This window comes from Lingula anatina, chromosome 5, assembly GCF_051362555.1.
Source record: "Lingula anatina isolate TDL-2025a chromosome 5, LinAna3.0, whole genome shotgun sequence".
In the NCBI taxonomy this organism is placed as follows: Eukaryota; Metazoa; Brachiopoda; class Lingulata; order Lingulida; family Lingulidae; genus Lingula; species Lingula anatina.
The window spans coordinates 2,235,413-2,304,149 of NC_141771.1; the positions used below are offsets into that span (position 1 = coordinate 2,235,413).

The 68,737-nt window shown below is 37.2% G+C and overlaps 5 protein-coding genes and 2 long non-coding RNA genes across 7 annotated transcripts; all 7 read left to right on the forward strand.

The window, feature by feature from the left end:
• The first annotated feature begins 4,145 nt into the window (after nt 1-4,145).
• On the forward strand, nt 4,146-13,120 carry LOC106157143 (uncharacterized). The gene is made up of 14 exons (XM_087013843.1): nt 4,146-4,270; nt 6,145-6,263; nt 6,492-6,556; nt 6,905-7,107; nt 7,909-8,098; nt 8,267-8,394; nt 8,917-9,029; nt 9,747-9,805; nt 10,184-10,383; nt 10,599-10,800; nt 11,207-11,401; nt 11,908-12,025; nt 12,547-12,639; nt 12,886-13,120. The coding sequence occupies exons 1-14, from the start codon at nt 4,210-4,212 to the stop codon at nt 12,940-12,942; spliced, it is 1,803 nt and encodes a 600-aa protein (XP_086869969.1). The 5' UTR covers nt 4,146-4,209; the 3' UTR covers nt 12,943-13,120.
• A 1,649-nt stretch (nt 13,121-14,769) lies between these two features.
• Nucleotides 14,770-15,461, forward strand: LOC147761464 (uncharacterized). Its single transcript, XR_015334473.1, has 2 exons — nt 14,770-14,857; nt 15,343-15,461. It is a non-coding gene; the product is annotated as an uncharacterized LOC147761464 (long non-coding RNA).
• An 8,871-nt stretch (nt 15,462-24,332) lies between these two features.
• Nucleotides 24,333-26,351, forward strand: LOC147761465 (uncharacterized). The gene has a single exon (XM_087013189.1). The coding sequence runs from the start codon at nt 24,333-24,335 to the stop codon at nt 26,349-26,351; it is 2,019 nt and encodes a 672-aa protein (XP_086869315.1).
• A 1,944-nt stretch (nt 26,352-28,295) lies between these two features.
• Nucleotides 28,296-28,953, forward strand: LOC147761466 (uncharacterized). Its single transcript, XR_015334463.1, has 3 exons — nt 28,296-28,389; nt 28,591-28,655; nt 28,782-28,953. It is a non-coding gene; the product is annotated as an uncharacterized LOC147761466 (long non-coding RNA).
• A 258-nt stretch (nt 28,954-29,211) lies between these two features.
• On the forward strand, nt 29,212-32,358 carry LOC106158709 (uncharacterized). Its single transcript, XM_087013190.1, has 6 exons — nt 29,212-29,239; nt 29,532-29,724; nt 30,006-30,200; nt 30,377-30,497; nt 31,038-31,124; nt 31,366-32,358. Exons 1-6 carry the CDS (start codon nt 29,212-29,214, stop codon nt 31,441-31,443), a joined length of 702 nt encoding a protein of 233 aa, XP_086869316.1. The 3' UTR covers nt 31,444-32,358.
• Nucleotides 32,359-35,461: 3,103 nt separating this feature from the next.
• On the forward strand, nt 35,462-37,642 carry LOC147761467 (uncharacterized). Its single transcript, XM_087013191.1, has 4 exons — nt 35,462-35,592; nt 36,751-37,045; nt 37,210-37,328; nt 37,574-37,642. The coding sequence occupies exons 1-4, from the start codon at nt 35,542-35,544 to the stop codon at nt 37,640-37,642; spliced, it is 534 nt and encodes a 177-aa protein (XP_086869317.1). The 5' UTR covers nt 35,462-35,541.
• Nucleotides 37,643-38,756: 1,114 nt separating this feature from the next.
• LOC106169211 (uncharacterized) lies at nt 38,757-49,164 on the forward strand. The gene is made up of 4 exons (XM_087014259.1): nt 38,757-38,945; nt 45,794-45,902; nt 48,306-48,392; nt 48,765-49,164. The coding sequence occupies exons 1-4, from the start codon at nt 38,773-38,775 to the stop codon at nt 48,840-48,842; spliced, it is 447 nt and encodes a 148-aa protein (XP_086870385.1). The 5' UTR covers nt 38,757-38,772; the 3' UTR covers nt 48,843-49,164.
• The last annotated feature ends 19,573 nt before the right edge of the window (nt 49,165-68,737 follow it).

A 68,737-nucleotide genomic window follows, 5' to 3' on the forward strand; every position in this document is an offset into this window, starting at 1 on the left:
ACAACGACTTCTACTGTAAAAACTACAGGTGAAGGTGATACTTCTGCCCCTACAACAACGACGTCTTCTGTAAAAACTACAGGTGAAGGTTATACCTCAGCCCCTACAACAACGACGTCTTCTGTAAAAACTACAGGCGAAGGTGATACCTCTGCCCCCACAACATCAACGTCTACTGTAAAAACTACAGGTGAAGGTGAAACCTCTGCCCCTACAACAACGACGTCTACTGTACAAACTACAGGTGAAGGTGATACCTCTGCCCCAACAACAACGACGTCTGTTACTACTGTACAAACTACAGGTGAAGGTGATACCTCTGCCCCTACAACAACGACATCTACTGTAAAAACTACAGGTGAAGGTGATACCTCTACCCCTACAACAACGACGTCTACTGTACAAACTACAGGTGAAGGTGATACCTCTGCCCCTACAACAACGACGTCTACTGTGAAAACTACAGGTGAAGGTGATACCTCTGCCCCTACAACAACGACGTCTACTGTGAAAACTACAGGTGAAGGTGATACCTCTGCCCTTACAACAACGACGTCTGTTACTACTGTTCAAACTACAGGTGAAGGTGATACCTCTGCCCCTACAACAACGACATCTACTGTAAAAACTACAGGTGAAGGTGATACCTCTACCCCTACAACAACGACGTCTACTGTACAAACTACAGGTGAAGGTGATACCTCTTCCCCTACAACAACGACGTCTACTGTGAAAACTACAGGTGAAGGTGATACCTCTGACCCTACAACAACAACGTCTACTGTACAAACTACAGGTGAAGGTGATACCTCTGCCCCTACAACAACGACGTCTGTTACTACTGTACAAACTACAGGTGAAGGTGATACCTCTGCCCCTACAACAACGACATCTACTGTAAAAACTACAGGTGAAGGTGATACCTCTACCCCTACAACAACAACGTCTACTGTACAAACTACAGGTGAAGGTGATACCTCTGCCCCTACAACAACGACGTCTACTGTGAAAACTACAGGTGAAGGTGATACCTCTGCCCCTACAACAACAACGTCTACTGTACAAACTACAGGTGAAGGTGATACCTCTGCCCCTACAACAACGACGTCTACTGTGAAAACTACAGGTGAAGGTGATACCTCTGCCCCTACAACAATGACGTCTACTGTTAAAACTACAGGTGAAGGTGATACCTCTGCCCCTACAACAACGACTTCTACTGTGAAAACTACAGGTGAAGGTGATACCTCTGCCCCTACAACAACGACGTCTACTGTGAAAACTACAGGTGAAGGTGATACCTCAGCCCCTACAACGACGACGTCTACTGTAAAAACTACAGGTGAAGGTGATACTTCTGCCCCTACAACAACGACGTCTACTGTGAAAACTACAGGTGGAGGTGATACCTCTGCCTCTTCTACAACTACGTTTACTGTACAAACTACAGGTGAAGGTGATACCTCTGCCCCTACAACAACGACGTCTACTGTGAAAACTACAGGTGAAGGTGATACCTCTGACCCTACAACAACGACGTCTACTGTGAAAACTACAGGTGAAGGTGATACCTCTGCCCCTACAACAACGACTTCTACTGTAAAAACTACAGGTGAAGGTGATACTTCTGCCCCTACAACAACGACGTCTACTGTGAAAACTACAGGTGGAGGTGATACCTCTGCCTCTTCTACAACGACGTCTACTGTACAAACTACAGGTGAAGGTGATACCTCTGCCCCTACAACAACGACGTCTACTGTGAAAACTACAGGTGAAGGTGATACCTCTGCCCCTCCAACAACGACGTCTACTGTGAAAACTACAGGTGAAGGTGATACCTCTGCCCCTACAACAACGACTTCTACTGTAAAAACTACAGGTGAAGGTGATACTTCTGCCCCTACAACAACGACGTCTACTGTGAAAACTACAGGTGGAGGTGATACCTCTGCCTCTTCTACAACTACGTTTACTGTACAAACTACAGGTGGAGGTGATACCTCAGCCCCTACAACATCAACGTCTACTGTAAAAACTACAGGTGAAGGTGAAACCTCTGCCCCTACAACAACGACGTCTACTGTACAAACTACAGGTGAAGGTGATACCTCTGCCCCAACAACAACGACGTCTGTTACTACTGTACAAACTACAGGTGAAGGTGATACCTCTGCCCCTACAACAACGACATCTACTGTAAAAACTACAGGTGAAGGTGATACCTCTGCCCCTACAACAACGACTTCTACTGTAAAAACTACAGGTGAAGGTGATACTTCTGCCCCTACAACAACGACGTCTTCTGTAAAAACTACAGGTGAAGGTTATACCTCAGCCCCTACAACAACGACGTCTTCTGTAAAAACTACAGGCGAAGGTGATACCTCTGCCCCCACAACATCAACGTCTACTGTAAAAACTACAGGTGAAGGTGAAACCTCTGCCCCTACAACAACGAAGTCTACTGTACAAACTACAGGTGAAGGTGATACCTCTGCCCCTACAACAACGACGTCTACTGTGAAAACTACAGGTGAAGGTGATACCTCTGCCCTTACAACAACGACGTCTACTGTGAAAACTACAGGTGAAGGTGATACCTCTGCCCCTACAACAATGACGTCTGTTACTACTGTACAAACTATAGGTGAAGGAGATACCTCTGCCCCAACAACAACGACGTCTGTTACTACTGTACAAACTACATGTGAAGGTGATAGCTCTGCCCCTACAACAACGACGTCTGTTACTACTGTACAAACTACAGGTGAAAGTGATACCTCTGCCTCTACAACAACGACGTCTACTGTACAAACTACAGGTGAAGGTGATACGTCTGCCCCCACAACAACGACGTCTACTGTGAAAACTACAGGTGAAGGTGATAACTCTGCCCCCACAAAAACGACTTCTACTGTAAAAACTACAGGTGAAGGTGATACCTCTGCCCCTCCAACAACGACGTCTACTGTGAAAACTACAGGTGAAGGTGATACCTCTGCCCCTACAACAACGACGTCTACTGTGAAAACTACAGGTGGAGGTGATACCTCTGCCTCTTCTACAACTACGTCTACTGTACAAACTACAGGTGAAGGTGATACCTCAGCCACTACAACAACGACGTCTTCTGTAAAAACTACAGGTGAAGGTTATACCTCAGCCCCTACAACAACGACGTCTTCTGTAAAAACTACAGGTGAAGGTGATACCTCTGCCCCCACAACAACAACGTCTACTGTAAAAACTACAGGTGAAGGTGAAACCTCTGCCCCTACAACAACGACGTCTACTGTACAAACTACAGGTGAAGGTGATACCTCTGCCCCAACAACAACGACGTCTGTTACTACTGTTCAAACTACAGGTGAAGGTGATACCTCTGCCCCTACAACAACGACATCTACTGTAAAAACTACAGGTGAAGGTGATACCTCTACCCCTACAACAACGACGTCTACTGTACAAACTACAGGTGAAGGTGATACCTCTTCCCCTACAACAACGACGTCTACTGTGAAAACTACAGGTGAAGGTGATACCTCTGACCCTACAACAACAACGTCTACTGTACAAACTACAGGTGAAGGTGATACCTCTGCCCCTACAACAACGACGTCTGTTACTACTGTACAAACTACAGGTGAAGGTGATACCTCTGCCCCTACAACAACGACATCTACTGTAAAAACTACAGGTGAAGGTGATACCTCTACCCCTACAACAACAACGTCTACTGTACAAACTACAGGTGAAGGTGATACCTCTGCCCCTACAACAACGACGTCTACTGTGAAAACTACAGGTGAAGGTGATACCTCTGCCCCTACAACAACAACGTCTACTGTACAAACTACAGGTGAAGGTGATACCTCTGCCCCTACAACAACGACGTCTACTGTGAAAACTACAGGTGAAGGTGATACCTCTGCCCCTACAACAATGACGTCTACTGTTAAAACTACAGGTGAAGGTGATACCTCTGCCCCTACAACAACGACGTCTACTGTGAAAACTACAGGTGAAGGTGATACCTCTGCCCCTACAACAATGACGTCTACTGTAAAAACTACAGGTGAAGGTGATACCTCTGCCCCTACAACAACGACGTCTACTGTGAAAACTACAGGTGAAGATGATACCTCTGCCCCTACAACAACGACGTCTACTGTAAAAACTACAGGTGAAGGTGATACCGCTTCGTCGATGAAAACTACGCCCGCAGTTGTAAAGACCACCAGACCTGTGCCAACGGAGATGAAACTCGGTAAGCACTGATTTTATACGTGTTATATAAGATAACTATAAATATTAAGCTAATAAAAACACAAAGTATTGTATGTTGTGAAATAAAAATCTGTAAAATAATCTGTAAAATCTGTTGTTTAAAAGTTTAAATGTACTGAAGTGTTAGAAATTTAACACTAAGATTTTTGTATCTTAAACGTGGTAAAGGTAATCGAAGGCTGGTCACTAGGTAGTAAAAATTGCCATATTTTGAGACGTATTTCAAGTCAATTTTTTTTCTACAACATCTGGCGCACAGCCAAAGTTTAGTTTCATTAAAGAAATATCGACGAGCGTCGTTATAATTCAATTTAAATAAGTATATTGTCAGGCGGCTATGCCTTACAATTGTGCAACAGTTGATAAACGCATTAAACTTTTCACGTTGATTGACCATTTAGTGCTTGTCAATTTTTGATAGGGAGGCAATTTCGAAATTTATTATAATCAGATGAGCAGCATTATCTAAATGTGCTGACTCAGATCTCACCAAAACGAGACTTACTTGCACAAAAGATGATAAGTTGAATCAATTTGAGAAACTTAAACTCACTGTGTACATCTATGAGAGCAATGATGACGTCACCAGTAAATATGCTCATTGGAAAATGACCAATGTCCACTTACTACCGTAGGCCCAAAATCACACCCTTCAGTGTTCTTTCCTGTACATTTTTATAACAGTAAAATACGTTTGGTTGCTACTTTTAAGATTGAGTTCTTTTCAATATTGCCGTCAATTTTGAGGGAAATACAAAAGCAACCAGAAGTCGACATACGTACTATATTTATGTTTTTTTTTTTTTTTTTTTTTTTTTTGTCCATTGTGACTTGTCGTACGCCATGATTCTAAATTACCATTATCCGCTGGTGTGACCTCTAAGTCACTTACAAAGCGAGCATAGGTTCCAAGTAACGCATATTCACCTCTTTTATTTTTGCTCTACATTTGTTCGCCCATGTATAAATAAATGGGGTGTCGTGTAGCATTTAAATGTATCATCTTAAAGGAAATTATTTAAATATACCCAATGCCACGCTGTTTTTATTTTTTGCGAAACACTATTATATTTGTCGCTTTTTATAAAAGCCCTATTAGTAATGTCTGTGCCTTAAATTAAAATTTCGGCTTACTGGCCATCCGGACCGCCAGTCTCCTAATATCTACTGGTCCAAATCAGGATTTGCTGGTCCAAATGCAAGTTTCAATAATACTGGACCATTCCATCAAAGGAATAATAACTCTTCGTATGAGGTCTATATTTCACAATAAATACATTGTTAATAACTCATATAAATATAATATTTTATGTTTTACAACAAAACAGGAGTTATAACTATTATTCTGATATCTGAGCTTGTCTTCACATCACGTAACCTCCATTGGTGGCTATAATCTGTTATAATCTCTTAAGAGATTTTAACAAAAAAAACAAACTTTTTAGAAAAAAAACAGGGACTAACTTTGAATGTAAAAATTGATTCATCAACCATTGGTAAGTATGGGAAAATTGTTGTTTACTCCAGGAAAATTCATTTTTTGGTCGAAACGAAGAGTTATTATCCCTTTAATATCTATAATCACAATACTTTGATTTTACCAAACCTTTTTAGAAACATCATGCAACAGCTACATTTGATAAAAAATGGAAGATCTTTTGAAAACATTCTGATGAAAATGTAATTTTCAAGTCGAATCACTAAATCTTCATATTCTAAAAAATCTACTAGTCGTTACAAATAATCACTTTCCGTGGGCGTACGACCAGTGGGTAACGTCGCAGACTGGTTTTAAAAGTAAACTGTTACTCGGTGCAAAATTGTTTTTTAAGTTTAATATATGAGCTGTTACAGATGTAAAGGACATTGAGGAGCTGGACAAGAAAGTGAAGCTGGAATTCCGATTGCCGGAGGGAGATTTCAGCAAAGATGAAAATGTATTCAATGAAAACAAAGACAATTTGAGAGCACAGGTACTTTTATATTTTATTATTCTATGAACACATTTGTTTCTTAATATAATAGCTGAAATGAAAAAAAAAGTCCCACAAAGTTGCATGGGAAGATTTATGGAAAATACCTGTATATTGTAAGTAGCAAATACAAGCACTTAAATTGTGTTGACTTACAAATAACAAAAAACGTACACTGAATCAACCAGTGGCTACGTCTGTAGTGTACTACAACTCTACGTGTTTCAGCTGTTTCACCAATTCAATTCGTCCGGCATAGAAGGCCTCAAAGATGTAGAAATCATCGGTTTTAGGTAAGATGGGGATACGTGATTCTACTTGAAAGTCAAAAAGGCAATCTGCTGCTGTGGATGGTTTAAAAAGTGATCAACAAAAGCGATGTATGATCAGTTTAAAGTGTTTTTTGTTTCTATTTTATTACGAAACAAACGCTATTTGACACTGGTGACAGGTAACATTCAAATAACATACATTTTCATATAACATACATTTTCAGATTCATTACAGAGTAAATATTGAAATTTGGTGTATATTTTTGTGTTGCCATTCATTCTAAAAACGAAATTTTGTTCACAAGTTTGTAGTTTCTTGTGTTCTGTCATCTGTTGTCAGTCATTAAGAGTCAGTTTAATTTGTTTCAGAAATGGAAGTATCATCATAGACTACAACTTAATATTTGCTGTTAAGAGTTTCTTGAAACAAAACGGAACGTCCAACAGCACCCTAGATAAAATCAAAGATGTCCTTATCAATGGCAATACAACATTGGAACTAAAAGTGAATGGGTCTGTCAGAACGTTTACCCCAGACAGAAATTATAGCGTCGCTGAACTTGAAAAGATAGGTAAGAAATACGAATGTACTATTTACGGGATTTCCCCTCCGAAATAAAGCTAAATCCAAATGATTTTCTCTTGTACTCACTAACCGTCCTTATAAAAAATACGAACAATATATTTACAACATTGGTCAAAAAGATTGTCCCACCCCCAATCCCACGTGCTTTTATTTACAAATGATAGCCTCGCAGGTGTAAATTGTCAAATACATTTTTTTCAGATGCCATATGTAACCTGGATAATGGTTTAAAAAAATACAAAATAGAGAATATCCACATTTTGACCCATTTATTCAAAATTGTAACATGTCCCCCTCCAATCCAATGTTTCACTGTGATTTTCAGCGAGTTAAAGAAATTCCCATGAAATTGAAAAGAGACCGCTAAATATGACCTAATTTACACACAAATAGCATTAAGATGTGGTCGTTAAAGGTCAGGTATCATATAATGTGTGTATCTACCGCCTACTGTATAAGCTTTCAACAAGGGTAACGATTCTGCTTTGAGAAATATTCACTTCTCTTCCTTACGAGCTTGGCGGAGTTGGTCCAGATTATTAGGGAATTGGTTCTCCTCTGTATTGCACATTACAATTCACGCACAGGTGCTCAGTAGGCTTAATGCCATGGTGTATATATTGTTGCCCCATCCTCAGAACATTGAGTTTCTGCAACAAAACAATCTCCACCGTATATTGTGATTTTTTAATAAAAAAACGAGAAGAGTAAACTACATAGTTCATAGAGTATCATAGATAAAACTGACACTATGGAAATACTAATTGTCAAATTATTATATTAACAGAGGCTAAGATACAAGATCCATGTATTCTTTACGATGACGTGGACATATGTGCCTTTAGAACACAATCACGGGACTACACATGTATTCAAGAGAACCAAGGAGTGCGCTGTAAGCCCAAATGTGAGGGATGGAGCTGCAGTGGACATGGGTCGTGTATAGTGAGTTATCCCAGCTATGAACCCGAATGCGAGTAAGAACAATTTTCATCTTCGCTCATTAACGCTCATCATAATAATATCGCTATATGAAATATATCGAATTAATTTTCCTTTATTTGCTGTTTTTCAGTTTTAATTATATTTCTACTCCGTTAATATACTAATGTACTACATTAATATGTCTACCCACTTTTCTTCAGTTGTGATACTGACCTCTCTTCTTTCCCTTGGAAATATTATTATGGTGTCAACTGCACAAAAATGCATATGTTAACTCGGACCAATCCACCAAAGACGACACCAGCCAGACCAACAGTTAATACCCTGCGTAAGTCACGGGTATATTACTCACATTTCGATCCGCTTTTACCCAGATTTATAACAAAATAAAATAAAAATAGAACGAGAAATAAAGTAAAATATAATAATGGCATACTAAAATGGAATCATTAAATTATCATAGTGAAAGTGAACTATCATAAATGGTTGCATCCTGTAAATGTTTTCAAGGGAAGGGTAGCTTTAAAACAAGTCCCTTCGAAATCCGGACTTTAGATAATTAACACCCCATTCTCATAGATTAGATCGACCTACATTGGATCGACCTAACTCCCTGGGGGTTCACGCTAAATAGCTGTCAGCCGGGCGGACACGAAAGTTAATTACCCCTTAAAGCTTGTAGTAGGCGGGGACGGACACTTAAGGGGGATTATCTGACAGTAATCTAGTGAGACTCCCCGCGGTGATAGATCGATCTAAAAGTTGTGAGAACAGAGCCTAAGCTTCTCAAAATATCGGTAAAATCGTAACGTTTATATAATAGAAAGTTATTATTGTTCATTTTTTTCAGAGGTGAATGTCACTTACGCCGAGAATCTGAACAAGACAATTGCGCTAGAACTGCGATTGCTGTCTGGCGAGATTTCTACTTTTGCAAAGCACGCATTAGAAGTGAAACAACAGGTAAAACAGGTTAAACTAAGAGGCTTAGATAAAAAAGCTATGTATTTGTTTTATTTACTGCTATTTAGCCGCAATAAACATATATCAACTTACAAAAACTACATGCAGGTAATCAATGAAATGATTGCAGAATAATACATATTGTAAAGTACAAAAGTTCAGTTCTTAATAACATATGTGCATCATCGCTATTTTAAACAACTGTTACGTAAAATATATTAATGCTCGAACCCTCCACCCCACCTCGCCGCTACATTGCATGGTTCAATCTACTATAAAGTACCCTGCAAAGTGCTTCTTGTGATAAACCAGTGCTGATTTTCTGTGCGCCATACCTTTGCTACTGTTAAGGACTGGGTGGTAGTATAGTAATGTGTGCCTCACGACCTAGACTGTACTACTGTAATGAGTGTTGTGTGTTTGTAACATTTATGATATGCATTGTTTATTGTAATTCTGTCTCATAATTTGGACTGTGCTATCGTAATGAGTATAGTTTGTTTGTAACGTTTGTGTATTTGTATGTTGTATTGTCTATTGCAATAAAAATAATATCTGTCCAAAAATTATCTTATATATATATATATATATATATATATATATATATATATATATATATATATATATATAGTGTTGTTTTTGGATTATTTAGACATTGACTTATTTTATATTTTATCACGTGTCCATCAATAAACTATCTGCAATTCGCAATTTTAGCTGTCAAGCGTATTTAACGAGACTGGTCGGCTAAGAGGAGTTTCAATTAAAGGTTTCAGGTATATATATACATATATGATACGTTATTTCTTGTGTACTAATTTGTTAAAGAAACAACAGCGTCCCGTTTACATATCACACCTTTTTTAACTTCCGACTTCTTAATTTCATTGTATTCTTATGCAAATGAATAATTATGTAAATATATTAACCAAATTAGCCATTAACCTGCGTAAACCTTAAACACCCCTACATGTATTGCTTGGCACTACAGTACATGCCTCAAATGCGCGAAAAGATCAACGATCAATTTTACCTTCATGTACTTACACGTCATGCTTTGGCTACCCTTGTCTCACTAGACTAACTCTCTAAGGTCTTGGTTGTGAATACATCTATTGTTCCTTTATATTTATATTATTTGTCTTTTGCCACAGGAAAGGAATCGTGATAGTGGGTTTTGATTTGGTATACGCATTGAAGAGTTTCCTACAGATAAATAAGAGCGCAAATGTTCCGGTTCCCAAAATTGTGGATGATTTGGAAACGATTCTTGACTCTGACATCAACATTGTTGTTGGGAGTAAAAATTACACGGTAGATCGCAATTACAGCAAGGATCAAATTAAACATCTAGGTTTGTACTTACACACGCTATGCATGCTTTCTAAAATATTATAAACCAATCTTAGAAACATGTATTTGGATTTGTGCACTGCAAAAGCATATAATGAGTGTAGTGATAAGGCTTATGTTATTCATAGTGGGTTACCAGAGTATCTTTGTAGTTTATGCAGAAAACTCAAAATAACACACACGATGTACATGGCAGATTTTGCTTGTCCTTTTCAGGAGATCAAATAAAAGGTATGTGCAAGTTACCGGGAAGCAGTTTTGACATTTGTGAAGCAACATCAGAGTGGCAAGATGAATGTGTTTTTCACAGTTCCACGAAGGCTATTAGTTGTGTGAACAAATGTCAGTCCGCTGGAATAGATTGCAGTGGTAAAGGAAAGTGCAGAGTCACACTCCCGAATTCTAACCCTAAATGCCAGTAAGTCTAAAAACAGAGCTGATGTCGTATTCATCATTTATGTAAACTAATCATTTTCAGCGTTTTTTTTTTTTTTTTTTTTTGTTCTGCGTTTTGTTGTTGTGATTGCCATCTGTAATATTAACGAATTCAAAATCAGCGATATTATTCATATACCGCCAAATTGAATGCATTCCAAAATGGCAATTTAAATTACCCCACATTGATAGTGATCATAGAGTATAAAAATATTTTTAAATTGACTTCCAATTAAATGTTTATCCACAGAAGTCTGTAAAGAATTCTGTCACAAACTGAAATTAGGTATTTCATTCACGTGTGAATTATTACTTTTCATCTAAAGAACTCAATACACTCAAAATGCTGCTATTATTATTATTATTATTATTATTTCATAACAACCAAGGTGCTTTTCTGAGGAGGAATTCTTCACTGTGATAACATATGTGGGAGAACACTGTTCAGAATCCAGCCAAACTCTAACTCAGGCTGGTATCATTATTATCACGGCCGGAGTGGGCGGTTTCTTCCTGCTGGTAGTCATAGCCCTGACCGTGGGGGTGGTCATCCTTAAGCGAAAGAACAAAGCTACGATAAGCAAGTAAGTCAGTTGGAACCGCATTTAAAAGTGTGAATGGGTATTTGATATCAGGCCCGTAGTCTATTACAAACGGTGGGTCTTTTACTGAAAACATGGACCTTTTACGCTGGTGCACCTAGAGCAAAATTTATTCAGAGAGTACGCTTTCCCCATCTTCTCTGGCTGCGGGCCTGTGACATTATATATGGATTAGTCCTAAAATGTCTACACCAACATGTAAATATCGTTATCGTCCCCTGTGCTCCCATAGATTTCTTTAATTGAAGTCACATTGACGGGCTATTAATAAGTATAATGTATAATCTTTGTTTAGTGCAACCCATTATTAACCATTTTTTTCATAAAGAAAACGTTTGAGTAACACGATTACAGTTTATAAATTACTCTAACATTCATGTATCGAAATGTGTAGGCAAATAATAAATCTGATGATTGCGGATGCAATCTTGTCATAATTAACCTATTTCCTCGTTAAAATCACTGTAAGATAACAATGTCATTGTCAGATACAAGTACCTAGAAGGTCAAGACAGAAACATGGATATTGAAGACCGATCAACAACATCGTCTGAGGACTCAGGCCAAGAGTCACGTGACATGAAACGCTATGTACACCACCATAACGTGCGTGTGTTTTTTTTTGTTTTATTAAAAGATTACGGGCTCCATTGCAATAGATGAACGTATGTGAACGTATTGTTTTATTTTAATAGATTGAATGTACTGTGCAGTAGATGGCCATTGGCTGTAGGAATATGCATCGCCTTTTACACGTTGCAGTCAAAGTGTTTAGCTATTTTGAACATAATTCAAGTGCCACGTTTCATTATTGACATTGCTTTATATGAGAACAAAACATATCATTAATTCGATATTGCACATTATTAAACTTGGGAACACTACCTTGTTCAGCTAGGATATGGTGAAAACAACAACCATCGAAGAGAACACTCCTTTACTTTCTATCAGTGAATTATTTTAAAATTAACTTTTGCCAAGTATGTGCCTCATTGGGGGTGATCGAGTGGCTCCGACATGAAGTCTTTTTGGACTGCTCACATATGGGTATTTTATGATCTAACCAGACTAGTATTACTCAGGTGAAACTAGAGTCGTGTTTTACAACAGTGATACTAATATTTCAGGGCTACGACCCTGATGGTGAGGACTACGTCGGCATAGACCCACATTACACAGGGTTCCAAGTGAGGCTTGATCATATCGACCCTACCATAGATGTAAGTTGATTAAAAATATTTTGTTTTTATTTTATTACAAGCAAAACACTCGTTTGGCGTGGTAATGTAGTGTATAAGCTGTATTTGTTTATAATCAATACCGCCTGACCTACATTTGGTATATCTTGATTCTTAATGTCACATAATGCGTCTGGTATTCAAATCACCTTTCATAATGCTTCACCACATGGTATCCAAGTATAAATGAAGACATTTGGGATACTTATTGTGTTGTTTTGTTTTCAGTATTCAATTAGGAGACCGACGGTGTACACCCGTCCCTACGGTCCTCACCACAATTAAAGCAACCCGAGATATAAGTGAATATAATGTGCTGTCACCTATCGAGCATTTCACGCCACCTATTGATCACTTTACATGATGGTATTGACACTACGGATTACGGTAGTCCCTTCGTGCAATACTGCGTATAGTAACATTTGAATGTGGCAGTACACAAACACAATTCAGCGATCCCTTCAATAATATATCTATGACATAGATTGTGTTTTATAAAACAGAAACTCTTGAAATCAATATTCAATATAATGATGAGAATGAATAGATATCTGACATTGAAGAAATCACTGTAGATACAAATGTAAAAATGTGTCGAACAAATATTGTTTACTGTAGAAAAATCACTTTTATAGCACTTTTTGCCCTGGAATGATTTGTTTTCCCTTTGATATCCCAGTATCTGTATCTGTGTGGTGCATTTAATCTTTCTTTGTACCCTTGTTTGTATGTTTTCATGAGCCGCCTTTAAACAAAATTGTATGTACAAATATTAAAAACCAGAATTAATAGCATTGTAAATGGTTATAAGAAATAAAACACATGGCACATGTGGAGGCAGGGAGGCCATCAGGAAATTAATCTTAAGTGAGTCGGCCATATTTGATCAGTGGATCTGTAATGTTCTGCCTCTAGTCGACAGGAAGCACCCAACATAAGTCATGCATGGGGTTTGTTGACTACTGTGGTGTAGGCTAACTGACAGTGATCAGGGCAACGGGAACAGTTATACAGACCCTTGCATCCAAGCACTGGAAATGAAACTGATCACCTATTTAAGTTTTAGCATGGTAATGCTACTCCACGTACAGACAATGCAACAGCAGGCTGGTTATGTGCGAACCAGATCCTAGACCCACCACTCCCAATGGCCAGCTTAATCCCCTAGATAAAAAGGATGTGTAGGATATCCTCAGAAATGGATAACTGATGGATAATTCTCCAAACAAATATGATCTCAAATTATCTATGTACAGTATGTGGTACAAACGTTACAGAACTTTTCGACTCCACACAAAGTACGTCTTCCAATCCAGACGATACTTTACAAAATACTAAAGTATGTTTTTTTTTAATTTTTTTTTTAAATATGATTCGGTAACTCATGGTGGTACAATTAGTAAACTTTTGTGAAATAAAATCCCTCTAGAAGTTGAATATAGAATGACTTTCTGTATCATATACGCATTGCGTTAGGGGTGACACTTCTTTGGCAGAGGAGTATATAAAACATACAACACGGATTATCTCTGCAAGGTCTGGAACGCCGTGAAATTATGACTGATACATGTATAATAATCGAGCTATATATATATATATATATATATATATATATATATATATATATATATATATATATATATATATATGACAATTTAACTCAGTTTATTAAAGGTAACAGAAAATGCTGCCTGCAGGTCCTGCTCTGATTATGCTTCAATAAAACCATTAATAATTGAGAAAATTGGAAAAAAAAGAAAACAATAAAACGTTACTCAACTTCAGCATCATTGTACTTTTTTTTTATCTAAGATCATATATGCTTTCATTGGATACGTGGTTCAATTCCCGTTTTTTTTTTTTTTTTTCATATACTATAGATCTGCTACTACTACTGCTACTGATGCTGCTCCTGCTGCTGCTATAGAACGGTTTGAAAACGTAATCCGCGTACATTGTGTCTTAATCCTTTTTGGCCTGAAAATATTTCAATATTTTAAACTACCATGTTTATGCGTCTATTGATTGAAAGTTTACACATCGTTATTTGCTAGTTTATATCATTTAAGCACTAAGGCGTGTTTGCTTGATAAGGCATCAACGTCACCTTAATCAACGGTATAAAAAGAAGTCCGCTTGTGATTGATACCAATAAGTCAAAGTCCACTAAAACAAAACAGACATTCAAGTCCAGCAAAAAGTAAGTGTGGCTCTTCTTTTTAATGATTTTGATTGTAAAAAGTGTGCATTGTTTAACACTGCAAATAGGATACGAACAATCAGCTGCAAAACTCATTTTACTGTTTTGGAAGAGCACAGAGAACACCCACTCTGCATTCGGCGCGTTGTGGCTTTGATGCATTTTTGAGCTTGAGTTTGATAATGTAGTGATGTGTGTTGAATGAATTGTATTTTCCGTTGTATGTATATATGTGTGTGTAGTTTGTGTTAGGCTGTATTTGAAACCGATAAAGCAGTATATAAACGCAAGAAAAAATAAGATGTTCTTTGTGGAAAGATTCAAAATATGCATTTAAACAAAAGTAAAACGACTACATTATTTTATATTGTAATCCGTGAAATAATGTGCAAACTTAAAAAATGTATGTTCACAATGTGTGCAAGAAAAAAATATGATTTATTTAATACACAGTTGTATGCTAGTTTATCTTATTTTATCACTAGGGCGTATTTGCTTGATAAGACAGTAACGTCACCTTAAACAACGATATAAAAAGAAGTCACCATCTGATTGATACCAATCAGGTAAAGTCCACTAAACAGGCATTCCAGCGCAGCAAAACGTAAGTGTGGATATCCACTTTATGATCTCGTAGCTCAAGAAACATATATATGGATGTCGTTGATGTTCATTTTTCAAATATAAAAATAGAATTTATATATTATTGCAATCTAATGCAAAAACACAATCCTTCATCTTCATGATTCGAAAATACATTTTTTTTTTACAAATACTAGAATTCTTGGTGTAGGCCATCGTTATAGTGAATTTCAAAGGTTACTTATATGTAGTGGGAGTTAAACCTCTCCAAACTGAGTTGCCTTCAAAAACAAATATTGCTCGTAGCTCAAGACACTTATATATGGATTTCGTTGATGTTCATTTCCAACTATAAAAAATAGGATTTATATATTATTGTTTAATTACTTAATTCTTAATGACCAGACAGTCTCTTAGGCAGCGACATGTTCATATGTATTTCAGAAAGCAATATTAGCACCCGGTACTTTTATTTGAGCTTTAGCGTTTTAGAAATATGCATTTTGAAAGATAAGTTTCCAGGATTTGGGACAGTAGGGACAGGCGCTTTGTGGAATACTGCCCTACTTTCATGAAGAACTTGGCGAAGTTGGTCCATGTTATTATGTTTTTAATATTCCTTTGCAATGCGTACTCAAAAACCATCTCAAATGTGTTCAATGAGGTTAGTGTCATGGCTCAAATGTGTCCAATGGCCATAATATTTTAACAGAAGTGCAGTAACCTTTTCGATCAAGATAGCATGTTGACGGCAGTGCTAGGGCTTTGTACAGCGTGCCGAGCTACTTGGCAAGTGGCGCAATCTGCTATCAACACACCTCCGGTACATGTATAGATACATGTATATAACTTCGGGGAATGATATTTATTTTTTCATTATGTTTTTTTCTTGTACGCGTCAAGAGGGCTTAAGTTTGTGAAATCCTCATGTTTACAGGATATTACACTAAGGTGCGAGTAAACAATGCTTTATTAGGAATGCTGCAACGTAATGTGGACAATGTGATATGTGCTCCCAAAAACCATGTACGCCCCTTGTTATACATAAACGCATAGACTGCATGTTTTAGTTTTGGAGGACTTTTAAGACTGGGTCCTCATATCTAGATTGATCTGACATAATCGATCCATTTTCGAGGGATTTCTCGCTAAATTTCTTTCAGTTTAAACGGCTTAAGTCGATTGCAATTTAGCGAGAATCCCCTTTATGTACTAACCTTTTCGATCAAGAGTGTATGCTGAGGACAGTGTAAGGGCTTTTTTACAGCGCGCCGAGTCATTTATGTGTTTGGCAAATTAGAGGTCAAGTAGCTTAAGGACACACGTAGTATTCGTGACAAAGACACTAGACTGATAACGCCGCATGCCTGATCTAAGCGCAAACAGAAATAACGTGTAACTTAAGATTACCTGTAATTAATAACCTCAGCAAGGACTTCACCTTGATAGGTTGACATTCTTTAAAAAGACAAATGACCGTGTTTTGAAACATTTTACCTACACAGAAAGATAATGACGGCTGCATGTAATACGCCCGCACAAAAATGCAGTAGTATCGAAGTAGCAAAGAAGCATTAACGCAGTAGTGGTGTGGAGCATATTTGCAGTAGAAATGCAGTATAGCCTACTGCAATTCTACTTCAAAAATTACATAGGGTTGTACAGAGGAGGAGCATTAATGCAGTAGATTAGCAGCATGATAGAAGCATGTTTCAAATATGCTAATAAGCTCCCACTTCGAAGCAGATTTGAAGCATGTTTGCAGTATGATTGCAGTAGTCTACTGCGCTGGAGTATCTACTTCGTTTTCGTGCGGGCGGTTAAAACGGAAACAATATCCTGCAGTGTGATTTTGACCAGACTTCGAGCTTTTGGAAATATTTCCATTAAGAAGAAAGAATAACCTACCCGATAACAAGAGACGCAATATGTTATCAACCCAGCTACATGTATAGTTAGACACTTCAGGGAATGGCATTTATTTCTCATTATGTCTTTTTTTGTGTATGTGTCATGAGAGCGTAAGTTTATCAAACCTTCATCTTCGCAAGGAATTACATCAACTTACGAGTAAATATTGGGGTCAAAGTTTATTTAAAAATTCCGCAAATTGAATGTGGACACGGTGACATCTAAAATACGTACCTTCAAAACACTTAACGTTTCTTGTTTAACATGAAAGTATAAACCACTTGTTTTAGTTTTGGGGAGCTTTAGATTTGTTGTGGCACCAGGAAACTTGAACTGTTGGCTTCGTGATGCACAGGGCGTTATTTGTTTTTGCTCTTAGTTCGAGCATCAAGGAGATACAGGTATTCTGTTTGACATACCGAGAGATAGTAGTTGTATTTTACAAGATAAAAAACACAAAATAAAAATGAAATAAAATAAAATAAAATAAAATAAATGAATAAAATAATGAATAAATAAATACAGCGTGTATGTACGCACATTTAGACAAGCAAGACTATCAATTGTCAATGCAGGCCTCGGTCTAGCAGTGCAATGTAACAACAAAGGACTCTAAAAGTTACTGTACAAATTTTGCTCTATTCAAATACTTCAATCATTAGCTAAGTAAAAAAAAAGATATGTTTTCCAATCTGATATCGCGTTTACCACGTTTAGTTGTTACCATGGGCCTAAAGTGTTTTATCTTAACAACACTGATGTAGTGTGCACGCCATATGTATGCCTGTCATCTCATCACTTCGTATTTCTGATACGACTGATGAGTGCACTAAATTTGAAACGGCCTGAAAACACAATCCAATCGCTTACTGTTTCAATATTTTTTGGCTTCAAACATGTCAATGCGTTTTCAATGTCATTATACTTAATCTTTTCTGGAACAGTATTTTGTTGTTAGTGTCCCAGCTTTTATTCTGCGATTGACTAGCTGCTCGTACCTGAATTTCCTTTAATTAGACATTAGATAAACTGATTGACATTGTTTTTATATGAATTTTGGTGGTAAGATAAGATGCTTGGTGTTCACAATCAAATTAATATATAACCAGGTTGGCATGGAATGTTGATTGCTTCCTTTAATCTTCTACTAACATTACTATTCTGATTAAATTCCTTTGCAAACATTGATAAGGCCACACTTTTTTATTTTTATGGATGACATCCTCTGGGTACCCCAAAATCGGTGCGAGAGGGCGAAAAAAAAAAAAAAAAACAGTCCAAAAAAAAAAAAAACTGCTTAAGTAAAGGAATGCTGTCAGTACACAGCTGGAAACACAAATTTAACCACAGAAACACGTATCAAACTAACAATATGTCTTTATCCATGCTCTCAAAATATTAAAGCATTGTGAATACTTCGTAGAAATGTAAAAAAAGTCATGAATTGATATACTTCATATTACCAAATCTATTTAAGGTTATTTCATGCATTCATTTGGTATAGCAATCAATAAAACAAATATCAATCAAACAGTGCGTCTTTATTTGTAATCTCAGAATATTAAAACATTTTGAACACTTCACAGCAATGTTTAAAAAATGATGCAAAGATGTGCTTAATACTACCAAATCTATTAAAGGTCATTTCAGACGATGCCATTTTGTCAACTTCAACTCACACGAAGCAGCTAAACTGTCAGGTGGCCTGTCCGACCTTCAGCCCACCAAATACCTCGACGCCCTTGTCGACCCTTTTTTCGCTACAGAAAACCTGGTATTAATGTGCTGCTTTATACAGAATGTCACAGAAATGTTTCGGCCGCCGCCAGCCTTTCGCACAATTGTAAAAAGGTGATATCTCCATGCCTAATATCAATGGCATACCAATCCAAAACGATGGCGCCCATTCTCTTGATGACTTTTATTGTTGTGTAATTTGAAAGTAATCCTAGAGATGAATTTGACAGCAAAGTGGCCGCATTTCCACGTGGCGAAAATACGCATGCGCAGAAAGCTCATTTCCTTGCAAATTCAATAACAACGTTTGCGACAACCGACTTCGTTGGGGGCTGGGGGGGGCTTTTTTTTTTTTTTTTTTTTGGAGAACGGGCGAAAATCCGTGCGCGCGCAGGATGTCATCCATAAAATTAAAAAAGTGTGGCCTAACCTATCAATACTGGGAGGAGAACACGGAAACATTTTAAAGGGTTTTGTTACATGTATCTTGTCTTTTAGATAAATTTAGATGAAAATGTGTTACGTACATACTTAAATATTGACAACTGTGAATATGCGATAGATAGCGTGTAGCAAATTAAAGTCTAACTTTTGAGCTACATAAATGTGTGTGGGGGATAGAATGGGGGTAGAGTGGGGGTGCGGTGGGGGTAGAGTGGGGGTGCGGTGGGGGTAGAGTGGGGGTAGAGTGGGGGTGTTTTAGGGGGGGGTAGAGTGGGGGTGTTTAGGGGGTAGAGTGGGGGTGTGGTGGGGGTAGAGTGGGGTTATTTTGGGGGTTGAGTGGGGGTGTTTTAGGGGGGGGTAGAGTGGGGGTGTGGTGGGGGTAGGGGTACAATGGATCTTTGTGCATTGTACGTCTATGTGTCTCAGAGGTAAGGGGGGATCTGCACGCGCGCGCGCGCGCGCGTGTGTGTGTGAATGTGCGTGAGTGTCAGACACATTAAGTCAAGACCAAGTCTGAGTTGCATAAAACATATAGTGATCAATAAATATCATCTGCAGCGCACATACAGGTAATGATTTATTCCCGGTTTGTCCTTTTTCACGGATTAGAATCGAGACGTGGATGTGAACACCAATCTTTCTCTGTGTTCATACATATATCCCTCGTTTTAAAACTGCTCATGCTTCAAAGCGGACGCATTGGGTCATAATGCCCTTGTGACACCTGTGTTGGGCTACTGCAGATCTCTTTCTTATGGGTGTCTGCAGTGCATTTCAAAAGATCTGTAACAATACCCTTAACTGTACTATTGGGAAAATTCAATTCACACCGATTCTGAAACAACACAGATTACAATAATAAAGTAACGGGTTATCTGTAAACTTCTAGAGTGTGCATGCCCATGTCATCTATTACAAATTCATGTTACTTGGAAAACCTGCAATGTGACCTTTCGTTTAATGTGTCAGCACCTATCCAGATGTACATGTTTTTTACAATTTTGCCATTAATTAATAGCTTCCCGTTGGACTGAAAACAGGTACCTCTTTTTGGAAATCAAACAACTGGAACTTTCTAGCTTTTGCGTGTTACAGATTTCAGAGGTAATGAAGTATCATTTTGACAACGCAAGTGCTAACAGTTCTCCTCCGATAAGTGATTTATTGGAAAAACGCAATTATGCCATTTTTGAGTGCTGATACTAACCCCTTTGAGCACATGTGAGATCATTTGGAGTGTGACGTGCAGAGAAGAATCAACTCCTCAATAATCTGCAGCGCGCCACTTAAACACACACGCACATACACGCACACACATGCACACGCGTACGTAGGCAAACCAAATGAAGAGCAATCTTGTGTTTGTTTTTGTGGTGTCTTTTTGATTTTATGGAGACTTAAATTTAATTTTGTGAAACATCAGAATTATGCATCATGTTAAAAGCTGGATACCTCTGCCGGGGTATTAAAATTTCAGGCCTACCCAACTACCAGACTCGGCACCTAAGGATCCTGAATTAACCGGTATATCGGACCACACTACCCGTTTTCAAGGTGTGTGTCAGATCGCATTTCGGAGTATCAGCCAGAACACCGACAGGATGAGCCCTGGCATGCTCGGCTGTCACCTTGATTGGATAGTAAACGATTGTCGTAAAATCGCTATATGATTTTAAAACCGGGTGCATAAATTTGAAAGCCACCTAGATGCACCTTAGACTGCCACATTAATCTAATACAATGCAAAAAAGCCCTATCAAATTGGTTAAAACATTCAAACCGAATGTCGTAAAGTCCCCATATATTCCCATAGAGACAATAAAATAGAGTACTCCAAAGTAAGAGTACAGTTTAAGGTTGTTCAGCCGAGCGTGGATGAGCCCGCAGTCGTGCTACAAAATTTGTTGTGGTGTATGATACTCCGTAATGCGATCTGACACACACCCTGAAAACGGGTAGCGTGGTCCGATATACCGGTTAATTCAGGATCCTTAGGTGCCGAGTCTGGTAGTTGGGTAGGCCTGAATTTTTTGTACCGTAGGTCACGTTAGTTATGGTGTCTCGGAAAAAGGGTACTATTTATAACTGTTTACAGTTTTGATGTATATCTTGTTATAAAATGGGAGTGTAGTAACATTTTCGTTCAAGAGTGTATGTTAAGGGCAATGCTAAGACTTTGTACAGCGTGCCGACCCATTTATGTTTTAGGCAATCAGAGGTCATGACCTTACCTGAGGATACACGTAGTACTATAGTGACAAAGAGACTAGATTGATACATGCCTGATCCAAGCGCAAACAGAAATCATGTGTACCTTAAGATAACTCATTGTGATTTATAACCCCAGCCAGGACACACCTTTATAGGTTGTCATTCTTTAGAAAGATAAATCATTGTGTTTTGAAACATTTTATCTATACACAAAGATAATGATGGCTGCGTGTAATACAATTAAAACGGAAACAGTATCCTACACAGTGTGGTTTGACAGTCATCGAGCTTTGAGGTAATATTTTCATTAAGCAAAGATAATAACCTACCCGATAACAAGAGACGCAATCGGCTATCAACCCAGCCACATGTATAGTTAGACACTTCGGTGAAGGACGTTTATTTCTCATTATGTCTTCTTTCGTGTACGTGTCATGAGAGCTTAAGCTTATCAAACCCTCATGTTTACAGGGTATTACATCAAGGTACGAGTAAACATTAAAGTCATAGCTTAAATAGGAATGCCGCAACGTAATGTGGACACAGTGATATGAAACACACGTACTCCCAAAACAATCTACGCTCCTTGTTAAACATAAACATAGGTCGTTTGCATTAGTTTTGAGGACCTCTTAGTACACGAAAAGTCATTATGAGAATTAAACGTCATTCCCCGAAGTGTCTAAATATGCATGTAACTGATGGAGCATTAAAAAATGTATATATCATAGCTGTGAAACAAAACAATTTGCACCATATGCACACCTTAGGCATCATTCTGGGTTATGTCACAAACCGACCACTCTCTCACACCATGCATGTTTTCAGGGAAATCGACCATTACACTATTTTACCCTTGCACAGCAGTTATTGGACTGGTTAACTAATTAAAACACCTAAAAATGGAGTCTTTGATTGGTTTAATATCACTGACAAAATGTTAAAAAAAAACTATTTTGCCAGGTATTTTTCCAGACACTTATAACAAACACAAAACTATTAAGAAATGGTTTTAAATATTCCGCTTTCTATCAAGTTCCATTTTAGCACTTATATTTGGATGCAACACACTTTTTACAGTGTCACGATTGATGTTGCGCTGCAAGGACCGTTGCAAAGGCACACATTTGATGATTTTTGCGACATAAATGCGACAGTCATAATATTTATCTGCTGAATTGAAACAAGAACCGGTTTATGTATTCAATGCGTGTTTAAAATCCTGGGCCTGGATGCAACAACGGGTCGCAGCTCATTTGACCAGAGTTACTTCAGCACAAAATGATGCGCCGGAGAAAAGCCAGTTGCACCAAACTGGAGTACTGTTTACACCATTCTTAACCTAGTCGTAAATGTACACCTGCCATGTTTGTGGTGTATGGCGGTCGTAGTTCGTTTTCCACCATGGCTAGTCTGACAAAGATGACAATTATAGCAGTTAATGTAGAAATGTTTGATGTTATTTGTTTGTCTCTTCCACAAAGCTTCTGTCTGTATAACTGAGCAGTGGCTTGGTTCTATAACAGTAATATATATATATATATATATATATATATATATATATATATATATTAATACTCGGGCGTAGATAACATGATCAAGGTGCAACAGGTGAAAGCACGGAGAGTGAACCTGGCGCACTGACGCCGGGCGTTGCGGTTTACTACAGCTGTATCCGAGCAAATGTACGCCCCGTTGGTTCAACCGGGCCCTGATGTTTTATCATTTATAAGATATAATAAGTAAACGTCTATTGACTAATTAAAATATAATTCACTATAAGTAGGTAGCAAGTGTATTCCATATTCTGTTGAAATTTTTCTATTTTCAGATGTATCTTGTGAGAAAAGTCGTACAATTTGCAACTGTACTTATGATCTATAACCGTCAAAGTGTGGCTGCAGGGACCTCGAGTACTTCTCTTACAATACCATCGACGTCCACCGTGAAAAATCCAGGTTCCACTGATGCTTCTATTACAGCAAGTAAAAGTGTTACTTCCGCCGCTGCTTCAACACCACAAACGGCATCGTCTAGAGGGACTAGTGAAAGTGTTACTTCAACCAGTACTATAATACCGTCAACAACAAAACCTACCGTGATGACTGAAAGTGTGACTTCCACTGCTTCTTCAACATCATCAACAGTTAAGTCTAGTGGGACAAGTACAACTGTGACCCCAACCACTACTTTAACACCATCAACAGCAAATTTCACTGGGACAAGTAAAAGCGTAACCTCCGTTGCAATTTCCTTACCACCAACAGCAAAGTCTAGTGGTACAAGTGAGAGCGTGTCCCCAACCACTACTTTAATACCATCAACAACAAAACCTAGCTTGACGAGTGACGTGGTGACTTCCTCCTCTTCTGCAACACCACCAACAGTATATTTTAGCGGGACAAGTGAAAGTGTAACACCAGACACTACCATAATACCGTTAATAACAAAAGTTACAGTGACGAGTGAAACTTTGATTTCCACTACTTTTTCAGGACCATCGACAACAAATTCTAGAGGTACAAGTGGAAGTCTGACTCCAGATACTACTGCAATACCGTCAATGACAAAAGCTACCGTGACAACTGAAATGTGGACGTCCACTGCTTCTGCAACACCATTGGCAGCAAATTCCCCTGCTACTTCTACGCACTCAACATCAAAGTCTAGTAGGACAAGTGAAAGCGTGACTTCCTCTGCTACTTCTACACCATCAACATCAAAGTCTAGTGTTACAAGTGAAAGCGTGACTTCCTCTGCTACTTCTACACCATCAACATCAAAGTCTAGTGGGACAAGTGAAAGCGTGACTTCCTCTGCTACTTCTACACATTCAACATCAAAGTCTAGTGGGACAAGTGAAAGCGTGACTTCCTCTGCTACTTCTACACCATCAACATCAAAGTCTAGTGGGACAAGTGAAAGCGTGACTTCCTCTGCTACTTCTACACCATCAACAGCAAAGTATAGTGGGACAAGTGAAAGCGTGACTTCCCCTGCTACCTCTACACCATCGACAGCAAAGTATAGTGGGACAAGTGAAAGTGTGACTTCCTCTGCTACTTCTACACCATCAACAGCAAAGTCTAGTGGGACAAGTGAAAGCGTGACTTCCTCTGCTACTTCTACACCATCAACAGCAAAGTATAGTGGGACAAGTGAAAGCGTGACTTCCTCTGCTATTTCTACACCATCAACAGCAAAGTATAGTGGGACAAGTGAAAGCGTGACTTCCTCCGCTACTTCTACACACTCAACAGCAAAATCTAGTAGGACAAGTGAAAGCGTGACTTCCTCTGCTACTTCTACACCCTCTACATCAAATTATAGTGGGACAATTGAAAGTGTGACTTCCATCAATACTTTTTTACCACCAACAGCAAAGACTGGTGGTACAAGTGAGAGCGTGTCCCCAACCACTACTTTAATACCATCAACAACAAAACCTATCGTGACGAGTGAACCACCAACAGTATATTTAAGCGGGACAAGTGAAAGTGTAATACAAGACACTACTTTATCATTGTCAACAACAAAACCTACTTACGCTGCATCTTCAACATCATCAACATCAAATTATAGTGGGACAATTGAAAGTGTAACTCAAAACACTACAGTAATAATGTCAACATCAAAAGGTACAGTGACGAGTGAAAGTGTGATTTCCACTGCTTCTTCAACGCCATCAACAGCAAATTCTAAAGGGGCAAGTGAAAGTGTGGATTCCACCGCTACTTCAATATCATCCACAACACAATATAGTGGGACAAGTGATAGTGAGAGTACCCCCGCTACTTCAGTATCATTAACAACAGCAAGGTCTATTGGGACAAGTGAAAGCATGACTTCTGCCGCTACTTCTACAGCATCAACAGCAAAGTCTAGTGGGACAAGTGAAAGCGTGACTTCCTCTGCTACTTCTACACCATCAACAGCAAAGTCTAGTGGGACAAGTGAAAGCATGACTTTTCCGGCTACTTCTACAGCATCAACAGCAAGATCTAGTGGGACAGTGACGAGTGAGTCTTCCCCTGCTACTTTAACACCATCAACAGCAAAGTCTAGTGGGAGAAGTAAAAGTGTGACTTCCACCATTACTTTTTTACCACCAACAGCAAAGACTGGTGGTACAAGTGAGAGCGTGTCCCCAACCACTACTTTCATACCATCAACAACAAAACCTATCGTGACGAGTGAAGTGGTAACTTCCTCTGCTCCATCAACACCATCAACAGTAAAGTCTATTGGGACAAGTAAAAGTATGATCCCAACCACTAATTTAACACCATCAACAGCAAATTTTACTGGGACAAGTGAAAGCGTAACTTCCGTTTCAATTTCTTTACTATCAACAGTAAAGTCTAGTGGTACAAGTGAGAGTGTGGCCACTCGTGCCATTTCAACACCACAATCAGCAACGATTACTGGTAGCACAGGGAAAGTGTCTACTGCAGCTACTCCTCCACCGTCTACAGCTGGACTTGGAATCTCTACGACATTTAGTTACACCGAAGAACCATCAACTCAAACCGACACTAGGACACCTACTGCCAAACCGAATATAGTTCCGATCATGCCGACGGAAATTACCCTAAGTAAGTTTGTTTGAAGTTCTTCATTCACGATTGTTTTGATATGCTATTAGAAAAATATTAGCTTTGCAAAACACAGTGACCTTTAATAAGTGGAAAAGTACCTATATATAGTTGTTTGAACTTAGTAGTCATGTGATGTAAGTAACGTCCTTTCAACATTTAGCCTCGGTCACAACCGGCCGTACGGGCTCTTACGGGCTGTTTGCTACCAACATTTGGATGTTGGGCATGTTCAAAATATTCTACGAATAGCCTGCGAACAGCAAGGCCGCAAGAGATACGCGCGTTGTGCAAGACGCACGTCGCAAGCAATGAAGGAGCAAGTGCCCTTTGCGTGTTGAGTAAGGCGCACGCAATCACAACTAACGAACAAAGTCGAGAGCACACTGGGAATGCATCGCACGTGCATCACCCCACGCCTCAGGCCTACCCAACTACCATAATCGGCACCTACGGATCAAGAATAAACCGGTATATCAGACCACACTACCCGTTTTCAAGGAATGTGTCAGATCGCATTACAGAGTATCATACCCTATCACAAATTTTGTAAGCCTACCTGTCATCCGGGTATCGCGCCTCGTTTTCGTCAAGTAGGAGTCGTATGAATACAACAACATGGAAATCGGCAATCCTCGGCTCATTCCGCCAGCTCCATACTATTGTCGAGTGCGGACACATCGGAGTAGTTCCGAGTAACAATATGGCGACAGACGACTCACTGATTATCGTCCAGAAAATATCTAACCCCCGACAGAATATGCTTCCGCTATCAAAATTAGGTCTACTTTTCTAAATGAATATATAAGTTTGCAAGTACCTATATACAAAACATCATTGGCTATGTTCGAACCTAAATTTTATGTTAAAAATTGCGGTATTGTCAGATTTTTAGCATAAACGGGGAAAATTGCAGCAGCGCATGAATCTAGATGAGATGCACTACTTTCCAACCCCGCTTTAGACCACGGTGGAAGTGAAGAACAAAAGATTCAGTGGATTTGGTGTAACTCGCATAACCGCACGTCTCGCATGAATGCGTTATAACCCGCAAATGGACCCGTGGTCTAAATAAGATAGATCCCTCGTCAGCGAGGGTTATGTAACATCCACTCGTGCTTCGCACTCGTGTATGCCACATAACCCTCGCTGACTCGGGGTCTATCTATTACTACGATCATCGCTATCATATCGCGCATCAGGCAAAATCGGTGTGGTGGCTGATACTCTGTAATGCGATCTGACACACACCTTGAAAACGGGTAGTGTGGTCTGATATACCGGTTTATTCTGGATCCGTAGGTGCCGAGTCTGGTAGTTGGTTAGGCCTGCGCCTGGTGTATAAAAGAAGTGCTCACGACGCACGCTCGTGTCTTTACAACGAACGTCGACTGTTTAAAATGTACAACAATTTTCAAAATTTTCAAATTTTTGCTTAGTTTCTAATATGCCTTCAAATGGCAAGAGAAAGAAGCTTACATAGTAGAAAAAAGGGAGGAGGAGAAGAAAGAAGAGGAGAACAGGAAGCAAAACTGACGTACGCCGTCAGTACATCACCACAAACGTGTGAGGCAAGTATGAAGCAAAACTGACGCAAAGGGCACTATTTCGCCGTGCATTACATTCCCTTCGTAAGTGATGAGTGTGGACCACGTACACGGGAAGCAAGACAAACTCAAGAAATGCCCCTTGCAATTAGCGTCCCTGCTTGAAAGGACATCTCATGTGGCCCATGCAACTCGCAAGGCAGACTTTCATCTACCTCTACGACCTCCACGGCCTCCACAACACCAAAAAAATCGCAGGGGACGTACGATCCTGATATATGATGCGTCCAGTTGTGACCGAGGCTTTTTCCATTGTTTTTTACGTTGTACGTATTTGACAGTTTTGTGCCAAGTTACATTTTGAGTTCATACTTTTTTCCTTTTAGAAAACACTGAAATTGAGGAATTAGACAAGAAAATAACATTAGCGTTGAGAATACCGAAAGCAGACTTTGACAGTCTCGAAAAAACATTCGAAAATGATAAAACAGATTTGGAAAATCAGGTATTTTCTTCTTCGAGGCCAAAGTGGGTCTATATAACTGTTCCCAACAATGACATATATTGGTTAATATTATATTACTTCGATATGTATTTTTTCAGTAATTTACTGTATATTAATGAGATGTTGACGCATAGATACGCTCTATCCCTGTCTATCTCTGTTCTATTAAATTATTATGATAAGGAAATTTGTCTATTTCAGTTGCTGGCTACGTTTAATGCGTCAGGAGTCGAGGGATTGAAAGGAGTGGAAATAATAAGGTTCAGGTAGGTTACTTTGCCCCTCTTTTTGTTTGCTATCTTAACGTCAAAATGCGATAAAAAAAGAAGAAAAAAAAACGCGTAACTACACAACACACACAATTCATTTTATTCACATCTTATACCTTTTAGGTACGGAAGCATTATCATTGACTACAACCTTATATTCGCCCTCAAAACTTTCTTAGGGCAAAATGGAAAAAGTAGTAAAACGCTGAAGACAATCGAGAACGCTCTGGTGAATCGGAACACAAGTTTAAATATAACGGTCAATGGGACTACCTTTTCCACAGACAAAAAATATAGTGCCTCTCAATTAGCTACAGGTGGGTACTATGATATTGGTGATCAAAACAATAATAACAAAATAGTATATTTTGCCTAGAAGATTAACAAAAAGGAACTCACAATATACCGTAATTAATATGCGAATTTTAGAGTACCGTTAGGAATACTCTTTGTGTGGTTGGTATAAATTTCCTGATAAAGAGTCTCTTGTATGGGAGATTACAAAATTTTACCTTAGGGAGTAACTGATTAAAGGTATTTCACCAATGACAATATGGCTGACAGATACAGAGACTCTCTAGGTTATGATTTGTCATTTCTACTAGCACTTGATAAGAATAATATATGTGATGGTTTACATCAACATAAATGTGCCAGTGTCCGTTTTGATTACTCTACACATACTTAGATCTATACTCCCACATTCAACCTTAAATGTAGCTAAGGTTTACTGGGACATTTATTTAGATTTACTTTTTATGTGAAAGTAGTTATCTTTCCCAACACTGCATACACCCGATTAGTACCTCTGCACTTTGTTTGGTTTACCATATGTTTATCGTAGATGTCACTTACATTTGTACCATTGCACAGTAAAATCAAGTCTAACGGACCCGTGTATACTCTATGATGATGTCGACATCTGCGAGCTTAGAACACAATCTCGTGATTACTCGTGTGTCCCAGAAACCAAGGGTATACGCTGTAAGCCGAAATGTGAGGGTCAAGACTGCAGTGGGCATGGACAGTGTATAGTGCGCTTCCCGAAATACGCCGCGGAGTGCATGTAAGTAATTATTGTTGTGAGGGACATATGTGTAATCTTGTGGCCAGTAAGAGGAAGTAAAGAGGTAGTAGCATCCACCATAGTTCAAGTGTTCCCACACGTGTATGTTTGTAGTCAAGAACAATATTCGAAAAAAGAATCCGTTCTGCAAAAAACGAATGCGGTGTTTTAAGTTCAATAAAATTAGAGTAACCAATGATAGTGATATCTGTCTAACAAAACTTCACAAAGCTTGGAGTAGTCATAAACATCATCTTTAATTTAAACGTCGCAACTTCCAGATGCAAGGTTGAACACACGTTCATCTCGACGACTACCTATACTGGACAGACTTGCTCAGAACCCAACCAAACCCTGACCCAAACTGGTATCATCATAATTACCACCACTGTTGGGGGAGCTCTGCTTCTGGCAGTCTTTGTACTGGTTGCGGCAGTGCTGCTACTCAGGCGAAGTTACATTGCTACGAAAAACAAGTAAGTATAAAGTTGATATATTTCAATTAAATCTATTTTCAAAAACTATCACTGGCTTAATGTAAAAATGAATTTCAAAAGATATTAAAAAGACAGTGATACCAATGTGCTAGATTTTTTAAACATTCGATAGTTCAAAATAAAAAAAACTTAATTTTCAAACCATTCGTGTACAGATATGGGCAGATTGAAAGTCAAGAAAAGCAGTCAGATTTGGATAATCAGTCAAGCTCTTCTTCCGACGTAGAAACTACAGGATTCCGTAACAGAGGGAATCATTTTTATCATGAAAACAAGGTAAGTATTTTTTTATAATAAACCATGTTTTGCATAAATCAAAAACGTGAAAAATTGAATAAGCAATCAAGTGTCATACAGCATTTTATACATTTTAATTCATTCCAAAATGATGGATCAGTTTATTATCTTGCCAATATCGGTTTAGTCAAAGGAAATAATGAAAATTTTTCTTCTGAAGCAATATTTCAAAAGTGAAAAGCGAAATTTTCATTTCCTTTTATGCATCATCTCCTGATACATGTAACATATAATCAATATTATATAACCGAAAAAAAATTAGATGGAAACTTAATGATACGCATTGGGTATACCGGCTCACTAAATTTAAGTATTATTTACCCTAGAAATTTATAACTGTCAGTATAACTCTTAAAACGGAAACCTGCACGTATGAAAAAGCCAATCATTTAAGTAATATTTTACCATGTATCTGTCTGCAGGTTAGGTGTTATAGTGTACTATTTGTATATCTACCGATAGTGACTCCTGCAAATGCTTATATGTACTGCGGGTAGTTCTAGTACTTTATAATTTCAGGGTTACGACCCTGACGTCGACGACGGCTTGGACCCCAGGCACGCAGGATTCCAAGTGAGGCTCGATCATATCGACCCTACCACAGACGTAAGTTGATAAATAAATCTTCAATAGAAGCAATGTTGTATGTAGTGACTATGTAGAGGCAGTGACTACATTTTGGTAGTTCATGTTGTGCATTTACACCTTGCTTTGATTCTCAAAGTTACTTAATATGTGAGATATCCAAGTTGTCGTCGAAATATTCGTAGGCGTGTTTGACAAGTCCCATCTAACATGAACAAGTGAAGCGCGGAAGACTAATCGGGTGTTTTTATATTATTTTCAGTACTCCATTAGGCGGCCAACCGTGTACAGCCGTCCTTACGGTCCTCACCACAAGGAAAACAAACCAAAATATACGTGAATATCATATGGTTACTACTGACACCTATCGGTCATTTTACACGATATCATTGGGGCTATGGATGACGGTAGTCTGTTTGAGAAATACTTGGAAACTTTACTTGAGCATGTCAGTTTAGGGTCAGCACAATTATAATGGACGTTATCTTTAAATTATCTCTAATTTAGCTGATATATATGTGTTTATAAAACACTAATATAAGTTGTTGATTCAATATTCATATTTGATTGAAGTATGATATTGATATAGATCTGGAATTGTTAAAAAAAAGCCTGACAGGTTGTTTTGTTTGAAGAAATTACTGGAGATCCAAATTTAGAAACGAATGTTTCAAACAAGTTCACTAAAATAAGATTCTGACATTACCCAAAGTATTACAATACGTCAAAATCATGCAATACAGCTACTGCAGAAATACGAGTGTTTGCATGAACGAAGTCTAGAAATAGAAGAATTACATTTCAAGAGGGGGCCATTGGCGTGATTATTTTTCAGAAATCGAAGAGGGGGGGTGGGCAGGACACCCCCTAAATCCGTCACTAGTCGTAGTCGTAGTAGTAGTTGTAGTAGTAGCATCATTGTAGTAGTAGTAGTAGTAAAGGAATTGAGAAAGCAGTTTATAAAGAAACTTAAGATATTATAAGAAGGATAACAAATACAAGACCCATGATGGTTGTAGCTGCATGTGTATGTGCATGATATGTCTAAATGGATATTGATTAGTAATGTCTGTCCCAAGTACCCTTCAGGCTAGACAATTAGTATTGAACTATATTTATCTTATTTAATATAGCCGTAGAGTTATAAAATGCTTTTATAATCTATAGCATCAATGTTAGTTGTATGAAGACTTGCTACGTATGAAGCAGGTAAATACAACTGTGTGTAATAAAAGTACTATTATTGATATTATAACGGGCTATTTATATTGCATCCAAACACGAGTTTATACATGTTTGTATGCTCAAGTATTCGTAACTGAAATAATGTATATATGAATCGGTTTATGCATAATTATCAAATTGAAAAGTATTAGATATTCAATTAATTAAAGATACTTGCTTATAGAGACTGGCGTCTCTGTCCAAATATTATCTACACGATACTAGCTCCACCCTTAGCAAAATGAAAAGTTTACAGCAATATTGCAGTGCCATTATACGCGTCAGAAATATACCTATGTACAACACCCTTAATACATTGAATGCATGCACGCAATTAGTAAATGCATGTTAAAGAGTGTGTGTGCTTGGTAGAAGTTTTCAGATTCTTTTTGCTTTTTTGCGTTTCTTATTACGTACTCATCAACAACGCGCTCTGGAAAGTTGTAAAATGAGAAGTGGCTTATCAAGAATTGTCCCTGAAATGATTTTGTTGACGTCATATATTGTTTCAAGCCTGGTTATTAAACTTTCCTGGTAATCTGCGTCAAACAGGATCCAGCCTGAATACTTTCTTTTACTGGGAATCTTAGGCCATCTTCATTTTTCTGTCGTGTTTGCATGGAAAAACACTACCAGAAACGTATCCCCTGTTCATATTCAACTCAGCCGGATAGTGATCAATGATCGTATAACATGGTCTTGTTGTGCAGGGTTACAACAAATGATGTGTACAACTACATGTACATGTACCGTGCAGAATTCACTGTAATCAAATACCTTTTTTTACAAAAAGATGAAGAATTATGATAATTCATAAAATAATAAACGTTGTTTATCTTTAAAGTATTGTTTTTTCTTCAGTGAACAGCTTGAAATAAAATGTTTTTTTTTAACCTCCAATATTTCCTTCATAACATAACACAGGTGATGAAATTCTTCTCTGGCGCTTTGTACTAAGTCTTATTTAACAATACAACACATTGGACGGTTTTAATATAGTTAAAACTAGAATGTAAACAGGATGTTAAGTGCATCAAGCACTTCAAAAACATTAAATTGTTTTGAGATTTTAGCTTTTAGCTTTTCCAGTATGTTTTTAGCGTAAACATGTTGTGTTTTTAGCATATACATTTAGTTTTGCCACCGACGCTGCACTTTAACCTGTACTTCCATTAATTTGTCATTCGTTTGTTGTTGGTTGTGTGATAAGAACTTGACATTTGAAATTAAAATTAGTCGTTTACTAGGTTGACAAGGAACGTTAAACCACCACCCTGAACTCTATTTTTATTCTTCTTCAGGATAAATTCATGCACACGGTTACGATGCTGGAGGGAGGGTTTACAACATTTAAAAATGTGCCTGTCACAGGTGATTTTTTTCCAGACAACTACAGGATACTGAGCCTTTAAATCAGTTAAAATAACCTATTGATATGACCATACTTGATAGCTAACTTGTAGTAAATATACCCTAAATAGCAGCTTGTGTATCAAAATCAAGTGATGGTAAGAATGTTGTGTGAGTGTGTGAGTGTTGGGGGGGGGGGGGTTGGGGGGGGGGGGGGGGCGCCTGTTTGTGTGGTTAAGGCAGGCCACGTGCATGTGTGAGCAAGCAAGGGGGTGTATATACCGGGGTATGTGAGGGAGTGGGTAAGGGGGTATGTCCCTGTGTGCACAGGTGTGTTTGTGTTTGATAGAGTGAATAGGGGGTGTGTGCACGAATGCGTTTGTAAACTCAATATAAATGAATATCAGATGCAATGAGGGATACATTTAAGCACGGTAATGCAAATAAAACGACATGCCTGAATACATGTGACCTGTACAATTACAAAATGGGAGAAATAGGTATTTGAAATGAAAAAAAAATATTTTAAAAGCGGTTTTAGTTGAAATTATTCACAAAAAACAGCACTTTCTCAGCATCAAACACTCCAAATAAACAATATCTATTTCAAATTTAACGTCTTACACGCGCCCAGTACGTAGAAATGAAATACTAAAAATGGCATTTATATCCCGCGATTTTAATATACCTTGCGTGTCACGTTACTCAGATACTAGCATATGAATGAACGGGTGAAAAAAATGTGGGAAAATTGCTCAACCTATACTTTCCATCGGTGAAGGCCAAGTGAGCAGGCGTACCACGTGACTGCTATAATTTGAATTAAAACAAGTAAATGCAGCGGACGATGCGAAGAAAAAACTTTTTTGCACATAAGAGGGATATAAAGCAGAAGAAAGCATGACACAAAGCTTGCGCGAATAAAAGTAGGATCATAATAAAGAGGGGCAATGACATGTCTACAGAGGTAAATTAAACGTTCAACGCTCAAAAACCTTGCATCGAATGATGCAATGACCACAGCGGTTTGGAAGCCCATATATAGTATTAGTTGTAAAAGTGAATGAATTGTGCGCACGCAAACCATTTTTGAAGACTGCTGAGCGTAAAACTGAACGCGAGAAATGGGCAAAAACAAAGTTTAAATTGCGTTTTGACGAATAATATATACATTTAATGTTGATGATTATTTTAGATAAACAATTTTAGACACCACTCATATCATCTAAACAACTATAAATGCCCCTTTAAGATTACCCTGGGATACTTGAAAAAGCACAGTGATGTAAATAATGCGACATGTCTGACTACCGATACATGTGACCTGTGTATATACGAGAAGCGAGAAAAGGATACTTAAAAAAAAATTAAACAAATCAATTTTAAGGTTACCTTGTTTGCAAAAGGGTTACTCTCAGTTATTTGGTTTTATTTATCAATCATTTTAATCTATAAAAAAAAGACATTTCACGCAACGTTATCGCTCGACATCAACGTGCAGTAGCATGGACCACCGAACAACATTACAGAACGGCAAAGAGTAAGACAATACACTTAGAATATGTGCAGATGAGCATTATAGGACCATCGAAACATAATTGAAAGACGCTGCAGTTGATGTTTGGATTTAAAGGTAGAGGCTGGGTATTAATCCCAGTTGTGTTGGCAGCCTTTTTTATCGTCATTGACATCTGCAAATAAACGCATAGTGATAATTTGTCAAATAGAGAAGATACACGTAAAGCTTCGCCTGGACTTAACACAAACAGGAATTATGTGAATCATTTACAAGGAATTTCGTAATGTAATTTATAACCACGCTGACTGCTTTATCTTGATAGATTGGCATGCTTTAATAAGATAAATGACCTTGTTTTCAAACGCTTCATTTAAATTGAAGAGAACATACGGGCGGGTGAGTTTTATACTGGACAAGCATACATGTATTGTATGTTTTAACATAACTAGACGTGGAATTAAAATTTTGTGAAACAGCAGTGTCATGTGCGGAAGCGTGTAAGGGTCACAACACCACACACGTGACGTTCGAGTGGTGTTGTGTCCCTTAAACTCTTCCGTAGTAAAGTAACAGCTCAGCATTTAAGATGCAAATTAAGTTAGAGTAGAGAGAAGAGAGTTGAATACATTGTCATAAACACAGGTAAATAAGCAACACGATGGTAAGGCACACATGGAGAGAGTCTCGCAGCCATTTTAGCATGTCAGTTTTACCACTGACCACGGGGGAGGGGGGGTCCCAATAACTATGTCTAGGGATTTTAACGTGTCAGAAACACCTGTGATCACAGCCTCGTTGATTCCCTCGTTCCAAGTTTTTTTTTCATTTTCGCCTGTGGTTCTCTAATATATGCCCCGCGTCCAATTGAATGCTCCATTCATCGATATAAACAGTTAGTTTACATTGACACATAGCGCTGTTTTCTCTCTCATCACTCCCCGAATATTCCTTAGAGAGCTTGAAACTGAAAAAAAAGTATACCCAGCCAGCCTAATAGCATACAGCAGTTGCCTGGGTCTACCCGCCGATAGTATTTTTAATATTAGTTTGCTGGTCATTAACTGCCGTTGTGTCTCAGCTGCTTACGGCGGATCCTTTTATGCCACATGCCAGATTCCAACCTTCCATGCCACCTTTTATATGTGCTTGTGTTATTTCCGGGGCTACTCTGGAATTTAGAGAAGATTGGTCGTTTGTAGACTCTGTTTTACTAATAAAACTATTTCCCTATTCCATCCAGATTATATAGAAAATCAACTATTACCTCCACTGTACACACACTGGACAATAGAAGTGTCCCCCCCCCCCCCCCCCCCCCCCCGAATCAGATTAATCAAAGTTTTAATGCCTGGTCTACTTATAATGTGACTAATGAGTATAAAACCACTGTACCATGGGATTGTATTGTTGATCTTTTTGTGAAATTTGATGTTAATAAAATGATACTATGAACATAGTCATTTATCTCCCCCAGAGTATTGGTTCAGTAGGGGTGCACTTCTATTACCCAGTGTGTGTAAATGTAACCTTTAAAACAGTAATGTCTATTTCCAGAAAGTCAAAATGTGTCCTGGAAATAATATCAACCAGATTGCCCTGTTTTTGCTGATTAGCACAATTCCTGAGGCTTCCAGCAGTACTTCAGCACCAACGACAACCGTTAGTAAGACAGTTGAATCTGTGACCTCCCCCGCTAATTTGACATCATTTTCAACGAAGTTTACTGGGACAACTCCAACTTATACTAATGAATCTACTAGTGCGCCAACCGTTTTACCCCCTGCACCAGCTAGACCACAGGGACCTGGCAAACCTACAGTGCAGATCAAGCCAGTGAAAATTGCTCTAGGTATAAAGTCGAATATGAAGGATATATATGCTGTCTTGAAGTATCCTTTAATTGCATTATTTATAAAATATCTGCCTCAATATTGAGTTGGATTGAAAGCTTATATTCCTGTTTATGTGATGTCAAGAAACATTCTAATGCATAATAATGTTTTGCTCATTTAGAAAACACTGAAATTGAGGAATTAGACAAGAAAATAAAATTGGCGTTGAGAATTCCGGAAGCAGACTTTGACAATCTCGAAGAAACATTCAAAATTGAAAAGACATATTTGGAAAATCAGGTATAGGGGCTGGCACATTTTAATATATTTTCTTCTTGGGGTAAAAGCATATATATTGCATTGTTTTCAGCATCCCTCAAAAAACTATGACACTATGTTGCGACGTATATTTATTCAGTTATTGCTTTGTATATTATGATACAGTGAGGTATGGTTAAGTATATATCTAGGCGTCTGTCTCTTAAGTCTCCCTCTCTTTCTCTGTTTTACTACATCAGTGCGCATATGGAACTCATCTATTTCAGTTGCTGAAAACTTTTAATGCGGCAAGAGTCGAGGGCTTGAGGAGGGTGGAAATAATAGCGTTTAGGTAGGTTACTTTGCCCCTCTTTTTGTTTGCCATCAAACAATTTTTTTCACCTAAAAATGTGTTTCGAATCCAATTCAGAATCAATCAATACATTAAGAAAACACAAAATAACCTTATAGTCCCTGCATGTTTTCAAATGCAAATGATGTTATAACCATGTGGAATGTTTGCAAAGGAATTAGATAATGGATATCTTTCTTGAGAAAAGTGATGTATGAAAAAGCAAACCCATAACCAAAGCAACAGACAATTTATTCTGGTCACATCTTATACGTTTTAGGTTTGGGAGCGTTATCATTGATTACAACCTAATATTTGCCCTGAAAACATTCTTAGGGCAAAATGGAACTAGTAGTAAAACGTTAAAGACAATCGAAGATGTTCTGTCGAGTCAGAACACAATTTTAAACATAACAGTCAATGGAACCACCTTTACCACAGACAGAAATTACTCTGCCTCACAATTAGCTACAGGTGGGTACTATGGTAATGGGAAAAATAATAGAATAGTATGGTACTATGCAGAAACAGACGGTAATCAAAGCACCTCACAGGCAGAAGCAATATTTATGTGTACAATAATAATAATAATAATAATAATAATAATAATCGTAACATGTCACCTACATTTCTTCCACTGCACAGCAAAATCAAGTCTAACGGATCCATGTATACTATATGATGACGTCGACATCTGCGAGTTTAGAACCCAATCTCGTGATTACTCGTGTGTGCCAGAAACCAATGGTATACGCTGTAAGCCGAAATGTGAGGGTCAAGATTGCAGTGGTCATGGGCAGTGTACAGTGCGCTTCCCGAACTACGCTGCAGAGTGTGTGTGAGTAATACATGTAAAAAGGGCAGACGAGTGGTGGTCATAATAATTAGTTAAAATATAGTCACACCTACTGTTATTACTGCCTCTCATTTGTTGTGGAGATAAGACACAATGTTTGATAATACATTCGTTTCACAGCATTGAATTGCAGTATTAAACATTCAGTTTAGTCTAGTTATAACCAAAGGTAGAGGTATGTATCACTAAGGAATGTTTACGAAAGGTGAAACAGTCACAAAACTGTCATGAATAATTAAAAGGCTTCATCCTACAGGTGCAAAGTTGAACACACGTTCATGTCGACGACTACCTATACTGGACAAACTTGCTCAGAACCCAACCAAACCCTGACCCAAACTGGTATCATCATAATCACCACCACTGTTGGGGGAGTTCTGCTCCTGGCAGTCTTAGTACTTATTGTGGTAGTGGTGATACTCAGGCGAAAGATCAAAGTGATGAAAAACAAGTGAGTATACATTATACAGGAACATTACATATATTATAAAGGAAAAAATATAATTATTTAACTAGAATGATAAGATAAGAGTTTATCTAGCCAATTATAAAAATCGGAAATCGTTTTCCTTTTGGAGCAAGAGTAAAAGTAATACAATTGATACATTAAGAATTTGGTTTTGAGATCAAATTAAAATGTGTCACTGCACTTGGATTAAAGCTGTTAAAGAGTGTTTACTGCCTTTAAAAGTTAAAAGTCTACTATTGCTTGGTAAAAACGTAAAAAGTGATGGTGCAGGATAAGAAGAGTATTCCATGGTGTTGACAGTTCTTTTATCCATTCTGTTTTTAAAAATATCATACAGCTTGGGTACACACAATATACCATAGAAGTGTCACCCCTACTGAACCAATTCTTTGGGGGAGATAAATGACTGGAATGATATGCTCCTGGTATCATTTTATTAACATCAAATTTCACAAAAACTGACCAGGTATTATAACTACTCAAGATCTGCTTACTTTGATTATTGATTACTTGATTATTATTTGATTACTCTGATTCAGGGGATGACACTTCTATTGTCCATTGTATGTAGGTCCTGTCGGATAATCTTGCTTGCAGTTTTCACAACGTTGGTTAGTTTATTTCTTTCCTTCCCAGTTGTTTCGCTGTACTATATTGTAATTCCGTACGCAAGGACGCTTTCAATTACACACCTGTAAAATTAACTAAGATAGGCACGCTATCAGTAAAAGTTCTCAGTGATCTTAAAAATACAGTCTTGGACGTGTCTTCTTTACACCCTTCCCGGTGTAATCTTTCCAGTTACTATTCAGAATTACTATTCAGGTGTATACCAAGTAGTTTAAATTCCTCTACATGATGTACCCTACTAACTTCGACATTACCAATGGTGAGTGGTGGTTGTACATTCTGATTCCTTCTAAAACCCACTATCATTTATTTGGCTTTAGCTACGTTTAAAATAAGATCATTACTCTCGCAACACCTTACCACTGACTCAACAGATTTTCTATGTGTACTCTCGTCATTATCAGTAACTAGCCCCACAAGCGTAGTATCAATCTGCAATCTTTAAAAATTCCATAACATCCCCAGATATGCGCTGCATGAGGTCACGCTTAGCCCATTGCGCATGCGTGCACTTTTAATGAGTTGCTAGATTGCCATAGGAAAATGAATGGGTTCGCGATTCGTGGGTAATTCGTGATAATTGACAAACTAACGACCTGATGCCGATAGACAGCAACGATGTGCTATGCTTCAAGCAACTCCTGACCAAATATCGTTAGGGTTTTTAAAAAAATTCTGTTGTACACACGTACTAAGAAGTTTGCCGTGTATTGCCTAGCCTACCCTCAGCAAAACGCACATATTTTCAGAAATAGTGATTTTAGACGGTAGATTCACTCAGAAACAAAGGCAAACTAATTCGTTGCCGATAGCACCAGCAGATAGCAGCACCATACAGAGTCTGATTAAAACTTTCATGGCAATTAAAAACTTTTACCACTGTACAATGGAGTCCAAAAAAGCACTTGGCACAAATGTGAAACTGCCCAGTGCAAGGCCAAGAATTCAATCAGTATTTTCAATTATATTATCAGAGTCTACATAAATTGACTGACAATATCACTACTCAGTATTTAGCTAATCTCTTAATCCAAAATTCCTATCATCATTTAATAATAATAATGCAAAATTCTTCTTTCAGATTGCTATTTATTTCAAATTTTAATGCTGCAACTATTCCAAAATAATCTTGTAGTAAAGGAAAAATACAAATAAGAAGTGGAAGACTAATTTTACCCACATTATTCAATTATTTGAATATAAAAAGAATAAGATCACGATTTTACAAATTAAAATAATCTTTCATTAACTCTTTCATGAATAACATATTAAACAAAATTAAAGTTATAAATTAAAGTGGTAATGGCTTATTCTGGAATAAATGACCTCTGCACATCATCAGTACCTGACTTGGTACAGTATAGTTACTACTTGGATACAGAGTTAGATTTAATAATGTAACAATAAGAACAATATATATTACAATAAACTCCTCTGCACATGTCAGACGCTTGTTAACATGAACTAACACTACCTGACAATGGGCTGAGCACTTACCGTACTTGGATTAAGAATGTGTACATTTACCCCGTGGACCATTTGAAGATTACACTGCGATTAATGCGGTGGAAAATACAATAGAGAGAGTGTATAATGATAGGGTCGCTAAACGATTGTTGAAGGCATATAGTAACTAGCCTAATCCCCTGGTCGCCTGGGTAGCCACGCCCCCTTAGAGTACTTATGTAAACAAACAGTCTCCCGTACCGAACTATCCTTTTGTTCAACAGCTTCGCGCGTGCAGCTGATTACGTATGTAGTGACACTATAGCTAACTGCATATAAATTTGTGCTAGCTGTTATTTGATTCATTCTGCTGTGTCGGATGTTGTGGATCAGCCCACTGGTTCGTCGACTTATGTTTTTCTGAAGTTTGGTGGTGCAGATTTTGAGTGCTTAATTATTTTCCCTCCTTCTAACAAGAGAAAGGGGAAGGGAGATAAAAAGAGAGAGTGTCAAATGAAATGGGTAATGAGTAATACATTACATTAAATAAAGGGACTCGCGGTGGAAGAAACGATAGACTGTTTTGCATCAAGGTATGCCATTATAATCCGACATGGCCCATAACATGATCCATAACATGACTCATTGTTGTATGCCTTATATTTGTGCCGACTTATATTTTACTCTCGTTCATTTCGTGAAACTATTTCCTTGAATAAAGTTTTGCCTGTATAAATTAACTTTGTGACATGAAGTAATTAATAAAACGCGCCTGTTGAAAAGGGGGCTTTTCGTAACTAATAAAGGTTCACTATTCAGAAAAATATCGTCGCCGTTCGTCGCCGCTACCTTCAGGAAAGCGTACCCTCCGCGTGGATCACCGGCATTTTTGATTATCTGACAAATTAGCGCAATTTACGTTTTAGCTAATAATTCTGAATTTACTAATATTTTGGACTAAATTCGATGTCAGATTCATAGCAATGACGGAGAGCCGCCAGAGTAACTGTTTAATTTTCTAAACTAATCAAACTAGAACGCGTGGCGATAAAATGTGTCGCTAGATCTTGTAAACATTCAGTGAAATGCACCTAGTGACTATATTCAATGTGCCGTCACTTAATTCCTTTCTCGATTTCATTAATTGACGATAGTAATTGCAGATAACAAGGAAGAGGAAATGCTGAAGACAAAACAACGTCGGGTCTTTGTGTGACTTTCTCCCTAAACACTTTTTATGTTGCTGTCAAAGCAAAAGGAGTCTAGATAGCGATTATTTAAACCACTGCTGCTGCTTTTGCAGGTAGACTTCCTCGTTTATCATTTAAATGCTCCCCTCCCCCAGCAGACCCAACTTGATGCATGTACGTCTTGGTAGCTATAGTACAGATCTTGGTTCAAGTAATGAAAGGTTTAAGCACAAAACGATAATTTGAGGCTATTTTTTCATTCAAGACAAAATAAAGTATCTATGGTGTGTGACAATAGGGACTTTACAAAGCTTAATTTGTCCTTAAATATATATTCCAGTAGCATAGGCGAGCGATGTAATTGTAACCTCAACTTGAGGTATCCTCGATGAAAGCGGAGTACAAAAATTAACTTTTTTAAATATAAATTACAACATGCTGTACAATGATGTTGAGACTAAAGGGTTTAATGGACTTCTTTGTCTTAAAAGCAATTCATTTCAATATTAAAAGAAACAGTTTCTTCGGGGAGCGCGGGTACAGTTTACGTCAGGTGATTCGTTAAAGTCGAGGAGTGTTTCACTATCAAATGTGTAAATCATATATGTCATAAAACACTATAAGAAAGTTTTTTGTTACGATCTGCAACATTTGTTCATTTATATAGCAGGGCGAAGTTAAAGCCAGAGGTAAATAGAACCTAATACCGTAATCCTCCTCGTCCATTTATTTAAATCGTATCAAAACGTTTGATACACAATGTTCATTAAATTCATAATTTTGGCGATTTATTAAAACCATATTGGTACATAAAAGTTTAAGATTAGCATAAGTTAAGCAACAACCAGTATGAAGAACAACACCCTTTTTAAATGAGGCAAGACACCCTCTTCACACTGATTATAACCTTGAGAAAGACATTATGCAACTTAAGGCAAAGGAGTTATGCAAAGTTCTTTCAACTCGTGTGTGAATACAACACTTTCTTTGTCACTTTTACAAGACAATGGAGGCGAGCAAGTAGAGTAATTACAATATACAATAAAAAGGACATTAGTATAGAAAGCTAACTTCGGGTCAGCCCTTTGGTTGTTCGAATGAAAGAGATAGATATCGCGCCGCGACTCCCTTTATTAAACCTTCGTGTGATTGTGTAAAAGTGTGAAAGACAGACAGCGGTCTTTAGTCGCTGTTGATATTGTTCGCGATTAATATTGAAGTATAACTCCTTCGCCTGCATGTAAACGTGTTACTTTTCCTCATGTTCACTATATTTCTTTTAGTTGGTTCAGACAATGGGATGAGATCGATAAAAGTAAAGGTTAATCTAAACACTATTAGATGCGATTTTAGTGAAATGACTTATTAAGTGATGTGCATGTACCAAGCATGTTTAAATTCTTGAATTTCTAATTTGTTAAATCTTTCATACACGGCCTCATATATGTATTACTCTCAGGCCTTCGATATTATTGTGTTGCACGGGACTCCTGGAAACCTGAAGCACAGTCTTGTTATCCTTCATTCAGTTTTATGGCTGGGATGAACACTGCGAAATAGAAACAGGCTTTACTTAGCTTTACTTGATGCACGACAGTTTAAACAAAACCAGTCTGCAAGGCTTGCTTTGATTTGGCGTTAACCTTACACTGGGTTTAAAAGAACAAATATAAATATGTTCGATGGATTAAATGCCGGCTTTGTTATATTTTAACTAAATGCGTTCATTTGCACAGTTACACAGATAATATTTTTAAGTTGTCTGTCGTTCAGCACGCATTATAGGCGAGTAGCTAAATAGTGACGGTGATCAATCCAAGCTCAATCTTGGCAAGTATCGTTTACAAAATAGATCATGTTGAATAAACTTAATTACGCTTTAATTAATAATCAACACACGGTTCGGTTATTGTCACTTGAAAGCTTTTGATCAAAGACGTTCAATGAAATCACAAATTATTTGACGATTAAAAAATGGACATGTTCAAGGGGCAGTTTTTGTTTCAGCTAAAGGGACTTCAGGTACAGGTAGAGGTTTCAGTTACGTGTTTCATCGGATGATAGCATCACGCCCTAGGTCTAAGCGAGTTGAATAGAAGCTTTTTATCCAAACATCCTATTCCTAACTACTGAGTTAGGACAAAGGTCTAGTAACATGCACTGTGCAATTACTATTAAAGGATCAGATGCATACTTGATTGTTTTTCCTCTGGTGTCGCACGTATGCATCCTTTCTTGAGTGATCTAAAACAAGTCGCTAGTGTACCATGTTTCTCACTGTAGCAAAATATGTTCGACATAATTCTGAACGGCAGCCGGAAACACAGTAATTGTATAGGCATGCTTTAAGCTTGTTCGAGAGATAATAACAGTCGGGTTTAACAATAGATAGCGAGCTATAGTAAGACCCCCTCCTCTTTAACTGATGATTTACACTTTTAATTGACCGTACTTTCGTATATTGTATGATCATACAGCCAGACTTCCCCCTGTTGCACGTTGTAGTTGGATTGTCATTGCGCCTATGTCAATGCACCTCATTTAATTTCAATATTATAATATAAGCATAATATAAGTAATATGTTATTTCCTTATTCCTCTTTCATTATCATTCATGTTTTATAAATACTTGAACGCTTGAATGCAGATATTTCAAATTAAAACGTAAGTACATAAATGAATTATACATTTATAAATTAATGCAATAGGAATTTTTTGAGACAGATTGATGCTGACGCTCATGCATTTCAACCAAAGAAACAATAATTAGTTCAATATTTGACTGCGGAAATTTCATATAGGATGAAATAACTGATAACAAATTTAACTAGCAGTTTGTTAGCAACACTAAAAACCAGCTGCGCGTGCCAAACTAGTGAACAAAAGGACAGTTCGCTTCGCGTGGCACGCCTTAGCACGGGTTTAGCCTCTTCAATCTATAATCCTATCGCCGCAACAAACAATAGGGACCTTCTGGCTGATGTATCCTGCTGTTGATTACACCTAGTTACAGCGGATTGTCACGCTCGCGCTGGGCCACAGAAACCGGCGTCATGGGGTTCACTCGTATTAAGTATTGTGTTATTCCACCTAAGCTATTGTGTTTGTGCGTTCGAATTTTGAAGGGATTTATACGGCCCTCCATTGTTTGTCCGCCCCCTTCTATTCACAAGATAGGGATTAAAACATTTCGAACGATGTTACACCGGTGTACAACGGAAACAAAATTATTCCGACCACTGTACATGTGTATCACAGAGTCTGTGTGCGATGCCATTGTTGTGCTGTGATTGGCTAGTTGAGTCACGTGAAGCCCTACTGTAGCGCCCTCGCGTATCGCGTGAATGCTGCGCATTTCTGGCCATGAGAAAAGTTCCGTCGCTAACACTAGTACAATCATAAGTAAAATGTTTGTTATTTGAATTGAACCGTCCGCCAGTTAATATATTTAAACAAACACCAATAGAACTTTAACAGACAGTGATGATGAAGCATAATTTTATTTTGATAATTCAACAGTAGCTTAAAGCTCAAGCTATTTTTTCTCATTCGATTCCTAAACAGTTGTGTTGAAAATCAGGAAACGCAACAAGATTTTGATAATCAACCACGTTCATCTGACGAGACACAGGAATCACGTTACATGAAACCATATCATAATCATGAAAACATGGTAAGTCTTTTTCATTTTGAAGAATAATTTGCATAAATGAGAAAATAAAAGTATTAACATATATAATTATAAATAGTAAGTAAATAACGACTGTACTATGATTAAATTTCTACATTTTTATTCATTCCCATATGGTGGATTATTATCTTATATAGCAAATTGATTAAGTCATGCCAATGAAACCTCTTGCGAAACAATATTCTTAAGCTGAAAATGTTAAAAATATTTTCGCTTGTATGAATGATCTACAGACTTGACATTTAATATGGAATTTTTTAGTTTTAAAGGTATACCTAGGTGAAAATGCGTTCTTTTTTCAAAATATTCAGATTTCATATAAGACATCTGACTGGAGAAGTGTGAAGTCAGGTGTGTCGCTGCCAATAAACTGACTACCAAGTCTGTTGCACTGCTGCCTTGTGTAATATGCAATGATTTAATTGGGCAGTGCTCATTTGGGCTGGTCAAAGCTTGGCTTTGGCAAAGCATGGTTCTGTCAAAAAAGTATCCATATATTGGCAAATACTGCATGGAAGAATTTGAAAGTTTGCATGCAAGCGGTTTTGCAGTGCGTAAAACGAGTTAAGCAGTGTTTTACAAAATTGTTTAGCTGTGCCAGAATGGCGCGAAAAACACAGACATTGCCAGACAGATTATTGTGTCAAACGGAACGGTCTACGCAGTTTTATAGAGTTATACCCAGTTTGATGCACTACACAGAGACCACGCCCAATGCATCGACGTCTTACCACCAGGGTACAGGACTCATTGTACTTCAGGATATGCTGCTGCAATAAAACCAAAACCACCCAGGCCGTTTTGAATGAGGGGCAAATTGCATCGACGTCTTATCACCAGGGTACAGGACTCACTGTCCTTCAGGATATGCTGCTGCAATAAAACCAAAAGCACCCAGGCCGTTTTGAATGAGGGGCAAATTGCCACCAAATCTTGTTTTTCAAGGCTCTTAGCAAACACCAAACTGGTTTCAGCAGGTTAGAATTCCAGGCGACCCATGAGGAAGCCACAGTAAACAGAAAAGCACCCTAGTCAGTTTCTTTAATGAATTAGGGACCATGACAGTTTCTGGGTAAAACACTGAAACCGCGTGGCTTTCTTTATTGAGGTCAGATTTCACCTGTACCGCCAAACTGGTCAAAACAGAGTTTACAGACTTTCTATAGAGGCCTACGACTAAGCGTGTGCCACTTATTAAGTGACTAGGGTCATTTACAGCGTCAGTATTTGGAGTGGATACCACATCGGTGCAAAAACACCAATGGTAGGCTTCGATGAAAACCTGAACCAGATCAAATAAAGGAATAATCTGGGAACCACTTGACTATTATTTGATAGGGGGCACCTTAGGAACGATTTTAGGCTGCAGGATGAGCTTGCCGGTTCACACAGAGAACTTAAAATAGCAGATGACTAACTGAACCAAGGGAATGAGTAGCTACTTTGGTCATCAAAATCGCCATATTTGAACCACATAGACAATATGTGGGTAGGTTATTTTTCGCCGAATCAACGGCCTGCGTGTCCTACATCAAAACTGAACCAAACCGGACAACTGTTAACCTTATTCTAGAATTTTATTCCAGATTAAACTCTAAAAACCTATCATAAGCAATGCCTTGCGGCTTGAAAGCTCTGGTAGCAGCAAGATGAGGTCAAGCGTAACAGAGACTGTTGCTGTGACTAGACACTGACATGGGGGGGGGGGGCTTTGTGGGGCGTGTAACTCTTTAAAAGACAATAATTATGAAAATAGGAATATCCAAAACATCGCTTTCAATGGTTGTCGTATGACTTAAAATAGGCGATGTATTTTTGTTTGCTTCACTGACGAATTCAGTTAATGAACTGATGTCACAATGACATCGAAGAGATTATCAAAAGTTATTAAACACGATTTTAATCATTATTTTCATTTATCAGTCAGCAAAATAGGAAAAACACTGATGAATTATGTTTTGGAAAAAAATATTCCATATTAAATGTCAACTCTGTAGTTAAAAGCAACAGGATACTACCGCACAGCCAATAAAATACAAATTACACGCTGCGACTCACTAGCTCTTGAACTTTCTAAATACAGATACCTTATAATGTAAATTATCTTTAGCGACCACATGCGTTATATCCATGTTGAATATTGTTTACTCTAGAAAATATGATAGTCATGAAAATATAAACTCGGAAATATATGGAAAATTACCAATCATGGGAGTCGTTTATTATTAATATATTTTTTTTTATCTGGCCATATGTAGAGCGAAGCGTGATAGCTGATATTTATAAACGTGTCACTATAGTGACTTCTGAAACTAATGTAGGCCTACACCACGCCTATACAACTGGAGGTGCCTATTTAAGCTTGCAGCTTCCTAATTATTCAAGGGTTACGGTCTTGATATTGAGGACGACGTGGACCATCAGTACGCGGCACTCGAAGTTAGGACTGATTACACCGTCCCTACAATAGACGTAGGTTAATCAGTATTTAATGTGTTACTTAACACTTTAATCACAATGTTTTGTGTAATATCACAAGTGAAGCTGCTGCCGTTCTACCGTGTACCTTGATTTGTTATCTAGGGTGTTTTTACATGTGAATGTATACAGCGCTGATACACGTGTTGCACGATTTTAAGAGATAATCATTATTACCTTTATTATTATTATTATTATTATTATTATTATTATTAATAATAATAATATATGTATGCACACACTCATTATTGTTGTTATTGTTGGGATATAGTTCATTCCATGGTGACATTTATCCACATTACGCAACAGCATGAGATAACTAGTAGCGTGACATGGACGGCTAACCATGTTATTATTTGTTTTCAGTACTCAACCATAGGGCCGACTGTGTACACTCGCCCTTACGTTCCTCACCACATGAGAAGGAACGCAAGATTTACGTAAATTTTACTTAACTGCTGCACGGAATTGAACGCAATGTAGCCTCTTCAAGTTGTGCTTTTAATGGTATCTATCATTAAATGAATAGACTGGTGTATCAGGAATATAAACATCATGTTCAGGAGATCATTCAAATTTATCTGATACATATACTATTATATCGTTATTCAGAAATGACAAACGGTATAGAATAGGTCAGAACTGAGAAAATGAACAGTGATTGAAACAAGCTCATCCTACACCACGCAATTGTGATTTACAGTGAGAGTTGGTGACCGTTAACTGAAAATTGGGAATAAGTCGTTATTATAAACATGACAGGTAAAGTATATTGATAATTGCAATAGAATAATAGTTTGTACAGTGGTGTACTCAGGACTATCCATTGTATGTAATTAAAATTTCTACTAACACATATTTCGTGTTTACACCCTAATTTAAATTAAAGAATACAAGTAACACATGGATGCTCACCTAGTTTAATTGCCGGCGATAATATCATCAGGACTAGAAATATAATCCGGTGAGTTATTCATATAATTACTTGTAGCAGTCAGATTCTGTTCAAATTACCTTGATACATGTCAAACTGCACGTCTTTAAAATGAAAATAAAACCATGGGTTGATCTAGCGTTCAAATTATATATAAAAACTGAATTGTTATAAAAGTAGACATGCCATTAGGTTATCCATAAACACAGGACACCCGTTGTTTACGCCATATTTTATGATAACTCGTTTCTCTCTTTTTTACATTCAATGTATCATTTTCAGATTGCAGTAGCGGTGATACTTTTTGGTATTTTAGTATATAAAAGATGTATGGTATTGGGCACAATTTTTTAAATATATTATAAACTGCACATGCTCTTTCGAAGAAAAAGTTACGAATCTCTAAACATCTCATTTTCAGACACATTTGTACATCGATCATATATTCTAAAGAACCATCATAACTAAGTAGCGTCTTCATTGTCTTGGAAGCCCACACAACAATAAATGACTATGTTTACATTTAAAGACAATTATGTTCAACTTGCAAAGTTGAAGACGTTAGGGGATATACAGTGAAATACGGGAACACTGATATCACGCCGAAGTCATTACACTATTACATTATTACATTATTGGATATAAACAGACAGCAGTCCTTAAGGCTTAATCATCGGATCAGACGATTGGAAAGACCATCTGGTAAGTCACATGTAGTGGATTTTTCGAGGTTTTTTTTCATAACATTTCTTGGCAAGTGTGGTAACATGTGTGGTTAGAAAGTTTAAAAATTAATTGAAACCGCCGTCAATAAATGCACTTTGACATTGAATTCTATTATAAAATCCAGCAGTAAAAAAGAATAAACACCGCCAAGCTAGGGTATGATGATAAGGACAACTGTAAATCTATTTCCAACAGTCAATGTCTTTAACCAAAGCTGAGGTTATTTCATTTCTATTTGATTGGCTACTAGCTTTCAAAGTCACATAAATAATTTCCACACTTCGTCACCCGCGGGATGTTTAATGAAAAAATACAATTCTTTTTAAACTAACAATTTAACACTTTTCTATGGAGCTACTGGAGCGACAATATTTTTGTTCCCACATAGTATTTTGAAAATTAAGGAGGTTGTAAGCTGCTAGAATGTCCAATAAAATTGGAATTGGTTTTAATCGATACTTTCAGACAGAAATATGATATTCCTATACCCGAGTTCTTGCAAATGTAGGGCACTGTGTTTTTGTTTGGAAGATGTTTCCAATGAAAAGATAACCGCCATTATATATATGCTGCTGAGTCCAATCCTACTCCTCAGTCAGAGGTATCCTAGGGATACGTTCACATAGATTCTAATTGATCTGGTTAAAGTTGGTCACAAAAATATAAGCAGAAAAATGTTTTATTCTTAGAGAAAAATCCTCGTACATCGAGGCCTTCGTCATCATGGAAGCTCGAGGAGTTCTGCTGCTAGTAGTTCTGTGTGAAAGTATTGTTTCTTCAAATGCTATGAAGGTAGGTTCAGACACTTGCTACAGTTTGGGTGCCAGTACCTCATGGAAATGCTAAATCAAATAGCGCAAAACACCCAGTGTGGTTTTGCAGTAATAGAGAATATCTGTATCTATACACTAGTGTGGGTGTGTGTGTGTATGTGTGTGTGTGTGTCTGTAAACTATTATTAATTAATTTTAAACCATTTTAAAACATTTCCAACTTTATTTTCAACGATTGGAAAAATGTTTTCACTAATCACTACCAATGACTTACCTTAAAATGTGCTCTTTTACTTAAATAATAATGTACATTTTTTCATATTTCTTTCCATATTCCATAGAACTCTAATATAAAGTTCACTGAACACTGGATTTCTAAGATGAAGGCGTTCTTTGACACTGTTGACATGGATGGAGACGGTGCGGTCACTAGAGAGGAGTTTATTGACTTAAGAGCGCAGCGAGCTCAAAATGTCTTGGAATCTTGGAGAGCCAAGGCGGTATATGGTATCATTTCCCATTCTTATCGAACCTGGTGGTCCAACAAAAACACCAACTATGCAACATCCATAACCTTTGAAGAGTTGATCCAAGCTGTTGAGAAGAAAGCTGATGATTCGAGTGAGGCAATCGACCAAAGCTCCAGGGATTGGTTCCACACATTTGACCTTGACTGCAATGACAAACTGACTGTGGATGAGTATTCCAAGTTCCTTTCGGTGTTCCGTAACACAGCCCCTGTTGGAGATGTATTTATTGCTATCGACCAGGACGGCAACGGTAGCATTGATGATGAGGAATTCTTGAACGGAATCCATCACAAATGGTATGACGCAGCGCCAAATCCTGGTGAATTAATAATGGGCTCCAGAAATTGACATATTCAGCCGGAATTAAAAGGGTTTGCATTTGAATTTTATACTATTGGATTGCTAACGTCTTCTTCAATTTTTTCAGAAATTTCGCTACTTGATTTCTTTCACATTTGCACATACTGCTGTTGTGATACAGAAGTGTACACGCACTTTGCTTGATAAATTTTTCTAACTTTCAGGCATTTAAGCAGTACTGTACCTCAGATTTTAAACGTTTGGTCCTGGTGTTCTCTATTCAATTAAAAGAAACAAAGATGCACATGTATGTCTTAGAACTCTAACTCACCAGTTGTAAAACATGCGTTCCAATCGGATTGACCAACGTGTGCAATCAAAATTGTGCACCCAAAATAACGTTCTATTCTCCCTAAATTTAATATTGCATAAAATAACAATAAAACAAATGGATAATAAATAATAGAATGCAAGTCTTCCTATTTTTCGTAGCATGGTAATTAAGTATTGCTTACCACATGGTTTCTCACGTGTGGTTCTAACCAACGAGTGCTTACAATGTTATTCATCAGAATTAGTGTATCTATGTGTCCTACTTCACTTCGCAAACTATGAAAAAAAAAAAAAAACAACAAAACGTTAGACCTCTGGAACAAATGATTTTCATATGTTGTCCATTTCGAAAAATTGGAATTGCCTTATAATTGTATTCCTCAGCTATGTGGGGTATTTTATCATTACAGGGTAAACATAAAAAAAAATAAAGTTACTATTTTACGAGTGCTTTTTACAAAATTCTATTAAAAATTGTTCTTGATACAAATCAGCACTTCCAATTATGCTTTCAAATATACATGTACAAGCCCTTCTATTTTATATGTGGATATAATATGTAGTGGATGTAACGAATTTATATGTGGATCTAATGTATAGTGGTTGAACGAAAAAACTCATAAGTCACATTTTGTTGAAAGCACTCAAAGCTGTCTCATTTTTTTCACTTGACAACCCACATGCAAATTTAGTTTCATGTTACATCGAAAGATGAATAGGGTAAATCTATTCTGTAATGCAGGCGGAGATACAGGATTTACATTTGGATATGGGACCATCACTGAGCGCAATAAAACATTTCTGTTAGTCAAAAAATACATCACTCCTTCATAACAGCAGATCCGACAAGGGAACACCATTTAAACAAGCTGGTAAGTGATATTGACAACGGCACAGTTTGTAACCGACGTATGATTCTGTCAAGCTTACCCCCTTTTTTGAGCTCAATCCGCAAGTGAAATAATTTCTAGTTAAACATTTTGAGTGCCTGATGCACAAAATTTGGTCTAGCGTAAAGGTCAACTACTTTATAATTGAATAATCAATCAGATATTTCAGTATATATATCTTTCAGTACCCCCAATTTTGTACTTAGGTTGCAGGTTTGAATGTTCTTTGTAAAAGTGGGATAATTGTAATGCATATCTGCCCAAGGCATGGATCATGTTGTTTTGGATATCCCTGATTCATATTGATTCATAAATATCGTTGTTGTCGTAGTCTTTTCCTTTCTCCAAAAATATGATGTACATATATTTTCAGAAGCCCTGACAAGGAAAAATATAAAAATGACGGCCATCGTATTGGGAATTCTGATGCTAGTGGTGGTTGTTGCTTCAAATGATGTGAAGGTAGGTCCAGACATGTGTTCAAATATCTGTCCATGCCTGCTAGTTATCACCAGATGTTAGCTTAGTTTCAAAAGAACCATTAGAACCATAATGTGCTAACCTAGAAGAGCGCTTAATAGTCCGTCCGCCTCTTATAGGCATCCCGACGCATCGTCCTTGCAGGGGAACAGTAATTAAATCTCGGCTCCATTCGACCAGACGCGTGGGGGAGGCGGAGGACCATAACAGGATTAAGAGGTCTTCATTTCATGTAGGTCCGCCATATTTAGGCCGTGGACCAGTTGGCACTCGGATCTTCTCATTCTAAATGACCCCAAAGAGTAAAATCAGAACCCTCATGTTGCAACCAATGAATAAATATTTTAACCTAAAAATATCTTCTAGGAAATTCACAGTAATGATGTAATATGTTTTATCTTTATATATAACAAAATTAAGCATGATCCCTGTTTTTAAGTTATCTGGTGGTTGGGACGACGTCATTTTCTCTATAATTTTAAAAAGCATCTATAAATTCATGTTATTTTTCTACCCCTCTTACAAGCAAACATCCATAAGATGACAGTTAGGCAATATTTTTTTTCGAAAATCTTTACCAATATTTTCAAGGTAGGCATTTATGCGGTTTAGGGGATGTAAGAAATGGACCGCAGTGACTGATCTTATGGATTTAGGGAAATCTTCAATAAGAAAATACGATCTTATTATTCTGAAACAGCTTATATTAAGAGCTTGTCCACGAGAGAACCAGCCCAGGGTGGCAAGGTGGGGGTCAGCGGATTTCAACCAAATTTGTTGTATGGAGGCATATTAGGAAGTTATTCGTGAGTTAGGAAGGAATCCCAAAAATATCCTTTCTTCAGAGAATTATAGCCTATTATAAGTCATGGCTTATGTAGCCTCTTTGAGACTCCATTTTTACCTTGGAAAAATTATGATATATTTTGTGTAAATTAAACAAAAATGGAGAAAACTAAAAAATATTAGACCTTACAATCATTGAAAACAATCATTTGGCTTGCCACAGATATATGTAGAATTCAGATAAGACCCTGCTTGGGCGAGCCACACCCATTTATAACACCCCTCCCCCCAAAGTCCAATTTTGATACTACCATCTTTAATTGCATATATCTCCATCTTCACAGGGTTTACAGCTATAAAACTGCATGAATATTTTAGGCAGATATGGGTCATTCCAAATCAAGTTTCAAAAGTTACTGCTGTATTAAAACAGGTACTGAAAAATACCTCCAAAGTTGGCCATTTTTAAGGCAAAAAATCGTGGTGGATTCATTCAAGTCTATGTAGACGATAGGTTTGATTAATTTATTAAACCATTTTGCTCTACAATGATGTTACTAAATTAATAGGGCTGGTGATCATGGAAAGTGGGTGTGTACTAATGAATATCAGGTCAGTAGGTCAAGGTCACTGGGCTTCATATTTGTAAATTGCCATATATGGACTTCTTAATTTATATGGACAAAAAATTTAGAGGAAATAAATCATAGATTCTGTTACTTTGGAGAGGCACTGGCAATTAACTTGAGAGTTTACAAGATAATTTTAATATATATATATATATTTTAATATCATCAATTTGGTGAATACAAATTAAAATCTTAGTTTAGTAGCGATTTCTTTTTGGTGCAATATTTATTATATAGAGATCAGGATATGCCATAGTATTTATGATAGCAAAGCCAGAACAAATCTTTTTTAATTATCAAGAGTTTTTTTTTTAATCATCCACACCACTTTTTGGTGACTATTTATGAGCATACAGTAACTAAAAAATTATTCAATTTAGTTTATTGTTGTCTCAGATGAATAATTACAAATAATAAAAAAAAATCACAAAATTATAATATAGCAATACATGCAAAGCAGTGCAACATTAGTTGTGATCATTACAAACTATATCATAATGTAGCAAAACAAGATAATTTTCTATTCAAAAAGCAAAACTAACACAACCGCAAAATATATCCTGGTGTTATGAAACATCTTTGCAGTTTTGTATCAAACATTACAGCTCATAACATCAAAGTTTTTAATACATTCAAAAATAACTGCCGATTTTTTCTTCCTGAATAGTCTGTAACCCTCCTTACTGACATTTCAATCTCATCTTCATGCTCACAAATGCTAGGTTCTGCTGGCCTGTTTCTTGTGCCCTTCTAACCTCCTTCAGTAAAAACTCCTTTACTTTATTTGAATATAGTTTCAAAGGTTTAGATGACTTTAAAGCTCATCCATTGTGTAACTCAGTGAGATATTCAAGAGGGTGGAGTTCTCTCACAGCTGATGTGCTTTAAGTTTTTCTTTAGTCAGATTGTTGGCCCACTAGACTTTAATTTGGTCAAAAGCTGTTTTTTTTTTTTTTGGCACATTTCATAACTGTGGTCTAAAAAAAGACCTTACAAATACTCTTCAGTCTTAGTAGCAAAAGATTTCAGAGAAAACTTCTCTGGACAAGAAAAAATTTCCCTGTTTGTGATCTTGCTTGGTATAGTCCCAGTTGGCATATTTGCCTCAGAAAAACCCAAATTAACTTTAACATCAGTATCACTCATGTTAAAACTGCTCAAGGAAGGAAGACACCTTTTCTCTTGTTGTAGGAATCAAGAAAGCTAAATTGTTGTAATTGGACACTCCAGTCCATGCAGGTTTGGAAGATGTCTGTTTAGTTGGATGTAGAAAATGGCTCCAACTGCAGAAACTAGGGCCTCATGCATCTCCTCAGCATTTGTTATATTGTGGCTTTCATTTACATACATGCCTTTCTACAACAGCCATCATTTCCACACTAGTTTCAGTTTCTGCAAGACTTTGGACTCTTTTGCTGACCATAAGATCACTGTGTGTCAAATAACACTTCTCAAATATGCCTGAAATATAAATATAGCTTACTATAGACACATGAAAACACTTATCTGAAAGTTAATTGATACATTGATGAAAAATAAATTATTATCCCATTTGTCCATGTTTTATAAGTAAGGCATGGTTTCGAATATTAATTATGATGAGCCTAGCAATTTTGCCAAGACCAGCCCTAGCTTCAATCTAATTCCAATTGTTACCCTTAAATTTATTTTACCCAAGTACCATTAAACCTACATAAATACCCACACAAATATAGCTTAAAAGATAAAATTATCACAGGTCCTTAGGCTGCAATTTCATTATTTGAAAGGGGGCATTTTTCTTTTTTAAAAAATGGAGCGTTTACCATTAAAAAAATTACACCTAGATCATTTTTCTGAGTGAACTTTTTTTCTGGATTTTAGCCTGTATTAAAATACAAACAAACCCGTTTCTTACCTGAACCAAGTGGCATCGGTATATTCAAATGGCTTTTTGTCTACACTGACATCTGCAAGTTAATCCCATGACATATTTCGTTATAGGCTCGTTTTCCCCTGTGTGGATGGTTTCCAGCACAAACCAAGCCCATATCCCAGTGCTGGTCACATGGTGTAACCCATTTATTCTCCCAAAGATACTTGAAAAAGTCCAATTGCTGTCATCGGATACAAAAGAATTCACACCTGACAAGAACCAGTGTGCTTTCGTAACTCACGCTGTTTTGCTTCACGTAAACGCGACGAAGATGACTGTTAATATCTCTGTTGCAATTTTTCAATACACTACATGTTTTTTATATCTGTAGACAGAGTATAAACCACATGATATACGACTTCGTTGAGGAAGATTTGTAAACAAACAGTCTGCGATTTCCGCCATGTTGGATAATGACGTTGTGTTGTTCTGACGTTAGTACATTAGTTTCACATGGTTTTAAAATGTGTTAGATGCTTGTTTTAACCAGAAAAAAAATTAGAATAGGTAAAATGAAAATAAAAAGTTCAACTAACAGTGTTTTAAACCATTCGGTGACTTGAAAGAGATGGCTGAAGTTCAGTGCACCGATATACGTGTTCGGATATATTTACGAAAAATGAAGAAATTAGGTCATGTTCTATCTGTTACAACGGACAAGTTGTAGAACAGCAGTAAGTTTTGATTTCATGTATAAATAGATTAATGAGTTATCTGTTAGTCCTGAACACGCTTTACCCCAAAGACCTGTGAAGATGAAGATATTGTCAAAAATAGAAGGGGGGTGTTCAAAGCATGTGGTTTGTAGGCCTGAGAAAAACGCTTGGTTTGTTACCATGGAAACAAAGAGAGTGGAAAAAGTGTATATCATTTTAATCCCCTATCTTTAGGTTATAATATATCACCAAACTAAATCATTTGGTGACACCTGTATAAACTTTAAGGCCAATCAATATAACCCTGTTTTTCAAAAGAATTTTTGGTTGATAAACCCCCCAAATTGTCACTGGCCATATCTCTGTAAGTAGGGATTTTTTTCGGGAAATATTGCAGCCTCAGATATTGTTCATATAAAGGTTCAAACACACCAAATATGATGTAAATCCGTTCACCCCCACCTTGCCGCATTTTCTACATTTGCTTTGGTTTTCTCGTGGACACACACTTAAGTGCAGAGCACATTATGACCCCATGGAAAGCAGTGCTTTTATATCTTTCTCAAAATGTATAGGCTGTTTCACATATGACATATTTTAATATAATAATAATAATTTATTTTTCTATGGCGCATTCCATTAAAAATCTCAATGCGCCTTACAACATTCACTTAAAAGAGCTAAATAACACAATACTAATATAAGAACACATTACAATTTTAAAGGACTAAGAACTAATTTAAAAAACCAATTATTCATATTCTAAAATGATAAGAACCTAAAGTGACAACATTTAAAATTAATCATAAAATTACAGTACACCTTATTAAAAACTAAAATTAACTATATGATAGCTACTGATAGGCTATTCTAAAAATATGAGTTTTCAAAAGCTTTTTAAAAGTATCTATGTCACCTGCTGCTCGTATTTCAGAGGGTAAAGTGTTCCAAACTTTGGGTGCATATATCATAAATGCCCTTTCACCGTAAAATTTACCAGCTTTTTTCTCTAAGACACTGTGTTCTAAAAGTAAATGACTAAAAGTTGAAGACCTGGTAACTCTTCCATGCTGATGTTGCTTCATAAGTTCTGAGATATAAAGTGGTTTATTCTCGGTGACTGCTTTAAAAATGACACATAAAATTTTAAATAAAATTCTCTCTCTTACTGGAAGCCAGTGAAGTTCCATCAAAACAGGTGTTATATGCTCTCGGCTATTCCATCCCATTTTAGTTACCAGCCTAGCTGCAGAATTTTGAATTAATTGAAGTTTGTTCAGATGATTTTTGCCTAAACCATATAAGAGACTGTTGCAATAATCAAGCTTAGAAGTAATGAAAGCATGGACTAGTTTTTCAGTTGAAGTTTTGTCCAGTAAGTCACGTATCTTACTAATTCGCCAAAGTGAGTATGATGCCGATTTGCAAATTTCAGAGATCCGTCTATCCATAGTTGCATACTGATCAAAGGTGACACCTAAATCTTTCACATAGCTAGATGGATTGATGTTGACACCACCGATACAAATATCAGATTTCATTGCATTTCCCCTGTCTGACTTAGACCTTGATGTAAACCATATTAGTTCAGTTTTTCCATCATTTAGTGCTAGCATGTTTGTTTTCATCCAATTTCGGATCTCAACTAGACAAGTTTCTATTGAGGTGATAGCCATGGAGCGATTACTTTCACTTGTGACATAAATTTGAGTGTCATCAGCAAAAATGACAGTGTTGAGACCATGTTTAACTATAATGTCTTCTACTGGTAGCATATACAATGAAAAGAGCAATGGACCTAGCACAGACCCCTGAGGGACACCATACTCTAAAATAGTGGGCTTTGATAGCAACGACTCAATTGACACCTTTTGTGTTCGATCTTTTAGATATGAGGTTAACCAATTAAGTGCTAAATCTTTTACTCCAAATCGGTACTGTAGTCTGTGCAGAAGTATGTTGTGGTCAATGGTGTCGAATGCAGCAGACAGATCTAAAAGGACTAAAATAACATCTTTTTGTTTGTCTAAAGAAAGCATGATGTCATTATGAACCCTTAGGAGAGCTGTTTCTGTGCTATGTCCTTCTCTATAAGCTGATTATTATAGAATTCATATATAATAGCAAAAGTGTTAAATGAATTCGTAAACCTGTTTTGTACTACAAATGGCTTTCATTCAAATTTTTGTAGGACTCCAAGGGAAGATGGTTTGGTCACTAAAAAAGAGTTTATTGATTTAACAACAAAGCGAGCTGAACAGGTTCTGGTATCTTGGAGAGCGAAGGCGGTATATGGTATTTTATTCAAAGTATATCAAACATGGTGGTCTAACGAAAACACTAACTATGAGACGTCCATAACATTTGAGGAATTGCTCCCAGCTTTCGAGAAGGAAGTCGGTAATACAAATGAGGCACTTGTCCAAGTCTCTAAGGATTGGTTTCACACATTTGACCTTGACTGCAATGACAAACTGACAGTAGATGAGTATTCCAAATTTCTTACCATCCTTCGCAACACATCCCCAGTCCAAGAAATCTTTGAAGATATTGACCAGGATGGTAATGGTCATATTGATGGTGAGGAATTCTTAAACGGATTTCAGCATTCATGGTATGACATAAAGGCTGATCCTGCAGATTTTATTTTTGGCTCCCAAAACTGAAAACATGTTGGTAAAATCAGAAAAGCAATTAAATTTGATTGTATAGTTTTCCTTTAAAATTGTATAACTCTGACATTATTCAGAAGTGTCAAAATTGTACATTGTTAACTCTTCCAGAATAGACTACAATGCTGTTGAGTTAAAACTGGGGCGAAGGGTGTTTAGTACGTCTTTTGAATTAGGGATGTTTGCAGTTAATTCATTTTGAGAGAGCTTATAAAGGCGGCGGCCACTAAAGACACTGGCAAAGATATACCGCCAAGCTTGTTATAAGCGCCTGGGAATCCGAACGTGTTATTCAATATGGCCTGACCTTATGTTCACATACCTAATTATGTTGTTATCTAAAATATCAGGCACTTAATAATCCAAGTCTATTTCTGACGCGTACTTGGACAAACGTAATTTTTAGGTTAACTCTCCAATGACATTTCATGCTGTACAGTTAAATATACTGTGTTTGACCAAAAAAGTGCAACATACAAGGTATATCGACTGGGTGGCTTTGGAGCCAGAGTGCACACCTCCGGGTCGGGAATACATGGATTGGATCCATTCCGGCAACGTCGATGTCCTTCATTAACGGGGCCTAGCTGCTGTCTCTCAATTTGAATTTGAGGGTTGCGCTTGAAACAACGTAATACACTGTACCTAGTCTAGAAGTGAAAGATGCCGTTTGTTTGTTTGTACATCTAGTTTGCAGCGCCTTATTCGGCACTTGGGCAGTTTGCAGTAGCGGTGACACGTTTTGATATTTCAGTATAAATACAATGTATGATATTAGAAGAACATCTTAAATATTTTTTGAACTGTATCCCAAAATATCAGACCTTCTGCAAATTCGCAGCAAATTTGATGCAAATTTGCTGCAATATTGCTGCAAACTGCAATTACTTCTTGCAAATTTGTTGCAATATGGCTGCAAATTAGCAGCAATAATTTTTTTCTTGCAAACTCCTTCAAACTCGTTGTTGCAAACTTTAAGTTTGCAGCAATTTTGCTGCAATAAAGCTGCAAACTTTTCATTTTGCTAAGGGATAGGTTCTTTCGAAAAAATACTACTCACCAAATTTCTTATTGGGTTTTCAAATACATCTGTACATCGATTATATATTCTAAAGAACCACAATAGCTAAGTAGCGTCATTCATTGTCTTGGAAGCCCACACGACAATAAATGACTATGTCTATATTTAAAGACAATTATGTTGAACTTGTTAAGTTGACGACGATAGGGGATGTTTATTGAAATAAAGGATCACGCCAAAGGCAATAATGCATTCTTGGATCCAAACAGACATCACTCCTAAAGACTTGAAGCATCGGATCAGACACGATTTTATTAGACGGGTAGAAAGACCATCTGGTAAGTAACATGTAGTAGATTTTACAGTCAGAGTTTGTTGAAAACAAGAGTGGAAATGAGTGTTAACAGGGAAGATTAAAGTACACTGACGATTTGGCGATAAATTCATTTTTCCGTTGGTTTATTTTTCATATGAAAGTCCAACTGTGAAAAGGAATGGATACTGTAGTGCTAGGAACTCTGTGATCAACTATTATATCCAACAAAATATTTTTCAAAACTTTACAATTCGCATAAAAACGTGGGAAATGTTCAGTTCCATTTGCTTAGATACTACACTGTAGAAACGGTGTTTAGCATTTAAAAACATACAACGCACGTTAGACCCCTATACGCATTTAGAAATATGTGTAAAAGCTAAACACGTATAGCTTTTCAAACGTTTCACAGAAGAAAAAGCTAGACACGTTGGCAGTGTTACACGTTTAGTTATGTGTTTAGCTTCACCGTCATATGATTCTATAATAAGTCTATCACAAGCTAAGCACATTGACTAAGCACTTCCCCTGCTAAGCGCGTGAGGCTGCTAAACATATGGAGCTGCTATAGGTGTGGAATTCCTAAACAACAAAACGTCAAACCTCTGAAAATTATTATTTTCATCTGTTGTTCACTTCAGAAAATTAGAAATGCTTCACACATTCCTCAGCTATATGTGATATTCCATAATTACGTAGTAAACATAAGAAAATAAGGTTAGTATTACACGTGTTCTTTTTCCAAACTTTATTTAAAGAAAATCGTTATTGATACAAAATGTCGATAATATGTTCCTAAAATACACGTTTTACGTTCTGAGGATGTAACGAAGAACCAATTAAATTTTGACAAAAAGCTCAAAAGTGCTTTCTTCTCTTTCACTTCAATGTAGTTTCATGTTTACATTGAATGATGACTTGGGTAAACTTACTTTGTAATACTGGCAGAGATAAAAGATTTACATCCGGATAGGGGACTATCACTGAACGCATTAAAACATTCTTATATCTAAAAAACACACAGCTCCTTCAAAACAACGGATCCGACAAGATTCTACAATATTCATGGTTCTATGGGAACAGCAGATAAACAAGCTGGTGATCGATACAGGTATATACAATGGAAAATACTGATCTGGGCAGTCGACGTATTATTCTGTCAACCCTATCCACGATGTTGAGTTCAATCAGCAAGTGAAACAATTAAACGTTCAAGTTGAAAGATATGTTTGAGCGCAAGATGCACATTATTTGGTCTGGCATACATGTATAAAATGAATTTACAATCAAAGTAGTTTTATTGATTTGTGATTGAATAACCAAAGAAATGATATGTTTAATTGAAATTTGTTGGATTTATTTTGATATTCCCACTTTTGTACTCGGGAGGGATACTTATAATGCAGGTTTCCCCCAGTCATGGTTCCTGTTGTTTTGGATTCCTTAGTGTGATCTTCTAGTAATTTCGTTCTCAAAAATGATGGCATATATATAAATATATATATATATATATATATATATATATATATATTTTTTTTTTTCAGAAGCCCTGAAAAGGAAAACTATTAAAATGTCGGTCACCAAATTAGGAGTTCTGCTTCTTGTGGTGCTTGTTGAAACCATTGTTGCTTCAAATAATGTGAAGGTAAGTCATGCGTTGAAATCTCTATCCATGTTGACAAGCTATTACCAATAGTTAGACTAGCTTAGCTTTATAAGAACCATGCAGTGTCAACCTAGCAACTACTCGTGGTACCGATCAATTTGCACTGCAGGTAGCTTGGAATAGTTGGATTACCAAAATTCTTTGGTTGGGTAGTATGTAATTGGAAATATTAGCCACACATACCATTAATTATAAGAAAAAAATAATACAGGTTAAATGAGGACAGCTTTAGAAGGAACATCAAAAATGTCTAGTTAAAATAAATTAATATTTTATCCTCAGAAATGTATCTTTGAAAATCCACAGTTACGATGCCATATGTTTTATCTTCGAACTTAACAATTTTAATCATGATCCCTATCTGGGATTTTATTCTAAGTGGAATTAATTGTAATATGCGAGGTGGTGAGGCGACGTTATTCTCTCTCTAATTTTCAGCACAAGCACCTATGAATTCATGCTTTTTAGGCCTCTTACTGTACGTCCCTCCAAAATTAAAAAAAAAAAAAAGAAAAAATAAATATATTTTTTCGTGATTCTTTACTCAAAACAGACGAAACACCTATGTTTTCAAGATAAGCACGTGCAGTTCTGGGCATGTACGAAGTGAACAGCAGTGACTAATCTAATGGGTCAAGGAATATGCAATAATATAAGACATTACGACCTAGTAATTCTGAAATAGTTTACTTTCAGTGCTCAGTACAATGTGACCCCAGGGAAAGAAATGTTTTAACATACTTCTATATTTCCTCAAACATATACATTTCAATAGCGAAATTTGTGAAACAAATTTATAAACCTGTTTTGTACATATGATTTTCATTCGAATTTCTACAGGACCGCAAGGGAAATTTTACTGGCCACTGGATTTCTAAGCAAAAGGCATTATTTGATATATTTGATGTTGACGAAGATGGTTTGGTCACTAAAGAGGAATTTATTGATTTAACAACAAAGCGAGCTGAACAAGTTCTGGTATCTTGGAGAGCTAAGGCGGTACATGGTATTTTATCCAAAGTATATCAAACATGGTGGTCGAACGAAAACACTAACTACAAGACGTCCATAACATTTAAGGAACTGCTCCCAGCTTTCGAGAAGGAAGTCTGTAATACAAATGAGGCACTTGTCCAAGTCTCCCAGAATTGGTTTCACACAGTTGACCTCGACTGCGATGACAAGCTGACAGTAGACGAGTATTCCAAATTTCTTATCATCCTTCGCAACACAGCCCCAGTTCAAAACATCTTCGAAGATATTGACCAGAATGGTAATGGTTATATTGATGGTGAGGAATTCTTAAACGGATTCCAGCATGCATGGTATGACTTAAAGGCCGATCCTGCGGATTCTATTTTTGGCTCTCGAAAGTGACAAATTAAAAAAAGCAGTTTGATCGTTATTGTTTTTTTTTTCTTTTTTAATTGCATGTGGCTCTGATACTATTCAAAAGTGTCAATATTTTGCTATACTTACTTTTCCAAAGTTGTGTGCAATGTTAGTTAACTATTCAGTATTCCTACAAAGACTATTGCTATTAATCTAATCTTTGTCAACAGAGTGCTTATTAATTTGGTTGAATAAAATTTGCCTACAATTTTTCCTTCGTGCAGTTTGTATTTGTTTTGCTTTAAATGCCGTTTTTAGGTTTGGAATTTTAAGTTTAAAAACTTATATTAATTTTTAAGACAGCGCGTATAACACGATACCAACATAATATTGTAAAGAAAGAGGGTCTGATAATGTATTCCAATAAGATTCACATATAATACCATATAATTTTTACCTAAGTTTCTGTCTAGCCGCAGAACAAGGCCCTCAGCAGTTCCCATAGTCGTTCAGAGAGGACGAGAATCAGTTAACCCCATAAATCCATACGATAAATAGCAAGTTTTTACAGGAAGAATCGACGTTACAGCCGTGTTAACATGTAGAAGGTGTAACCTCATAGACCACGAGCAGAATACACCAGGGCCCCGTATCTCGAAAGCATCAAGCATTGCGACCGAGCGCAAGCGTCTCGATTCCATAACTCGCTCATACTCGCCCCATATAATACTGTAGCCTCTATGCAACATCGCGTATCATGGGCGATGACGCAATGCAGGCTATAAATAGTGGACGGCACTGCACGCCCTATTTTAATCGTCGATTAAACCACTCCCCCCCCCCCCCCAAAAAAAAAAAAAAAAAAAAAAAAAAAAAAAAAAGACGAAACGTATAATATCGTCTCATTATATAATTAGGAATAGAACACCCATTCTTGTATTAAATAAACCACCAGAATACTGATGCTACGATAGCACTAATGTTCAGCGTCCAAAATAAATGTATTATACATGTAAATCACACCCATCTTATATATAAGAGGGGACCTTATCACATTTGAAAGGCGCTGAACAATATTTAAATTCATATAACAGACGTAAGCTCCAGAGGTCTTACGTAATACAGCGACAGGAACAAAGGGTTCCCGTTGTAAAATTCAACATTTTGAGTTCGAATCACACCGTATACTTTTCTTCATTTTTTAATGCAATGGAGAGGACAAGCCGGTGTGCAGTCACGTGACATATATATATCAAACCAAAATGAATGGATTGAAACAAATTGGTTTAGCGAGTACCGAGAAGGATACACGACGTCATACGGCAGATATGACGGCATATTGGCAGCTACGCGCACAGGTTTTTCCCTCTGTCATTTTCTTTCTGAACATAACATTAACATTTCTTAACTATGACGTCTCTCATCCACCCATGATACTACGGACAAGGTTGTGTTTTTCTGAATTGGCGAAAGTTCCCCAGTGTGCAATAAACACCTAGAAGCAAGTAAAATGTAGAAAGTGTTTTACGATTACAATGTATACCGTCACCTGAAGTTCGAATATGACAAAAGACAAATGAGTTGTTGACAGCTTTTACTTATAAGTTTGATCTTATTGAAATCACAAACAACATTTGTTGGAATACTTAATTTTTTCTAGTAGTAGTAAAGCAAATATATCCATGCAATTAGCACTACATGTATGTCTAATACTAGGCACTTATATATCAAGAGTTCCCCCACCTAGACCCCATTACCATACCTAGATCGATCTAGCAGGATCGACCCATCTCGATAACTTGCATTCAATTACATTCAACTCTGAGGTCTGCCATGCCTACTGAAGTTGTTAAGGGGTAATTACCTATTGATAAGCAGCTTCAGCTGGCGTGTCAGACATCCAAGCCACTTAACGCAATTTAGCAAGAATCCCCTCGGAGATGGGCGGTCCAGCTAGATCCGTCTAGGTATGGGAATGGGGTTTTAGTTTATTTGAAAAAAAAAACATTTGATTTAGGAAGTTACCCAACGCACTATGGATTATCTTGACGCAATATAGGAGTTGATTTACGTCGCATATATATATATATATATATACACCATTATTAACCATTATTATAACACTATCATATATTAAGCCCGCAAGAGTAGGGGTGGGCAAATGACAAAATTTTTTTAAAACAGGTGGATTCTATGGCCATTTTGGCTGCTGAACACAAATCTGACAATATTTTTTACCAAAGATAAAGATTTATATTGGTATCTGCTGTTTTTGTGAAAAAAGGCGGGAAAATGGCTTTTTGGCCATATTTTCGCAGTAAAGTGCATAATAATGATGTGTAAAATGTCTTTCCATATGTTTTGGGGGTTGCACAGTTCAAATATTAGCATATTCAAGACATTGGGAATATTGTTAGGGTGACATCTTTAAAAATATGTTATTTTAAGCAAAAATATACAAAAAATGCATGCTAAAATAAATGCAAATAATGGCCATTATGTACATACTGAATTCATGGATAACAGTTTGATATTGAAAACAATGCTGAAAATAACTGGATGTGTACCAACTAATGTTATGCTGCATAATTGCCCTTTTCCTTAGAACAGATAAAACTTTATTAAGTGGCATTAATCTCTAACAATCTGCTTTTGACATTAGAATAGTACTTTTACATCGGTTGTGTAGTTTAAGATTATATCACCAACACCATGGATGAAAGAAAACAATTACGCAATAGCACAAAAAAGGAACTGTTTGGAGAAAGTTACAGAGAAATCAATGAGTTCAAATCAACTGGCAAATTACCATCTGGGACCCAGGTCATTGGTAGAATGCTAGCGCTTTGTAAAAAGCCAGCCAAGGGACAGAAGGCAATGTCTCGTGATACAAGCAGCAAGATAGTTGCTAATGAGCTTAGGCAAGATTGGATCTCAAAAAATGTTTATCCTATGCATGAAAGATCTGTAGCAAGGAAAATTAAAGCAGACTATGAGCGGTTTAATGACTTAAGAAAAATGGAGCAGTGTAAGGAAAAGACGAGAACTGACGAATGGTTTAAAAGTCCCAATGATTTCAATGACATGCTGACAAAACATGCTTACAACATTCGAACAAACGACCCAGCATATCAAAAGCATCTTGAAGATGAATTTGGAGTTAAGATGACTAAAGAGGATGAAGCTTTCTATGAGGATAATTGCTTTGGGTGTTACAAAGCTGTGTGCACTTCTACAGTTCCAAAACATTGGAAGAAAAAACAGAAAAGGAAGCATGAGCGAGAACAATCAGCAGCAAACAAAAAAGCAGCAACAGTGAGCAGTTTGGAAGAGCAAAAAAGACTAGATGAATCAGAAATGAGTGAATTACTTAATACTCAGATAGATAGTGGGGAAATTGACCCACTTTTTACAGGACCTCAGATGTCAAATACATCTCCCTTCCAAGAACGAAAACTTCGTTCATCAAAAGACGACCCCAATGTAAAAGAAACTGACAAAAAACAGGGCTCTCCGTTTCCGCAAATTAAAATACGCACTGGAAGGAGAAGTCTGAATGAAAGTTTGATGAGATGTATAGTACAGTGTCTTGCAGAGACAAGGATGTCGCCTGATGAAGTTGCCACAGTGGTCGTAAGAGTAGCTAATATGGTGTTTGGTCAGAATTGGAAGAAACAAAATGAAAAAGATGATGAGAATGATGAAACTGAAAGTGACGAAGAAAGTGAGCCAACAGAATCTTCACCTTCGGTACCAGGAGTCTGCTGCTTGTCTAATGATTTAACTTTTGTTTTCCCAAGTCGTAGATCAATTATGCGATACTTACAGGACGCATCTTACCTAAGCCTAGAGTATGTTGCTCAACAAATCCTCAACCAGATGTCCAAGACTGATTATTTCAGAAGATCAGATGTTGACAGTGATGATGATATGAAGTATGCTCCATTGACGAACTTAGGGTGTGAGTCTGAATTTTCAAAGCTAGACCACAGGATTAAAGTTACTGGTGGAAGTTCTTCTGTTCAGACTCTTTCCAGAAAGAATCTGCTTGCAAGTAGTGGTCTTCTGGTACATTCTCAATTTGAAAGCAAGAGTGCAGCAGAAAGGAAAGAAAGATGGAAATTGGCTCGCTGTTCTGAAGAGGTGAAAGCAGTGCAAAAACTAGAAACAGACTTTCTTGCAACTGTTGAATCTGCAAAGAAACTAGCACTACATAAGAAGGAGGAACTCAAGAAGAAAAAAGCTTGTAAAACTCTTGCAGTTTTGGAGAGATGTAAAGACCATAATGGCCCACTGACTGTTAAAAGCCTAGACTTATTACCAAGTCTCACGGAAAAACAACTCTTAGATGAAATAAATTATCTGCGGCTCACAGTGGAT

What these genes read in the sequence shown, in the direction of transcription:
- LOC106169211 (XM_087014259.1), top strand. Translation starts at nt 38,773, where the DNA reads ATGTCGACGACTACCTATACTGGACAAACTTGCTCAGAACCCAACCAA. An exon ending in ATCATAATCATGAAAACATG is followed by an intron (nt 45,903 to 48,305) that starts GTAAGTCTTTTT and finishes TAATTATTCAAG; the next exon opens with GGTTACGGTCTTGATATTGA. An exon ending in ACACCGTCCCTACAATAGAC is followed by an intron (nt 48,393 to 48,764) that starts GTAGGTTAATCA and finishes ATTTGTTTTCAG; the next exon opens with TACTCAACCATAGGGCCGAC.
- LOC147761467 (XM_087013191.1), top strand. Translation starts at nt 35,542, where the DNA reads ATGACCTTGTTTTCAAACGCTTCATTTAAATTGAAGAGAACATACGGG. An exon ending in TGAAGAGAACATACGGGCGG is followed by an intron (nt 35,593 to 36,750) that starts GTGAGTTTTATA and finishes GTCTATTTCCAG; the next exon opens with AAAGTCAAAATGTGTCCTGG. An exon ending in GCCAGTGAAAATTGCTCTAG is followed by an intron (nt 37,046 to 37,209) that starts GTATAAAGTCGA and finishes TTGCTCATTTAG; the next exon opens with AAAACACTGAAATTGAGGAA.
- LOC106157143 (XM_087013843.1), top strand. Translation starts at nt 4,210, where the DNA reads ATGAAAACTACGCCCGCAGTTGTAAAGACCACCAGACCTGTGCCAACG. An exon ending in AAGACAATTTGAGAGCACAG is followed by an intron (nt 6,264 to 6,491) that starts GTACTTTTATAT and finishes TACGTGTTTCAG; the next exon opens with CTGTTTCACCAATTCAATTC. An exon ending in GTAGAAATCATCGGTTTTAG is followed by an intron (nt 6,557 to 6,904) that starts GTAAGATGGGGA and finishes AATTTGTTTCAG; the next exon opens with AAATGGAAGTATCATCATAG.
- LOC147761465 (XM_087013189.1), top strand. Translation starts at nt 24,333, where the DNA reads ATGTGGACGTCCACTGCTTCTGCAACACCATTGGCAGCAAATTCCCCT.
- LOC106158709 (XM_087013190.1), top strand. Translation starts at nt 29,212, where the DNA reads ATGGCTGACAGATACAGAGACTCTCTAG. An exon ending in ATTTTTATCATGAAAACAAG is followed by an intron (nt 30,498 to 31,037) that starts GTAAGTATTTTT and finishes TTATAATTTCAG; the next exon opens with GGTTACGACCCTGACGTCGA. An exon ending in ATATCGACCCTACCACAGAC is followed by an intron (nt 31,125 to 31,365) that starts GTAAGTTGATAA and finishes TATTATTTTCAG; the next exon opens with TACTCCATTAGGCGGCCAAC.